Source organism: Diaphorina citri, unplaced genomic scaffold (assembly GCF_000475195.1).
Source record: "Diaphorina citri unplaced genomic scaffold, Diaci psyllid genome assembly version 1.1 scaffold77, whole genome shotgun sequence".
Taxonomy (NCBI): Eukaryota; Metazoa; Arthropoda; class Insecta; order Hemiptera; family Psyllidae; genus Diaphorina; species Diaphorina citri.
Genome location: NW_007377514.1, coordinates 49784 through 121872, shown reverse-complemented (window position 1 = coordinate 121872; position 72089 = coordinate 49784). Strand labels below are relative to the sequence as shown.

The following is a 72089-nucleotide window of genomic DNA, read 5'->3' as shown; positions in this document are numbered from 1 at the left end:
ACCAATTCCTTTTCTTCTTCTTCTTCTTCTTCTTCTTCTTCTTCTTCTTCTTCTTCTTCTTCTTCCTCTTCTTCTACATACACAATATTATTTTGATATCACTCTTCAATTCGCCACTTCTCCATTTCGTCCAGGTCGAGGGTTCGAATCCCTTCTAGGAGCCGTATTTTATATTTATAGAAACGTATCCGTAGAAAGGTTTCAACTGGCCTTCGATTTGGAAGTATCATTCCCCGGACTCGGGCTGCCGGAATGGTTATAGTTCCCTCTGTCAAACCTCTTTCGAAAAAAAGACTGTACTGTGACCTGCTCTTTTGAGGAGATCGGGCTTTAGAATAGGTACATCAAAGAATTAGGACGATATCGGCGAAATCAAATCAATCTCCAGTAATCCAATTCCCGAGATAGTCAGATCTGGGTCAACTCCACAACACACGTAACTCCCTGGATATTCAAATTCCAGGCCAATTCTGAATCGACAAACAAATCATCAATCAATAACGATAATCATACTCCATTCAAATCAACAAATCAATTCAATTCTTACGACCTTGGATTATCAACCCCCGACCCCTTCCGTCTCTCTCACTCCCTCTCGCTCGCTCACTCACTCACTCACTCTCTCTCTCTCTTCTTTCTTCTCTCTCTCTCTTAAAGTTTATTCGCTTTTTTGCAAGACAACAAAAACAGAGCTTTTTCACAAAGGTCAGATCCATTAGTATCGTTAGAATTGAGATATTGGAACTGGATTGTTATGTTTGTAACATGGAAATATGTAACAGTTACAAACATGTGCTTGGGTACTAACTTATTAATATATGCAAGATGTAAGTCCTACTACGCACATAATATGTGTGCTAGCTGCTAGTAAATGGGTAAGTATCCTAGTACGTGGTTTGTTCCCCCTTGCCTCACTTATAAAGTTATGATGATTCTTGAGAAAAATCGTTGTCTTTCCTATAAGTACAATACAAATTTACAAGAGCAGAAGAATATCATACTCGTATGTAAAGCAACAAGCAACCATTATTTGATTGAATATAGGAAAAGTAAGAGAGCATATTGTTACCAAGAACCAAATAACACATTGACTACTTAGAGATAAATAAATTAAATAACAGATTCACGTACCTACTATCAAGTGTTGTTTTTTCATGAAAATCGTTTCGTATATGTTACTTCCTCGTTAACCCTTTCAGTTCGATAAGCGATATGTAGACTTGTAGAGCTGTAAGAGGAGCTAGTTTGCGGGGCGGCATCGGCATTTTGGCCTTAACCTAAACCGCTATTAGCCTTGGTGCATAATGTACATACCTCCTAAAATGTTCCTAATTTTCAACATCACTATTTAATTTGGGGGTTTGATCTTTGATCTGTCCTTTTACTGCGAAAGCAATAAGCAATCCGTGTTCGATTTCCAACAACAGTCGTCGAAAAATATTTTTCTTCTTTTCACAATGATGGCAGAAGCATTGACTCGAATTCCCATTGGAAAGTAAAGTCAGTTTTGTTGTTTTTAACTGAAGGCCCATTGACTAGCACAATAGTTCCAGTCCAATTCAATAATACCTCACTGATTGTAGTCCCCCTCATTGTAATGCCAGCAAAAAACCACTTAGAACTGTTCATATAAAAGTCATTTTGTGTTCATTGTTATGATTAGAAATAATAAAATCAATACGACACACGAGTTTTATCAAATAATATTTCATTTCATCCATTCAAAAAGTATCATTGTCTACATTCATAACGTTAAAGGGGTTTTGAAAATATGCACCCAAAAAACTAAGTAGGTAATATGTAAAGAAAACAGTCAGTCCCTTTGAAGCACAATTAAAACCAACGGCGTTTTCTAAATAACTATACTCCTGGACAAAATTAGCGCACACCTTGAAAATTTCCAAATATTTTGTTGTTGCCTGCATTTGAAACACTAAACACTAAAGCCTTCTCCACACGCGCTCACGTCCATCCGGAGACTGCAAGTAATGTACATTATTCATAAAACTTGTAAACATACCAATATTAACCCTCGGTCACCAGGGGTCAAGTAAACCTGAAAAGATTAAGGTGTGCGCTAATTTTGTCCAGGAGCATATATAAGTACAGGAGCAAACTTGCAAGGACATACACATACATAAGTATGCTTAACAGCCAAGTAACGAATTCTTCTGCAAGATTACCGCAACCATGGGATTATCCCATATTGGACATCTTCAACAAAAACTTGAATTTCGGTCCTATAAAAAACAACTTCCAAAGAAACTGACTAAAAATTATGGTATCAATTTTATTATAATAAAAGCATAAAAAATTCAAAACACCAAACACCTGCAAGTGTTGCGTGTTGGTAATGTTAGGACTTATCCTTGTAAAATCATTAATCTAGCTTAAATGAAGCTGTTCCACCTATTTTTTGATCTTTTATTAGAGGATACAGAATGACTATTAGTCAGCTATTAAACGTACAACTTCTGAATAAAAACGTTTTATTATAAAGGGTATACCGAAAATATTCCTACGTATGTTTTTTCTCCTTATTTATTTTTTGCTCATGCCAAATTAAAAGATTAATTGGAAGGAATCCCGAAAGAGAAGTGTTCTATCTAAATCTAAACAAACATTCTTCTTCTCCCAATGAATTAAAGACTGCTAAGAATTAATCGAGACATGTAATATCAAAAGCCAATAGTTAACGGTAAGATTTTTTTTGTAAGATTGACTGTAAAATTTCGGCATTTGTTTCCCTATCCTAATATTCAAGTCGATCAGTAGATTCCTATCATAGCTGTGAATGGAAGCTAGAGATTATTTGGTTTGAGAAAAGCTAAAGAATTAACATGAAAGCTATCAAATTAATGAATTTGCAAGGTTTACAAACACTATCAGAACTCGTAAAATACCACCTGAGCGATCGGGTACAATAAATTTATCGTGATGTCTTTGAGATAGTACTGGGTTCAATCCCCGCCAGCTACTCCAAAGTACATATTTTCCGAACTCCACCTATATGAAATAATGAAAATCAAACTTTCTGGACTTGGCGGGGCGGAGCGCTATAGTTAACTATGCCTCTTGTTTTTACCCCAACGGTGACGGAAGTAGGTATACATTTTTATTTCAACTAGGTCCGTATAGTAATGTTCCAGTAAAACCATGGTCCGTGTGTACGTAGCAAAGCTTTCGTAAAATAAAAGAGGGCTATAATAGTGAACATGAACGTACTACTATGTACCTACCTACATCAATAACACTGGTCCGCTGATGTCATAATAAATAAATAAAAAAAGAGTAAAAATATGGAAAAAAACACACATGATTTTTTCATTCTTTTTTTCCCTGTCAAATGTAATGGAAACTATTTGTTAACCCGGAAAAATCAAAATGAAAACCCTAAATTGATACCTAATAACAATTTAACCCTTTCCTTTATGTTCCGCGTTGTCACCCTATTCTTTATTTTGTTCCTGTGATGTGACACTTTTAATGTGTCACACATTTTAGTGACTGTTCACTGATTCTAAACAAAACCACTTATTTTTAAACAATTAATTTTTATTAATAAAACCATTGTGAAATCGTAATGGTATAAAACTTTGAAAAATATGTTTTTGTTTTCATATTCCAACATGGTTCAGCGCATTGCTCAAAAAATAATAGCGAAAACTTACATACATAATAAGTTTAAAATCATAATCATTTTTCAGAAACGCGTTGATCCAGGAACAAAATTTAAACAATTAATTTTTATTAATAAAACCATTGTGAAATCGTAATGGTATAAAACTTTGAAAAATATGTTTTTGTTTTCATATTCCACCATGGTTCAGCGCATTGCTCTCTTTATCTTTAGACATGAACAAAATAAAATAATAGCGAAAACTTACATACATAATAAGTTTAAAATCATAATCATTTTTCTGAAACGCGTTGATCCAGGAACAAATTTTTTCCTTCAAAAGTAAAGTTTTTCACAATCTAGGTAAGTACTCTTTTAATTAAAAACTGATTAACTTTTAATTAAAAACTGATTAACTGACTGACTCGTTGCTTCAAAACCTATTTTATCTTTCTGTGCTTATTTAATCCCTCTTTGGTATTTTTTTGTTTCTGCTATTAGATCAGGAAATAGCTAGCAGAATGGAAGTGCCCAGTAGGCAGTAGGTCACCAATCATGATCAAAAAAGCTTGGAGCATCGCCACGTCGTACCTCAAAGGCTGTTGATGGAAGTTTGCTTCACTCTTCAACGGTAATTTGAGTGAGCACTCTGAGGACATGTAACTTGCATTAGGGTTAACTTGCACTTAAATCCTTTGACACAGACTTGGTCTCATTCTTTACAATAAGTCACTTGGTTGTGATTTTTTTAGAGCATTTTTTTACCATCTGCAAAAATTTCAGTTTTTTCTCTCATCTCAATGAAAAGAAAAATAGAGGGTCATCGCGTAAAGGGGTGTTCCTCGAGTATTTGTATGCTGTATAGCTATGTGAATTTTCGCAACCCTAATTTTATTTGGGATAATTTTTAATTGTCACATAATGCATTTTTTATGTCCTCAAAAAATTGAGCTGAAATCTAAAAGGGATATACACGTAGAAGCTTGTAAAAAATCAAATTTATTCGATAGGGACAAGGGACTTGATATAATATAACAAATAATATTTGTAGAGAAAAGATGACGAAAATATGAAGAGAAAACTAACAAAAAAGAAATAGGTGGATTTTTTCCCTCTGAACAATAAAAAGTATTGTGAAACTCAACTGGTGCTATCCCTGGCAGCTTAGAGCGGGTACAGATCAGTAATCTAATAAGCACAACAGTATACAAATTATCATGTAAGTAGGAAATAAAAATAAAACAAATTCTAAAATAAAGATCCTCTTCTTGATGGTTCCAAAACAATGCGGCAATATTATGTTTAGTTTTAGTACAGTGCTTTATTTAGACTGTCGGGGTAATGTGAAATTGACGGCGCCTTAAATACTCTGTTATGTTTCTGTTCAATCGATCTACCTCTGCTAGAGATTTGGCACAGAAGCGGTGTAATTAAGCTGTACTTTGTACCTAAGCATAAAGTACACATACTGCGTTGAAAAATCGCGTCTTGTACCCCATCCAAAATCATATAAAGCTCTTTTAAATGAGGTATTTGTGGAAATTCTTGTGAAAATAGCATAATATGGTATACATAAGGAATTTTCAATGGTAAATTTTCCTAATTTCATTCAAGTATAGCACTTGTACAAGTGAGCTTTTTATCAAGTACACAAAGCATTGTAAACGCACGGGAGAAAAAATATGTAAAGGGTTGGAAAATATTTTTAAAGGATTACCAATTAATTTTTCTTCTTTTTCCTATAAAAAAAGTAGAAAGAAATTCCAGCGCGACATTTTTCCAGTTGTTAAGTAATTATTTTTGTTTCCTTAAGTCGAAATCATAGGGAGGTTGGTTGACGTAAAAGTTCAATTCGAGGTTTAGGAACAGTAGGGTTTGTCAAGATAACTTACATTGTTGTTCCAATTTAAAGGTGGTTTGTCATTTCAAAACAAAATGGTACTAACTACTCCGGGCTTTAATTTTTCTTCTTTTTCCTATAAAAAAAGTAGAAAGAAATTCCAGCGCGACATTTTTCCAGTTGTTAAGTAATTATTTTTGTTTCCTCAAGTCGAAATCATAGGGAGGTTGGTTGACCTAAAAGTTCAATTCGAGGTTTAAGAACAGTAGGGTTTGTCAAGATAACTTACATTGTTGTTCCAATTTAAAGATGGTCTGTCATTTCAAAACAAAATGGTACTAACTACCTACTCCGGGCTACTAAATAACTAGAAGAAAATAATGGTTAGACAGGGTACATCCAAACTGGGATATTGTTTACAGTGTGGTTGGTTATTGTAGATATCTTTCTAATTGGATTATTTACAACACAATATGGCTTTTATCTTTCCATATAACTATTCAAGATAAATACAACAAATCAAATCTGATAAAGGGAGGAAGAGCATTTGAAGTTTCAATTTAGCTTATAAACACCACTTTTGCAACTAATCCAGTGTGTACAACAAGATAAAACTAGACAATAGATTGAACAATAAATCCAAAAATATAGAATAATGGGAGAGATTGTTGGTGAGTTATATCATTATCATAGGTAGGTACATAGTTGGTTTCTAATTCCCTTTGTTCAAAACCCTATTTTTCTCATTGAGGTATCCGCAGACTCGCCTCACTAGAAAAGTAGGTACTTCGTAGGTATAGGTACTCAAAAACCGGATGTTATGTCTTAACCAATTCATTTTCAATTCTATGAATTATTTCATTTCTCGATAACCATCACTCAGGTACTGAAATGAATGAATGAATCTCTCTCTCTTAAAGTTTATTCGCTTTTTTGCAAGACAACAAAAACAGAGCTTTTTCACAAAGGTCAGATCCATTAGTATCGTTAGAATTGAGATATTGGAACTGGATTGTTATGTTTGTAACATGGAAATATGTAACAGTTACAAACATGTGCTTGGGTACTAACTTATTAATATATGCAAGATGTAAGTCCTACTACGCACATAATATGTGTGCTAGCTGCTAGTAAATGGGTAAGTATCCTAGTACGTGGTTTGTTCCCCCTTGCCTCACTTATAAAGTTATGATGATTCTTGAGAAAAATCGTTGTCTTTCCTATAAGTACAATACAAATTTACAAGAGCAGAAGAATATCATACTCGTATGTAAAGCAACAAGCAACCATTATTTGATTGAATATAGGAAAAGTAAGAGAGCATATTGTTACCAAGAACCAAATAACACATTGACTACTTCCAGATAAATAAATTAAATAACAGATTCATGTAGTACTTACTATCAAGTGTTGTTTTTCATGAAAATCGTTTCGTATATGTTACTTCCTCGTTAACCCTTTCAGTTCAATAAGCGATGTACTGAAATGAATGAATGAATGAATGGGAGGAAAGTACTTATTGAGTTACGTATATCATGCCAAACAATAGAACCATAAAAAGTACACAATGTAATATTTTTGGTACAAAATAGGTACCTAGATAATAATTCAACCTCGATAGATTTAATATTTCACCCATAGTAATTAATAGGGGGCGGATTTAGCATGTTTGCATATGCAAAAGCATATTTCGAGGGTTTTTCTTAAAATGCATACTTTTGCATATAATGCATATTTTTAGCATATTTCGAGCATTTTTCTGTCAAAATATAGTAAAAACACAATGAAAATTCTGTGGGACCCTCCGTGACACATATAGATGAGGACCTAGATGAGTGCATGTTTTTGCATATTTTGGCAGTCTTCTAGCATATTCTTGCATATATTGGCCATTTTTTGGTGCATATTGCATACATATTTGGGCCATTTTTTCGTACATATATAATCCACCCCCTAGTAATACAATAACTTGAGACAGTTCATTTTATTGTCTTCAGGTATCCTTCCTGAAAATAGGCAGTGACTCAAAAACGGAAAAGGGTCAAATCACAGGGGCAGCAGGGACGATGAATTCGATGAAAAATTTTGGGCTGAAGCAGCGGATGACGTTCCGAATCAGAAGAGAGCTCCTGGAAATGGGTTGGCGATAAAAAGGAAATAATGGATAATATTGCAGATGTGTAAGTACTTACTAAGTATACGTTAACGGTAAAATTTTTTTCGAATGGAGAATTAGATTTAAACGCAGAAAGGGATTTCTAGATAGCTACATACACGAATTACACCATGAAAATGGAAAAATTACATAGAAATTCGAACAGAGCCCCTTTGGTTGCATTGACTGAGGTCGGCCCCTGACCCATTGCCCTGGATTCAATCTCTGATCAATCTCATTGTTTCCAGGTATCTATGTCACTTCCAACCAATAACAAATATCTTTTTTTTTTCTCAGAACAATACCATGGAAAAAATACTTTTGTTTTCAAAAATGACACTAAAATGCAAACAACATATCTATCCCAATGGTCCTTGGAGTTTGGAACAAATAATGACGATGATTGAGGATGAGAATTCGTAGAATTGTGTACGATTTTCGTGAGACTCGAAAACACCAAGGGTCAAGTCTACCTTACCTGTTCTCAAAAGTCAAAAGAATGCCAGAAGGATTGAGGTGAGTTTTTCTCATTATTGAACTAGGTACTTACGTAAGTGGCGCGGCGTCAGTGTATGCATGTGGTTGAACACGTAAGATAGTAATCCTTTTCTTCTTTTCTCTTTGGATTCATTCTGGTTCATTAATTTATGTGAAGGCACAGGTCCTTTTTTTTCACCTCTCCTCTTTTGTCCTCTTGTAAGAAAAGACCTTTTTTTTCTCTTTTCTTTTTTTATGGGTACTTGTTTAACGCCACCGTAGGTACATAACAAATTAACAACAGTTCCCATGGCAGAGTCAGCTCCCGTAGTAGTCACTGCGCTCGCCTTGCACGCGGGAGGCCCGGGTTCCAATATGACCTACCTACACAGATCATACTTTTTTGATTCATGTCTAATCTCTCCAAGATTAAAATAAAAAGGTGGAACAACATTATTTATTAAACCATAGGTTGTTAAAAGCTCACTGTTCCTTGTTACTTTGAACCAGGCCAGAAATATTGGAAACTTTTGAACTCCCAGTTTCTCCCTGATTCCTGATCCATGGTACTTCTCTTGATCCTGGCTAACATGGTACTTCTAACCAAGCAGATCTAAACCGCGTGAAAGTTAACAAAAAACCCAGCAAGGAACCACGTGTGTTGAGAACAAATGTGTGAGATGCCCCGCTGGCTTCTTTTAATGGTTGCAAATTAACCTTTATGAAGCGCTTTGGGCCCCCCGGGGGGACCCGTTTATATTGTTTTATTTGAAGCCCTCCTGCAGGTGATATCAGTTTGATACGGTGTGTGTATAGTTGGAACACAATACACTTCTAATTATAATAAATAACATTGCTACCGATCTCTCGTATTCACGTAGCCAGATTTTTACGACACCGTTTGACCTTGTCAAGTTCAGAACTTTTATATCCTCACTTTTCTTTATTACTTCCTGAAATACATACAAGGTATAAGTGCTTTTAAGATCATTCCTGCAGGCAATTTTCCCTCACCTTCTCCTAGAAGACGCTTGAAAATGGCAAATTCCAAATGCCTCGTTAATCTCATCAACTCATTATAAAATCATCTTTAGGACTCCTTGAGGTCATAAATCCTAGGTCTTCTGCATCGAAAGGCAGCGATTTCAAAGTTCTACTCGTCCTGGGAAAGAAAGTCTTTGTTAAATCGTAAATCGGCATGACAATAACAACAGGAATAGAACGGATAAAACTGATTTCAAGGGATTTAGATCAGAGATCAGATCGCGACTATAAATTTTCAGCTCATGGCTTAAATTCATCTGTGACATTCGTAACATTAATTCGCACAATGGACATAATGTAGTAATGTTCTTTATAAAAATGTTCTTCATATTGCATTGTTATGAAACGTACAGGTACAGGTACTCATATGATGAGATCATGTGAAACGATTAGGTCGAAGTTCTTGTCCTGGCTCTTGGTTTGGTTGAAGAAAACACTGGAGTTCTTTTTTTCCAATTCTTAGAACATACCAAAGGTGGGGAAAAGAATATGTTACCAACTCTTCACAATCACTATTATTTTGTCAAGCCCGAGTAAATGAGTTATGTCTTTTCAGCGAAATTCCGCTAAAGGAAAGAGAACAAACTTTTCTAGTTAGTAGGTTTGATGCCGTACCTATAATAATTTGATTTTAGTTAGCCCTTTTGAAAACTGATTATATCCTCAGCATCACAAAGTGCTCATACACAATCTGTACATACTATGCAGGTACCTACAATCTGGTAGACTGGTGGTACAGGTACAGGTACTCATATGATGAGATCATGTGAAACGATTAGGTCGAAGTTCTTGTCCTGGCTCTTGGTTTGGTTGAAGAAAACGCTGGAGTTCTTTTCTTCCAATTCTTAGAACATACCAAAGGTGGGGAAAAGAATATGTTACCAACTCTTCACTATCACTATTATTTTGTCAAGCCCGAGTAAATGAGTTATGTCTTTTCAGCGAAATTCCGCAAAAGGAAAGAGAACAAACTTTTCTAGTTAGTAGTTTTGATGCCGTACCTATAATAATTTGATTTTAGTTAGCCCTTTTGAAAACTGGATTTTTTACCACCTAACTAAATCAAACCAAATGATCTTACCTGGCTGCCAATGTAAATAAACAACTCTCTCTCGTCGAGATAACAAAAACTTCAAAGTCTAAACCCATTGAAGAAAGCCTTATTCAAAGTTGAATTCATCCCATTCATCCACTATTCTTTACCACCTAACTAAATCAAACCAAATGATCTTACCTGGCTGCCAATGTAAATAAACAACTCTCTCTCGTCGAGATAACAAAAACTCCAAAGTCTAAACCCATTGAAGAAAGCCTTATTCAAAGTTGAATTCATCCCATTCATCCACTGTTAGAATCATTCATCCATTATAATTCATTCATTCCATGATCAATCATTTTGGATTTGAGGTTGTTTTCAAAATATTTTGCCTCTTCTTTGATATCCTGTTTATTATATTGAGAATTAAGAGGAATCGTTAGATCGTTCATAATACTTATTTGGTACATTATTGTCCCTTTAGTATTGAATATTATTGACGAGCCCCATGGATTCGACGTTTCGGGAAAATAGTTACAACCCAATGGCAGACAGCACTTGAGAATTTAGTTTTCCTTTCCAGGTAGAGGTAATGGAACAATGAAGATCGTTCATAATACTTATTTGGTACATTATTGTCCCTTTAGTATTGAATATTATTGACGAGCCCCATGGATTCGACGTTTCGGGAAAACAGTTACAACCCAATGGCAGACAGCACTTGAGAATTTAGTTTTCCTTTCCAGGTAGAGGTAATGGAACAATGAAAAAATACAAGAAGAATACACCTACCATTAACAACAACGTATCAAGACTTGACGAATTCATTATCTATCTCAAAACAGAAAGCAAAAATATATGACGGGATATGAAATGAATGAAGAATGAATCATCACGAACAATCAGAATAAAAACAGAAACAACAGAGCTCGAGAACAAAAAAGAAATAAGCATGGAGATAGGAGAAGTATCTCGAGGAGATTAAAACAAAAACACACCGGATAGAACAGTTAGGAGGAAGAAAAATGATGATGAAAATGGAAATAATGCAAAAAGCACACAGAAATGTAATGGAAAAGGGAAGAACAAAACGGAATCAACAACACACCTATTCAAAATAATAAATAGTATGGAAGAACAATCAAGCTGGCTCCTCGCTCCTCTAATGGGTATAAAAAACTTTGCTATTGCTTTTTTCTCAGGAGCTATATTTTTCGGTTAGTTCCTCTTCCAAGGAATAGCTCGAAGGTAAAGGTTTAGATTTGGACAACAGTAACACTAGTAAGTACCCATAACTCCATTGGCGAGGAAGTACATCCAGTTTACTGTGTTGTCATTTCAACAAGTTCAGATATAAATCGATTCGGCTTGAATCGCGGTCTGCAAGTTAGGAATCCCTGGTTTTTAAGTGACATAACCGTGCACAATACAGAAATGTTGATGCAGGAAAAACAATAAAAATTCATAATCCTTGCGTTTTCCATTCCATTATTTCTGGAAACATTTCGTTTTTCACACAAAAATCACAACTCGGTTCTTTGGTCTGCAAGTTAGGAATCCCTGGTTTTTAAGTGACATAACCGTGCACAATACAGAAATGTTGATGCAGGAAAAACAATAAAAATTCACAATCCTTGCGTTTTCCATTCCATTATTTCTGGAAACATTTCGTTTTTCACACAAAAATCACAACTCTGTTCTTTTTTCTCTTTATTCTTCAGGTTTATTCCTTCCCTATTCTAACATTTATCATTATTATTTATGACGACAAATTTTTGTACCATTTTGTAATTTGTATTATAAAGAAAAATCTTTTTCTATTCCATTGTCCTTGCAGAAAAATCCTCATTTAAATGCCATCAGCCAGCCCCATTAAAAGAAACTATTCGGATATTAAACGAAGAATAATAGCAGAAAAATCCTCATTTAAATGCCATCAGCCAGCCCCATTAAAAGAAACTATTCGGATATTAAACGAAGAATAATGAATTTGCATTTGCCCAAAGGATTTACAGGATTAAAATCAGCAAAATTACTGATCATCAATTCAGCAGAAAAATCCTCATTTAAATGCCATCAGCCAGCCCCATTAAAAGAAACTATTCGGATATTAAACGAAGAATAATGAATTTGCATTTTCCCAAAGGATTTACAGGATTAAAATCAGCAAAATTACTGATCATCAATTCGCCAGGCGAGCGTCTTGACCACTGAGTACAGCAGTCTTTCATCTCATTATTTCCTGAATCGTAAAATTCGTACACACCTTTCTTCGTTTACTGGATCTTCTCCGCATGTTTTCTTGCTCGTTATATTTGTTACATATTCCCTCCAGTTTCTCATCTGGTATATCTTGTAGAAATCAATTTTAACAACGAATCATTTGAGAGTCAAAGGTTTTGTGTACGTATGTACCTATGCATTTGATATCTTGTAGAAATCAATTTTAACAACGAATCATTTGAGAGTCAAAGGTTTTGTGTACGTATGTACCTATGCATTTGATTTTTTTTTTTCTGCAAACACAAGTCACACATAATGCACAATACAAGAAATTCAATATGCAAAATTCTATGAAGAATAATATGATTGTTATGTAGATACAAAGTAGAAAAAAATTCTCTCCCTCTACTCATTTCTCAGGAGACTCAAATCATACAGAAACATTATTTGTGTGTGAGTATTTGTACTTTACTCGAGTATTGTAACAAAGTAGAAAAAAATTCTCTCCCTCTACTCATTTCTCAGGAGACTCAAATCATATAGAAACATTATTTGTGTGTGAGTATTTGTACTTTACTCGAGTATTGTGTTCATTTTTACCATCAATGTACAAATAAATATGTGCATAAATCATGGTGAATACTGAACGCCTGTATGGGACACGTATAACATACCTACAATAACAATTTATTAGACATTATGTTACATAATGGACCCGTACATCATGCACCACTTACCACTTGTATTCATCTATCCATCGTGGTGATTATTTTGAAAAGGTATCGAGAAACACTTTTACATGTCATATTGCCAAAAATATCTCTCATAATTCGGTTATCACTTATTTGTGCTAGGTATGTAGGTAATAAATACAGACCGATGGCATTTGCCTAAATGATTCTTTGCTGAAAGTGTCCGACGCGAGGGGGGCTGTTCAAACTTTTTTGTTACTCACCCCAGAGGATTTCTCGGGACAGCGGGACCAGAGGCTCCAAAGCGGGACTGTCCCGCCGAAAGCGGGACGTATGGTCAGCCTAATCATGCACCACTTGTATTCATCTATCCATCGTGGTGATTATTTTGAAAAGGTATCGAGAACACTTTTACATGTCATATTGCCAAAAATATCTCTCATAATTCGGCTATCACTTATTTGTGCTAGGTATGTAGGTAATAAATACAGACCGATGGCATTTGCCTAAATGATTCTTTGCTGAAAGTGTCCGACACGAGGGGGGCTGTTCAAACTTTTTTGTTACTCAAGCGGTAAGTTGGCCTTTATACCGGGTGAAGCACAAAAGGACGCGAGCATACGTAACAAAATAATGGAAACAGGTACTAAGTGCAACAATAACACACAAAGTACAAATGAAATTATTTGAAACAAAAGGAACCAAGAAAAGAAATTTTATATTACAAAAAAGAAGAGAGAAAACAATTAAAAATATAAACGAAAAAGTGAAAAACAAAAACATAAAGAGAAACAAAGTAAAATGAAATTAGAAACGAAATAAAAGGAACCCATATAACTATTTGGAGACAAAGCTTCGGTTAAACATTAAACAAATTCTTTGTTTAAGTCTGGGTTGTATGATTGTAATGAAAACCAACAAAACGCATTTTCTTTAATTTTTATTGGAACATCTACATTCTACCTATGTATTTGAAAAGAAAAATTTGGTCCGAATATTGGTGTTCACTCAAAAATTTTATTGATGATAAAAGGGAAACAATAGATTCAATCTTCATAGCGAACTTTTCACCATAGGTAGGTAGGGGTATTACCTACTCATAATAAAAACTCTAATATTCATGTAATCTTCTAACTGTTATGTAGGTAACTTTTAATGCTATTGAAATATATAGTAAGTAGGTAAAAAAAAAAACTTGTGATGTTTCCAAAGTATTAAATGCGGTTTATTTGTGAACTGCCTGATCTTTATGGCTTTTGAAAAGAGAAATTTTATTCATTAGTCTTGTTGTCACAATATTATGTTTATTGGTCTGAGGCCCAAAGGGGCCCTTGTTTTACCATTTCTTTCAATTTGCACCATGTCTAATTAACAAATGAAGTTTATTTAAGTCAGGGTTGTCCAACCCGCGGCCCGCGAGTTCATTTCTGCGGCCCGCGAAAGCCCGCGAAGGCCCCACCTGTGAGTTGAATTTTTAACTTTGCGGCCCGCCAACTCTCTACCTTGGTCTCTTGTGGCCCTCGGGTGCGCAAAGGTTGGACAACCCTGATTTAAGTAATATTCTTTCTCACATCTTTGTTTTCAATTTTTAAACAGACTGAAGGATAGGGACCGCTTTCTTTTTGAAAGTAGAAACAGACATAATAAAAGACGCTCCTATTTGATTTCATTGTGTTCTTTTATAACCTAGGTATTGATGTTTTGTTTTATAGGAGTTTTCCGGATAGTTATAATCTTGACTTTCTTTCAAAAGTGCCGCCAAAGTTTATTACTTTTGAACCGATTTGGTCTTTTACACAGCTCTTTCTTTTTCTTTGTTTTCTGTAAACGAGGAAATGATTTCTCTTTGTAGGTTTCAGTTTACCAGTATTCTTCCAGCTCATCCTTAGACGATAAAATGACAATATTCATCACAGGCATTAGTTCTTATCAACACACATTTATTTTGTGCCTGTTATAATTAGGTATGCTTGGACTGTCAGACATAAAGGCTACCATGTTACACTCCTACTGAAACATATAAAATATTTCAGACACGTTCAACGAAAAAACAAGAGGGAGACTTTGCCGAAACTGTCTTTGAAAAGAATTTATCCTCATAGGAAGAGATATTATAAATTTAAGAAAGAAAAAAAAAAAATAATATACAAAAGATCTTTTCATTCTTTTATGCCTTTGTCAGCATCTCTCAGTATCCACCTTCTTCCTTCTTGGCTTTTGTCTCCTTTCCATTTCTCGTTCTCCATACAAAGGAGAAGAATACGGTAAAGGTGTTTATATAAAATTTTAATAATAATATTCCCAACACCCTCTACTTCTAAATAGACATTGTCATTTTCATAATCATATATGAAATCCTCTTCAATGTGCGTGTCAAATCCCAGGGGGTTGAAATGGAACAAAGGCACACATTATAATACTCGCTGAGCTGGTTTAGCACTTTAGTCCACGTAGATCCGTTTTAAATAGCCATTAGTGATATCTTCAACTTAGGAAAGGGATATGGACGGTTTCTGGGTAGGTACTTTTCTTTATTACTTCCTGAAATACATACAAGGTATAAGTGCTTTTAAGATCATTCCTGCAGGCAATTTTCCCTCACCTTCTCCTAAAAGACGCTTGAAAATGGCAAATTCCAAATGCCTCGTTAATCTCATCAACTCATTATAAAATCATCTTTAGAACTCCTTGAGGTCAAAAATCCTAGGTCTTCTGCATCGAAAGGCAGCGATTTCAAAGTTCTACTCGTCCTGGGAAAGAAAGTCTTTGTTAAATCGTAAATCGGCATGACAATAACAACAGGAATAGAACGGATAAAACTGATTTCAAGGGATTTAGATCAGAGATCAGATCGCGACTATAAATTTTCAGCTCATGGCTTAAATTCATCTGTGACATTCGTAACATTAATTCGCACAATGGACATAATGTAGTAATGTTCTTTATAAAAATGTTCTTCATATTGCATTGTTATGAAACTTAAAAAAAGTCCACAAAGGATGTAAAATTTAAAACTATTAATTTTACATAACATTATACATTCTTAGGGGAAAAAAAATCTGAGAGAGAGTTATGAAACTTAAAAAAAGTCCACAAAGGATGTAAAATTTAAAACTATTAATTTTACATAACATTATACATTCTTAGGGAAAAAAAATCTGAGAGAGAGAAAGAAGACAACAATGAAAAGATGGGGAAAATTAAAGAGGATGTTTACAAGATTGCATTTTTGTTAGAAAATCTGAAAAAATTAAAATGAATGAACAGGATCAGAGGGTTAAATCGAGTGGAAGGCATTAGCAGGGATATTGCATGTCAGAGAGGGTGCCATGATGCCATCAGGGTCCAGAGAGAATTATCCTATTCTTTATTAATTTTGGCTCCTCTTGGTCTATCTCTATCGGAACATATTATATTATTATTACAAAACACAATAATTCAAATCCTAGATATTTCAAATAGGTATATTTAGGGGACAATCGAATATATGGCGCGGTATCAAATTTGATAGGTTATCCTATTCTTTATTAATTTTGGCTCCTCTTGGTCTATCTCTATCGGAACATATTATATTATTATTACAAAACACAATAATTCAAATTCTAGATATTCCAAATAGGTATATTTAGGGGACAATCGAATATATGGCGCGGTATCAAATTTGATAGGAAGGCATTGCCTTTTTTTAATGCAGATTTATATCTAGGTTCCTACTTAGGTACCCATGTTATTATGAGTGTCAGGAATTTAAATGTTTTTTTTTTATTATTAATCCTAGATATTTCAAATAGGTATATTTAGGGGACAATCGAATATATGGCGCGGTATCAAATTTGATAGGTAGGCATTGCCTTTTTTTTAATGCAGATTTATATCTAGGTTCCTACTTAGGTACCCATGTTATTATGAGTGTCAGGAATTTAAATGTTTTTTATTTTTTTATTCTTCAGTTGAAGATGACCAGGAAAGCTCCAAGCTATACAAGAACTTTTATTTGTATCGATCACTAGACTTCCCGAAGCATACCCGAATATAAAGTTATAAATATTGTCAGAAGCTCACCGAAATGAACTTTCGCCTGTTTGTTAATCACTTGATGAGGGTCCCATCATAAATTTCAAGGTGTATCTCGAGGACCTTACACTTAATCCTTTATAACTTTATACTATCAAGGATAGCGCGAGATTCGGCAGGATTTATCCTCTTAATCCGACGGCTCATGGCTTTGAAAAAATTATAAAAATTAAGACAAATTAACGCTTATATTCCTTTGAATTTTCGGAATCTTGTGGCATAAATCTATTCTGGTGCCTGTAAATATTTGATGTAGGTAAGTATCAAAAAGATATTATCGCTTAATTAGGTACACTACTCGTATTACATTCACCTTTTACAAAATTTATAGCCTGTTATTTGAATTGCCTACAAAGGTAAATTATATTATCGTAAACGTTCTCCTACTAGGTGGTAGATACCTCTTGAACCTCCTACATCCCACACTGCCGAGAATTGCCTACAAAGGTAAATTATATTATTGTAAACGTTCTCCTACTAGGTGGTAGATACCTCTTGAACCTCCTACATCCCACACTGCCGTAATTAGGTACACTACTCGTATTACATTCACCTTTTACAAAATTTATAGCCTGTTATTTGAATTGCCTACAAAGGTAAATTATATTATTGTAAACGTTCTCCTACTAGGTGGTAGATACCTCTTGAACCTCCTACATCCCACACTGCTGAAAAAAACTTAGGATATAAAAGTATGCAAATTTAAATTTTTCCAGCGGGAACAAGAACCAGTCTCTACATAAATCTTAACAGGCAATGCCAATAAAACTAAAGAAAGAAGATGAATTGCGTCATTTTCTTATTATTTCATTCAAATTCAAAGCTGGCACAATGGGCATTAAGTTAAAAATGGTGAGTAATTTCCTACACAAATACAATAGATAACAACGAGAATGAATTATTCGGAAGAAAATATACAAATAATAACAGACGTGGGAGACAAAAACCTCTCCGTAATGATGAGGAATATCTCCGATATATGGGTGATGTAGTGGGAATTAAAACAAAATAACAAAAGATAACTGGTATAGGAACGCAGAGGGCGTTTGAATAAAAACCCGTTATGAAATAAATTACATACACTTCAATGTGTGTTTCTTCAGGTTACAAAAATATGAAGACCAGTTTCTTGAGAAAATAATCGCTATAAACTTTATCAATAATAATAAAAAATACATAGCAACTTGAATTTTATAACGCTGAATGTGTATTGCAAAGTATCTGCCTATAAATTAATACCTAGAGCACAACACCGTAATAAAACTTCTTGAGAAAATAATCGCTATAAACTTTATCAATAATAATAAAAAATACATAGCAACTTGAATTTTATAACGCTGAATGTGTATTGCCAAGTATCTGCCTATAAATTAATACCTAGAGCACAACACCGTAATAAAACTAATAAACAATCTGGGGTAAAAATTTGCTAAATCGAACTTTAGGAAGTAAGGAGATATTGCAACGAGCCCAAAACATCTTAAACATTGCCTCAAGAGTCTGAATTAAGAACAGCTCAAGACAAAAGAAGAAAAATTTCAGCTCCAACTTATTAGTTCTTAAGCCTGTAATTGTTAAGCCTACTTAAATATATGTACATTCGCGACATTATTGTTTTATCGAACTTTAGGAAGTAAGGAGATATTGCAACGAGCCCAAAACATCTTAAACATTGCCTCAAGAGTCTGAATTAAGAACAGCTCAAGAAAAAAGAAGAAAAATTTCAGCTCCAACTTATTAGTTCTTAAGCCTGTAATGTTAAGCCTACTTAAATATATGTACATTCGCGACATTATTGTTTTGCACACTGTTTTTCTTCTTCCTTCACAACATCTTTAGCACCTTGGTTAATCATTCCTTTACGGGGAATGAACAAACTACTCATTTCGTTCAACAATAACAATTATTATAATACGTAACACCTCCTCCTTCACTCATTACTTCATTGTGTGTACCTTTTTTACTATTATTAACACTGTATGAAAAATTCCAAGCATATAATCTTACTGTCAGCCAGGAAGTTCAGTGAAGACGTTGACAAGTTGTTTAAGAATATGCTCGGAGGCGGCTGAGTCCGGAATAGATCTACATCACGAGGAAACAAGGTATAGGTGTGTAACTAGTCCATGTTGGCACACTAATTCTTGCACTTCGATCATAGTTTGTACCATTGACCATTACCCCACAGGTATGTACAGTTGACGTTGACAAGTTGTTTAAGAATATGCTCGGAGGCGGCTGAGTCCGGAATAGATCTACATCACGAGGAAACAAGGTATAGGTGTGTACGAGTAACTAGTCCATGTTGGCACACTAATTCTTGCACTTCGATCATAGTTTGTACCACTGACCATTACCCCACAGGTCTGGTATGTACAGTGGTCAGTGAGATTTATTCTCAAGCGAACTTTTTTCTACTCCTCCATTCCCAGCTCGAGCCACCTACACAAGATCTACATCACGAGGAAACAAGGTATAGGTGTGTAACTAGTCCATGTTGGCACACTAATTCTTGCACTTCGATCATAGTTTGTACCACTGACCATTACCCCATAGGTGTGTACAGTTTGTACAGTATGTCACAGAAGTCCTTCCCGAACCCTTGAACCTTTGGCCAATCTTTTGATGGTGTTCAAGTGCAGGTTCGACTCCTGGAATTGGCATTTATGTACAATCAGTGAGATTTATTCTCAAGCGAACTTTTTTCTACTCCTCCATGAGAATTCAACACATCGAGTAACTATGACATTTGTAACGCGGACATTCCCAGCTCGAGCCACCTACACATTATTTGGAAAGTGCTTTCAAACCCCAACACAGAGAGCTTTGTATAGGCACTAGGCATCAGCCACTGTGTATTGAGCGAAGAATGGCATTGAGCTACAATAGCGTTTTGTTGTTATTGTAGAGTTATTGAATTGTATTCGGGTGTATTGTCGAGTGTTGCTTACTCGAAACATGTGAGAACACTGACAGAAAATTCTTTCGTGACAAAAAATTCAGCAAAGTGGGTAAATAACACACCAATGGGATTCTTTTATTGAGGGCAAGGCAAAGTTATAGCCTTGAGTCAAGGTTGAGCCTACGCTGATTAGGTCACTCGGAAGCTACTTGCAATGAACCGTTAGGTGAATTCGAATTCCGGCTGTGGCGCAAACTTTGTGATTAAAGTTTTCAATTCTCGTATAGACATAAAAGAGTGTGCCTTAGAACAGAATGCAATTCTAATAATAGGGAACAAATATTTAAAACTCTTGCGGAAGCAATGTTCAATGAACAGTTCCTATCCGAAGTACAAATAATTTTGTTTTTCCTTTAATATCGAATTTATCAATTCTGCTATTATCATTTCTTTTTTCAAAATAATAACAAAAGCACTCGCTTTATGTTATTAATCTATTTTTCTTCGTCTACTTTTCATTGATTTTCATTCAAGTTTCGGGTTTTGGTTTTTCATTTGACAAAAAAAAAGGAAGAATGAATTGGGATACAACAACGAAGAAATCTAAAGTGCTCATTATTATTTTTGACAGATTTAGGTGTGAAAACGGTTACCCATTGTCACATGATTTCATTTAAATTTAGAATAGTAACCCAGCATAAATGTACATATATTATGTTGAATAAGAGGCACTGTGAGTAGTTTCACCCCCAACTTCTTGAAGAAATAAATTTAATACCCAACAGGTACAGGTAGGAATACACGATACACGTGCTTATCACATCAATGATTCTACAAATCTACATGAATGTGTTCTGGAAAGTATTATAAAACTTTTGAACTTTTACGTACGGAAAAAATATTTCTGATAGTTTCAACCTCCTTGGAGATTATCCCTCATCATGATGAATCTAGTGGTTCCTATTGATTCTCCATTCATTGGAGAGTAGAAGAGCAGTAGTACAGGTAAACATGATAAATATGATCACAATGATAACGACAACAGTCATGGCAATGACACTGCCATTAACAGAATTGTTAGGGGGAGGAGGCGGAGAAGTACAATATAGAAAGAAATGATACAGAGAACAAAAGCTAAAGACAGAACGGAACAATAGTAAAACAGGGAATGACTATGATAAAAATACACAACCGGCCAGAAGAACGCAACTCCTGTGAACTCAGCAATCGTTGAAAAAACGAGCAGGGGGAAATGCTATTCACACCTGAAAACCCGTGTTGTGATGATTATTTAAAATTATAAAATGATATCAAGAAATTATGCCTGGTAATATGTGTAAGGAGAACCCGGGATAAGTGACACATGGAACTTTTTGAACGCACACCGGCACACATAAGATATAATTCAACCATCAAACATCTAAAGGTGTGTCCATGTCCACCCATAGTCGACCGGTCATCGATTGACAGTCGGTCGACTATGTGTGGACACACCTTAAGGGTGCACCTCCAGAGACGTCTCGAAAGTAAAATTCGAGGTGTGGGAGGGTAGAATAGAATCTGATATCTGGCTTTACCACCTATTAGAAGAAAAAGGTTTCGTAAATTATCAATTGAAAAGAAAAAGAAAAAAAAAACCTTCTGTTGTCCAAACTAATTTGCCTGCTGCCAAATTTAACATGGCTCCTTATTAACGTGGCTAATTCACTTGGCCTTGCGCGGTGCAACACCGACTGAAAGCGACGAAGAATAAAAGTGCCTTCCTATTTGAGAAGCACCAAACACCTACTTACCCCCATCTCCATTTTGCCCCTACATGATTTATGACCCGAGAAATGTAAATATGCAACCTCATTCACTTGTCGGAACTTTGGAACTTCAACCTGATGGTCAAAACAGAAACTCGGGCCTTCTTCATGGATGAGAATCTCTTTACGTCACAAGTTTAGAGTGGTTCACTTGACTGTCATTCAGATGGGAGAGGAGCTGGAATACAAAGCAGAAGATAACATGATGAATGTAACACGTTTTGAATTTTGAAGTGTATCACACCAGACGTTGAGGCAACCAGAGAATAAGATTTGATTCAAAATTGAAAGTGGACAGATCACAATCTAACAAACAAAACCATTCATTTATTTCAATAGATTACTGTTGATGTCGAAATGAGCTTCTTCAGTTAAGTACCACCCTACTACCTAATGACATGGATCCAGGTACATCCGAGTGTAAAACAACAGGCCGATATTGCCATGACAGCCTGCTGTGGTCAACCATATCACCAGTCATACAATATTTGGATTGGACATGTCAACATCATGAAGTGTCAACTTCCACACCAACATAATTGTCATCTACTCAGACTACTGATGAGGATAGCTAGGGAACAATGAAACTATACCAACACCATTAAAAAAAAAAAAAAAAAAAAAAAAAAAAAAAAAAAAAAAAAAAAATGAAAATAAAATAGTTGAATGTCATTTACAGATTTTCCTAAGCTCTTGTTTACATATCAGTTTATGTGCCTGTCGATCGAAACATATTGTGTTGGAAATTTTTTCAAGAGAGCTATACTTAAGTAGATATCTAATTGGAGGGATGTTTGTGTTAGGGGAGAAACAGGAGGTATAATAATCCTGTTGTGGTCGGAGGGAGTATTGTGAAAGCCTTCTCCCTCCCACCCTCTCTCTTCCTTGTTTACTAAATCCTTATTTTGTTTTATGCGATTTTTTTTCGAAATCATATTTCGACTTTTCCAAAATCGAAAGAATCTAGGAGATACATAATATCTTGTTTACTAAATCCTTATTTTGTTTTATGCGATTTTTTTTCGAAATATTTCGACTTTTCCAAAATCAAAAGAATCTAGGAGATACATAATATGTACTATCAAGGTACTTATATCATCCCTATATCGTTCCATTCCGACTTATCTTTAACTGGAGCATTTCGTTGGTTAAAGGCCTTCTTTTCACTCGCGTTCTTGTTTACTAAATCCTTATTTTGTTTTATGCGATTTTTTTTCGAAATATTTCGACTTTTCCAAAATCAAAAGAATCTAGGAGATACAAAATATGTACTATCAAGGTACTTATATCATCCCTATATCGTTCCATTCCGACTTATCTTTAACTGCAGCATTTCGTTGGTTAAAGGCCTTCTTTTCACTCGCGTCGCATATTTAGCTGTTTATATTCTCCATGGTGACATTGAGTGTGCCACGACTATCACGTACGAGTATTATAATTGCCTAACGTGAGCATGAACATTATAATATGCACACTAAACACTTGCATAAAGAGATGAGATATAATAGGAGCACGGGATGGGGGGAGACGGAAAAGGTAGGGAAGGAGTGAAAGGAAGGTGGAAGAAAGCTTTCTTCATAATAATATCTAATGATAACAAGTGAGCTTTTTATATTGATAAAAAGAGCGCTACACAAAAGCTGTTTTGAACTTTTCTCTCAAACAGGACAAACGAGATGCTGGGAGCGCACTCAGTCGTGTGTTGTAGAGGAGTTTATATAAAGAGGTTTAACTCTTCTCAAACAGGACAAACGAGATGCTGGGAGCGCACTCAGTCGTGTGTTGTAGAGGAGTTTATATAAAGAGGTTTAACTCTCTACCTACCTACTTAGCGAATTTCCATCACTTTCTTCTCTTTTCGCTCGTTTTCATTTAGATCCTTTGAGTCCCGACCTTCTATATCACCTGTTTCCCCTTTTTCGTGTACAATTTGGCTTTGAACTCCTTTTTGTTCATCTTCAGAATTCACAATTCCTTTGCAGCACTTTGGCGGTTTCAGTGTTCAGAGACATGATCATTCTGAACTTCCATTAAGTACGCTTACTTGAACGAAAATGAGGAAAAATAGTCACTGCCGATTCTAAACATTTCTGATCAATTTCAAAAGATTTTGTTGTTTGAGTTGCGAGTTAACTTAGTTACAGGATCTAAGAGAAAACTATCGGTACTACCCTGCATTGTAAAAAGATTAAAAATGTAAAATACAATCTAGGCTCCAAGTATGTAAGTATGCTGCAGAGAATAGTACGAATGGAGGTATTTAATCTGAAATTAAAATACTTAGTCTAAGATTCAAATAGATCAGCTGTCCTTGTTCAAATAGAATCTTACGACTAGGAAGAACACAATTCCACCAACATACAAATTATGTTCAATTTCCATTATCTGTTTAAACCATATCGGCAGCAGATCTAAGGATTTCTTATTTATTTTCCTCAATGTTTCTTCTAAATCAAACAACAAATAGGATTTTCTTATTTGTTGAGAAAAATATGTCATCTTTGGTCATCAATCTTAGCAAATATTGAATTAAGACCAAAACCATCTGCAGAAATAGCACACGTTTCAAACCGAAACCTACCACTATAAGTAAAAACCAAGTGGATATGTTAAAAAATAAATAAATTTGGTAGTCGAGTCGGCAAAGTTCCTTTTTCTAAAAAGTAAATTAGCAAATACAAAAATATAAACGTTTTGAATGCTTAACAAAATTAGTAAAATAAAGTTAGTATAGGTATATTAAATTAAAAAAAAAAAAACTGCGATAGCAAAATTTGTAGCCACCAAGTTGGATACGAGCCAATTTTTTTACCACTGAAGATGCGAAACAACTATTATTTGCATAAAATTGTGCCCAAATGTGACAAGTTGTCTGAGTGCAGGACCGAGGAATTAACTAGACAGGATATTATTAGGATAGCGAGATATTCATGGCGAGTATTGCCTAAATTATGCAAAGCACTGCACAATTAGGGTCCAGTTTTTAATTGGAATAGCTCTCTTGATTACCGATTTCGGACGGTAAAATGATTTTCTTACAGGATTTCATCTTTTGACATTATTTTCTTACAGGTTATTGAACACTTAGAAATTATTTTTTTGCGTCAAGTAGTTTTTCGAATATACGTAGGTATTGATTTCCTAAAGCATCTTTTGGAAAACTGGAAAACACCCCCGTCAAACAGTAAGGATAAGGAAGCTTCAGGTTAAAGAAGGCGCGAATGCAAATTAACGTTTATGGTCGCCCTTAGCAACAATCACACTAGCATAGTGTTCGGGATAATCCATAGTAACAATAGGATACGCACTAGGAGGTCTCAACACAATCAATGCAAATTGTTTGAAACTCACACAACAATCCAAACATATCCATCACTGTAGAAACTCTCCTGCTTTACCTTGTACGGGCATATGACCGCCCAGATCATTACACTGTGAGTGTGAGAGCCCATAATAATCTGAGAATGGATAGAAAGCTAGGACCTCTCCATCAACATGTGACTAAATACATACATTACTTTATGTTATTAATCTATTTTTCTTCGTCTACTTTTCATTGATTTTCATTCAAGTTTCGGGTTTTGGTTTTTCATTTGACAAAAAAAGGAAGAATGAATTGGGATACAACGACGAAGAAATCTAAAGTGCTCATTATTATTTTTGACAGATTTAGGTGTGAAAACGGTTACCCATTGTCACATGATTTTAAATGATTTTCTTACAGGATTTCATCTTTTGACATTATTTTCTTACAGGTTATTGAACACTTAGAAATTATTTTTTTGCAAAAAAAAAACAATGTTGAAAACTTACAGGTTTTCAAATCTTTTGAAATTATTTTCTTACAGGTTATTGAACACTCTGACGTTATTTGCAAACACAATGTAAAAACTTTGGCATTTGATAAGCATTTCAACCCCGCGGACCTTTGTTGGTTTTTTATGCGAAACACAAGCATGAATGACTGAATATAGCTTTCTGACTTCAGTATGGAAACCAACAGAAAACACATAACCGGCACATGGTATACGCTATTCGCTCAACCCAAGCATATGAAACTTTCCTACTGCGGAGCCCCACTAATACCACCAGCCAACCGTGCATATTTTCTTGTTCTATTCCCATTTCTTCCTAGATCCACACTGGGAATTATTATTTCTGTTTTACGATTCAAAGTTCCAAGTTAATTCACCATACGAGCTCAAGCTTTTCCACTCCACCTATTGGGCCAAACCTGCTCATGAGAATACATTCAAGTCGTATGTGACAATATCAGAGGCAAGTTCTGGGTTCTGGTGCTTCGTTGGTTAGGTACCTATAAAATATAATTAACCATCATCGTCGTAACGTGTAATCAAATTATGTTCATAACCTCTTGGTACTTACTTTACGATTATAAGATCCTTGTTCGGTATCAGAAATAGCTCATTGTGATAAACGTACTGCGTACCTACTTAGTTTTCAGAAACGAGGAAAGCTCCCTATTCAAGCAATAGTACCCCAAAGTCACCAGCTTCCACATACGTACGTAGCATTATACATTTTCTGCTCTATGGACTGAGCCATGTATGCTTTGAATAACAATGGTGCTTTCTGCTTTCTTACATTTTTTTCCTCTTTTGTGTACTTTTTTTTATTTTCTACATATTTTTGTGTATTTGTCGTTGTGCTCAGCATTTTCTTTTCCATTGCTCTATGGACTGAGCCATGTATGCTTTGAATAACAATGGTGCTTTCTGCTTTCTTACATTTTTTTCCTCTTTTGTGTACTTTTTTTATTTTCTACATATTTTTGTGTATTTGTCGTTGTGCTCAGCATTTTCTTTTCCATAAAAAAAAGCACTCTGTTGTGTGCGCTGCTTCGCATATAATAATTGTATTTATTCATGTGTAATGCTACAATATTAGTAAATAATATGGCTCTGTTTGTAGAAAATATATTGTTGAGTCTCGTATGTTGCTGATTTTTATCGCATTCCGCTTTTTTGGGACAAGGGTAGTTTTCTTTTGGGTGATGTATAAACGTAGAGTACGTAGGTACATAGGAATAAGTGGATTTCGCTGTATGTTTTTCTCCTGAAAATTTTGAAGTCATCTCAAAACAGTGAGGAAAACCAAGCATATATTTGTCAAATCCAATTACCGAACCTATAACGTGTGTGGCACCATATGAAGTGATAAATGAATCATTACCATTTTGTTCCAAGATAAAATGAGAATTCTCAGCCCCTTCTCTCGTGACTTCTATTAGTTAACCTCAAGTGTATACAGAACTTTTTATTTTACACTTAACTCCTTGTACTTCAGTTGGGAAGTACCTAACAATCTTCACATTGCTACAACTGCCATCTAATAGTAGTAGGTATGTAGATGAAAAGCTCTCATTTCCCCTGAAGAAATAGGAGATCGGGATATAATTCGTCCAATTCACAACAAAGCAACCTTTGTCACCCCTATGTATTGTCCAATACAACATTAACAATTGTTTACGAAGTGTGTGTTATTGGAGAACAGGTCTTTGGTCCATTGAAGATGAAAAGTACAGTGTATTATCTGTTTTCAAATCTCATGAGGGATCCCCTATATTCTACCTACTGTGGCTTGAGGAATGTCAGAGACACACATCACCTGACACCCCTGTGAATGAACCCAAGGTCCGATAGCCTCTCCAGACTGCATGGTTCCAAGAATAAAATAGAAAGACCTCATGCGGCTTCCTCACCATTCCATCACAATCATTTCTGATGGGTTCTTTCTTTCTTTTTCAGAGAAGAAAAGATATTTTATTATTTTTTTCGGAAACATCTTTTTGAATCACATTCATACCTCCTCTTAACCTACCTGATTTTACGGCGGTTTTGCTTAAAAAACAAAAATTCCATTCATTTTTATTCAAATCTCCAAAACAGAAAGGGAATACTACGCTCACAGGACAAAGGTAACAAAATAACAAATCTATCCTGAGTAAACAACCTGCACAAGACTCCCTCACTTACTTGAACTTTCTTTCATAAAAAAAAAAGGTTCTGTACAGTGTGTAGATTCGGTGTTAACAAAGTGTGTGTTTTGATACATTTAAATTTAAGAAGCCTCTCAAACACCTCTGATTTTCCGAAAAGTCAAGGAACTTACCACTGTCAGTAGAGGTGTCTCACAGAGCTTCCCCATCGCTTGAGAGGAAGCACAAGTGGTGGATCGTTAGCTATTATAATCATCATCAACCAGATTCTTCTTAGAAGCTGAATGACTACTGAAGCTTCCTTACTGTTTGACGGGGGTGTTTTCCAGTTTTCCAAAAGATGCTTTAGGAAATCAATACCTACGTATATTCGAAAAACTACTTGACAGTGACCGAAAATGTAACTGGGAAAGTCGAAAGATTATGTTCGAAAGGGTTGCCAATGTTGCTATGTAAGAGCTTTCTTAGAGATCCTTTTATGGATTTTCCTAGGTACCCACCATAATAGCCAAAGTCCGTTTAGCTATAGGACATGGTCATGGTCAATATGGTCATACTGCAAAGGTAACACATTTCAACAATCTTGTTTCCAAAATTTAAATTTCTTTTCCATACAACTGGTGCATTTGGTCTGTCAGTGTAAGGTCAGCTTGAATATCCATGTAGCGAGTTCTGTATTGGGCGTTCTCAATTTAGGTACGTATGTATTTCTTTTTATTAGGTGCATTGTACAAACTTAACAGTACAAAGAACATCAATATGGGTAAGTAAATAATGAAATCTAATGAGAAGATTCATCAGGATTGTAGGTATTACAACTAGTTATTTTAGAGAGAAAAATGGAGGAATATCGCTGTACCTGTGGAGTGAATAATGGCTAGAGTTATTTACAAGGAAATGTACTATTACAAGAGTTGATACCAACAGGTACGTGTTTTGCTGATTATTGTGTGACCAACATAGCGGATTGGCTAGCAATAATCAGAGAATTATTATTATTAGACTAATTGGACAAATAATTTGTGAATACAGATGTACCAAAAGAAGATGGTTTAGCAATTCCAAGATCAATAGTAGAGGAGGAGTATCTTTGAAACAAAACCAAAAGAAGATGGTTTAGCAATTCCAAGATCAATAGTAGAGGAGGAGTATCTTTGAAACAAATGATAACTTGTACCTTTGTACCTACCTCTACAATGTAGATGTAGATCCTTTCACAAAAAGCTAACAAAATTGGTCAATAAATTTCAAAATCGAATGCTATAAAAAGGTATTTCTCTCATCTTTTCAGGATCAATTTTTCATGAATTACTTCACAGAAGAGAGAATAGTCATTCAGCTTCTAAGAAGAAACTGGTTGATGATGATTATAATAGCTAACGATCCACCACTTGTGCTTCCTCTCAAGCGATGGGGAAGCTCTGTGAGACACCTTGTAATAGTACATTTCCTTGTAAATAACTCTAGCCATTATTCACTCCACAGGTACAGCGATATTCCTCCATTTTTCTCTCTAAAATAATTAGTTGTAATACCTACAATCCTGATGAATCTTCTCATTAGATTTCATTCTTTACTTACCCATATTGATGTTCTTTGTACTGTTAAGTTTGTACAATGCACCTAATAAAAAGAAATACATATGTACGTACCTAAATTGAGAACGCCCAATACAGAACTCGCTACATGGATATTCAAGCTGACCTTACACTGACAGACCAAATGCACCAGTTGTATGGAAAAGAAATTTAAATTTTGGAAACAAGATTGTTGAAATGTGTTACCTTTGCAGTATGACCATATTGACCATGACCATGTCCTATAGCTAAACGGACTTTGGCTATTATGGTGGGTACCTAGGAAAATCCATAAAAGGATCTCTAAGAAAGCTCTTACATAGCAACATTGGCAACCCTTTCGAACATAATCTTTCGACTTTCCCAGTTACATTTTCGGTCACTGTCAAGTAGTTTTTCGAATATACGTAGGTATTGATTTCCCAAAGCATCTTTTGGAAAACTGGAAAACACCCCCGTCAAACAGTAAGGAAGCTTCAGGTTAAAGATGGCGCGAACGCAAATTAACGTTTATGGTCGCCCTTAGCAACAATCACACTGTCAAGTAGTTTTTCGAATATACGTAGGTATTGATTTCCTAAAGCATCTTTTGGAAAACTGGAAAACACCCCCGTCAAACAGTAAGGAAGCTTCAGATTAAAGAAGGCGCGAACGCAAATTAACGTTTATGGTCGCCCTTAGCAACATGAGACACCTCTACTGACAGTGGTAAGTTCCTTGACTTTTCGGAAAATCAGAGGTGTTTGAGAGGCTTCTTAAATTTAAATGTATCAAAACACACACTTTGTTAACACCGAATCTACACACTGTACAGAACCTTTCGGAAGCTACTTGCAATGAACCGTTAGGTGAATTCGAATTCCGGCTGTGGCGCAAACTTTGTGATTAAAGTTTTCAATTCTCGTATATACATAAAAGAGTGTGCCTTAGAACAGAATGCAATTCTAATAATAGGGAACAAATATTTCAAACTCTTGCGGAAGCAATGTTCAATGAATAGTTCCTATCCGAAGTACAAATAATTTTGTTTTTCCTTTAATATCGAATTTATCAATTCTGCTATTATCATTTCTTTTTTCAAAATAATAACAAAAGCACTCGCTTTATGTTATTAATCTATTTTTCTTCGTCTACTTTTCATTGATTTTCATTCAAGTTTCGGGTTTTGGTTTTTCATTTGACAAAAAAAAAGGAAGAATGAATTGGGATACAACAACGAAGAAATCTAAAGTGCTCATTATTATTTTTGACAGATTTAGGTGTGAAAACGGTTACCCATTGTCACATGATTTCATTTAAATTTAGAATAGTAACCCAGCATAAATGTACATATATTATGTTGAATAAGAGGCACTGTGAGTAGTTTCACCCCCAACTTCTTGAAGAAATAAATTTAATACCCAACAGGTACAGGTAGGAATACACGATACACGTGCTTATCACATCAATGATTCTACAAATCTACATGAATGTGTTCTGGAAAGTATTATAAAACTTTTGAACTTTTACGTACGGAAAAAATATTTCTGATAATTTCAACCTCCTTGGAGACTATCCCTCATCATGATGAATCTAGTGATTCCTATTGATTCTCCATTCATTGGAGAGTAGAAGAGCAGTAGTACAGGTAAACATGATATCAATGATTCTACAAATCTACATGAATGTGTTCTGGAAAGTATTATAAAACTTTTGAACTTTTACGTACGGAAAAAATATTTCTGATAGTTTCAACCTCCTTGGAGATTATCCCTCATCATGATGAATCTAGTGGTTCCTATTGATTCTCCATTCATTGGAGAGTAGAAGAGCAGGAGCACAGGTAAACATGATCACATGAATGTGTTCTGGAAAGTATTATAAAACTTTTGAACTTTTACGTACGGAAAAAATATTTCTGATAATTTCAACCTCCTTGGAGATTATCCCTCATCATGATGAATCTAGTGATTCCTATTGATTCTCCATTCATTGGAGAGTAGAAGAGCAGGAGCACAGGTAAACATGATAAATATGATCACAATGATAACGACAACAGTCATGGCAATGACACTGTCATTAACAGAATTGTTAGGGGGAGGAGGCGGAGAAGTACAATATAGAAAGAAATGATACAGAGAACAAAAGCTAAAGACAGAACGGAACAATAGTAAAACAGGGAATGACTATGATAAAAATACACAACCGGCCAGAAGAACGCAACTCCTGTGAACTCAGCAATCGTTGAAAAAACGAGCAGGGGGAAATGCTATTCACACCTGAAAACCCGTGTTGTGATGATTATTTAAAATTATAAAATGATATCAAGAAATTATGCCTGGTAATATGTGTAAGGAGAACCCGGGATAAGTGACACATGGAACTTTTTGAACGCACACATAAGATATAATTCAAACATCTAAAGGTGTGTCCATGTCCACCCATAGTCGACCGGTCATCGATTGACAGTCGGTCGACTATGTGTGGACTGTGGACACACCTTAAGGGTGCACCTCCAGAGACGTCTCGAAAGTAAAATTCGAGGTGTGGGAGGGTAGAATAGAATCTGATATCTGGCTTTACTTTTCTTTATTACTTCCTGAAATACATACAAGGTATAAGTGCTTTTAAGATCATTCCTGCAGGCAATTTTCCCTCACCTTCTCCTAAAAGACGCTTGAAAATGGCAAATTCCAAATGCCTCGTTAATCTCATCAACTCATTATAAAATCATCTTTAGAACTCCTTGAGGTCAACCTCAAAACGTGTTTTGGCACTAAAAACTGACCATCGAAATTTTGACCCGATTACATTACTTTCCTTCCTATAGGATAAGGAAAGTAGCCTCTTCTCTCGTGACTTCTATTAGTTAACCTCAAGTGTATACAGAACTTTTTATTTTACACTTAACTCCTTGTACCTACTTCAGTTGGGAAGTACCCAACAATCTTCACATTGCTACAACTGCCATCTAATAGTAGTAGGTATGTAGATGAAAAGTTCTCATTTCCCCTGAAGAAATAGGAGATCGGGATATAATTCGTCCAATTCACAACAAAGCAACCTTTGTCACCCCATATATTTGTCAAATCCAATTACCGAACCTATAACGTGTGTGGCACCATATGAAGTGATAAATGAATCATTACCATTTTGTTCCAAGATAAAATGAGAATTCTCAGCCCCTTCTCTCGTGACTTCTATTAGTTAACCTCAAGTGTATACAGAACTTTTTATTTTACACTTAACTCCTTGTACTTCAGTTGGGAAGTACCTAACAATCTTCACATTGCTACAACTGCCATCTAATAGTAGTAGGTATGTAGATGAAAAGCTCTCATTTCCCCTGAAGAAATAGGAGATCGGGATATAATTCGTCCAATTCACAACAAAGCAACCTTTGTCACCCCTATAATCAGAGGTGTTTGAGAGGCTTCTTAAATTTAAATGTATCAAAACACACACTTTGTTAACACCGAATCTACACACTGTACAGAACCTTTTTTTTTTATGAAAGAAAGTTCAAGTAAGTGAGGGAGTCTTGTGCAGGTTGTTTACTCAGGATAGATTTGTTATTTTGTTACCTTTGTCCTGTGAGCGTAGTATTCCCTTTCTGTTTTGGAGATTTGAATAAAAATGAATGGAATTTTTGTTTTTTAAGCAAAACCGCCGTAAAATCAGGTAGGTTAAGAGGAGGTATGAATGTGATTCAAAAAGATGTTTCCGAAAAAAATAATAAAATATCTTTTCTTCTCTGAAAAAGAAAGAAAGAACCCATCAGAAATGATTGTGATGGAATGGTGAGGAAGCCGCATGAGGTCTTTCTATTTTATTCTTGGAACCATGCAGTCTGGAGAGGCTATCGGACCTTGGGTTCATTCACAGGGGTGTCAGGTGATGTGTGTCTCTGACATTCCTCAAGCCACAGTAGGTAGAATATAGGGGATCACGGTGTTTGAGAGGCTTCTTAAATTTAAATGTATCAAAACACACACTTTGTTAACACCGAATCTACACACTGTACAGAACCTTTTTTTTATGAAAGAAAGTTCAAGTAAGTGAGGGAGTCTTGTGCAGGTTGTTTACTCAGGATAGATTTGTTATTTTGTTACCTTTGTCCTGTGAGCGTAGTATTCCCTTTCTGTTTTGGAGATTTGAATAAAAATGAATGGAATTTTTGTTTTTTAAGCAAAACCGCCGTAAAATCAGGTAGGTTAAGAGGAGGTATGAATGTGATTCAAAAAGATGTTTCCGAAAAAAATAATAAAATATCTTTTCTTCTCTGAAAAAGAAAGAAAGAACCCATCAGAAATGATTGTGATGGAATGGTGAGGAAGCCGCATGAGGTCTTTCTATTTTATTCTTGGAACCATGCAGTCTGGAGAGGCTATCGGACCTTTTGACCATCAGGTTGAAGTTCCAAAGTTCCGACAAGTGAATGAGGTTGCATATTTACATTTCTCGGGTCATAAATCATGTAGGGGCAGAATGGAGATGGGGGTAAGTAGGTGTTTGGTGCTTCTCAAATAGGTTATCGGACCTTGGGTTCATTCACAGGGGTGTCAGGTGATGTGTGTCTCTGACATTCCTCAAGCCACAGTAGGTAGAATATAGGGGATCCCTCATCAAATAGGAAGGCACTTTTATTCTTCGTCGCTTTCAGTCGGTGTTGCACCGCGCAAGGCCAAGTGAATTAGCCACGTTAATAAGGAGCCATGTTAAATTTGGCAGCAGGCAAATTAGTTTGGACAACAGAAGGTTTTTTTTTTCTTTTTCTTTTCAATTGATAATTTACGAAACCTTTTTCTTCTAATAGGTAAGCGTCTTTTAGGAGAAGGTGAGGGAAAATTGCCTGCAGGAATGATCTTAAAAGCACTTATACCTTGTATGTATTTCAGGAAGTAATAAAGAAAAGTACCTACCCAGAAACCGTCCATATCCCTTTCCTAAGTTGAAGATATCACTAATGGCTATTTAAAACGGATCTACGTGGACTAAAGTGCTAAACCAGCTCAGCGAGTATTATAATGTGTGCCTTTGTTCCATTTCAACCCCCTGGGATTTGACACGCACATTGAAGAGGATTTCATATATGATTATGAAAATGACAATGTCTATTTAGAAGTAGAGGGTGTTGGGAATATTATTATTAAAATTTTATATAAACACCTTTACCGTATTCTTCTCCTTTGTATGGAGAACGAGAAATGGAAAGGCCAGATATCAGATTCTATTCTACCCTCCCACACCTCGAATTTTACTTTCGAGACGTCTCTGGAGGTGCACCCTTAAGGTGTGTCCACACATAGTCGACCGACTGTCAATCGATGACCGGTCGACTATGGGTGGACATGGACACACCTTTAGATGTTTGATGGTTGAATTATATCTTATGTGTGCCGTCCTGCTTTACCTTGTACGGGCATATGACCGCCCAGATCATTACACTGTGAGTGTGAGAGCCCATGATAATCTGAGAATGGATGGAATCCTAGGACCTCTCCATCAACATGTAGCTAAATACATAGGTCCTGCTTTACCTTGTACGGGCATATGACCGCCCAGATCATTACACTGTGAGTGTGAGAGCCCATGATAATCTGAGAATGGATGGAATGCTAGGACCTCTCCATCAACATGTAGCTAAATACATACATTGTAATCTTGTAACGGTCGTTACTGAAACAAACATGTGTTCTCGTGTTCATCAGGTCGTATTTCTGAAATAAGCTCGAGCTCCTAAAGTTTCCAGTTGTGATAATGCTACACGCTACACCTTGAACACACCTGCAGAGAGATGTACGTATTTCTGAAATAAGCTCGAGCTCCTAAAGTTTCCAGTTGTGATAATGCTACACGCTACACCTTAAACACACCTGCAGAGAGACGTACCAAAATTTTACAACAAAACAAGAAACTTATCAAAAGCTATTAAATTATAGTCCAGCTACACAAAGCTAAACATTGATTTTAGAATGACACGGACACCTCTGTATTTCTGAAATAAGCTCGAGCTCCTAAAGTTTCCAGTTGTGATAATGCTACACGCTACACCTTAAACACACCTGCAGAGAGACGTAGCAAAATTTTACAACAAAACAAGAAACTTATCAAAAGCTATTAAATTATAGTCCAGCTACACAAAGCTAGACATTGATTTTAGAATGACGCTCACACCTCTTTTAATCAATCCTGTAAGGAGTCCGAATACAATGGAAAAGCAACAAAAGCAGAAACAATTCTAATACTTTTTTCAGAAGAAAATGAAACAGCAAAAGGAAACAGAAGAGGCGTGTCTTCTGACACAAGACGGAAGTTGAGAGAGAATTTCGCACACAAAAGGCAATTTTTGTCACAAAGAAAAGCTACTGTGGTTTTTCAAAGACGGCTTTTATCCTGTGGAAATTCTGACGAGTAAATATTATGTTCAAGTTGATAATAATAATTATGGACTGTGTGAAAGAAAATGAATATGAAAAGATAATTTATTTAGTGACTTGGAAAAAATCTTCCTTCTCTATTATAATGAAAGGCGTGTCTTCTGACACAAGACGGAAGTTGAGAGAGAATTTCGCACACAAAAGGCAATTTTTGTCACAAAGAAAAGCTACTGTGGTTTTTATAGAAGGATTTTCAAAGACGGCTTTTATCCTGTGGAAATTCTGACGAGTAAATATTATGTTCAAGTTGATAATAATAATTATAATGAAAGAAAAAACTTTTGCGGTCTTGATTAAAATATCAGCGGGAGATTCGAACCGGGGAGAACTTCCCAACCCCTTCCTTAAATCACGAACAAGTTCAGTCCTCCTCAGTCAAGTCCTAATATTCCCAGTTGGGCATCCGTAGGGAATTAGTTGAGTATTGTTCTTAAGATACGAGTATACTAACATTGCTATTTGGAAATTCAAAAGAATTTCGTCATTCCGATGTAAATAGCATAATATTATTTCATTGTACGATTAGAGACATTAATGAAGCAAAAGAAAGGAATGTCGGAAATGTAGGTCCGAAGAGGTTTGATCATTTTAAGGAGGTGGTATTGTATTCAAATAATGACATTACATACCTAGCATGAGGTGAGAAAAGTGCATTTCTGGTGAACACAAGTTTGATAACTCTTGATATCCAATTTTTTATGTCACTCTTTAGAACCTAGCATGAGGTGAGAGAAGTGCATTTCTGGTGAACACAAGTTTGATAACTCTTGATATCCAATTTTTTATGTCACTCTTTAGATTACCATGAGTAAATTCTATAACTTTATGTTCTAAATTGGACAACTTTGATAAAGTCAAAGTTAAGAGCTAACGAAATATCCTGAAATCAATAAATCCTCCCACACGTTCAAGGTGTGTAAGTTAAAAATGAAAGAATTAAGCGAACGACATGGAAACAACAAAAAGTAGAAAGAGGGAGGTTACAGCTTATGGAGAAAGAGTGAACAGAAAGGAAGGAAAGAGACAAGAATGAATGAGAAAAAGTCTTCTTGATCAACAGACTTTTGCATGTTTTCCCCAATTAACTGATGTGATTTTACAATCTAATAAGTTTTAATCTCGTCATAATGCCGTTCATGTTTAAATAATAAGTCACGAGATTTTTCAATTAAAATTCCGCATCAATAAATAAAAAGAACCTTATAGTTTTAATCTCGTCATAATGCCGTTCATGTTTAAATAATAAGTCACGAGATTTTTCAATTAAAATTCCGCATCAATAAATAAAAAGACCTTTCGCAAACCATTTTCACCCCAAATTTTACGAATATAATAATTTTAATAAAGTGACAAGAACTCTACCTCTTTTTGCCTTTCCCTCTTTATTCATTGCGAGTCACAAAATTCATGCATTTAATTTACAATTACCATTAATGTAGTTTTGCAAATATTTTTTTCACAACCCTTCAATTAAGGTGATCTCTATCTTTTTGAATTATCTTCGGAAAATGAAACGACATTTATGTGTAAGAGTTCTGCAGATCAGCATTTTCTACCCTTTCAATTCCAACCTTTTTAGATAATACTTCAGTCTTGAACGGTGTCTAATAAGACTGAAGTATGTATCTAGTTAACAGTGAGGTATTCCACGAACAACTTTCGACACTGTGCACAGAAAAAACGTCAGTTGTTCTTAGATAATACTTCAGTCTTGAACGGTGTCTAATAAGACTGAAGTATGTATCTAGTTAACAGTGAGGTATTCCACGAACAACTTTCGACGCTGTGCACAGAAAAAACGTCAGTTGTTCTGCGCGAGAAGTGCGGAGCGCAAGCCGCCCGAGTGCGAAATTCAAAGTCGTTCCGCGCTCGTAAAATGGCCTTCATGTTATATAGACTTTGGACATTTAAATTATGGTCCATGAAGAGGAGAACAAATGGAGACGGGCGTAGACCTTCCTTAGGCGTAGGCCTAGAATCCAAGTTCTCGTGATTCAGATATTAAAAGGGATAGTATTGAATATCCTAATTCTGTCAGAGACATAAAAAAGGGACATGAGAAAGAACCTTTTTAGATAATACTTCAGTCTTGAACGGTGTCTAATAAGACTGAAGTATGTATCTAGTTAACAGTGAGGTATTCCACGAACAATTTTCGACACTGTGCGCAGAAAAAACGTCAGTTGTTCTGCGCGAGAAGTGCGGAGCGCACTCCGCACTCCGCCCGAGTGCGAAATTCAAAGTCGTTCCGCGTTCGTAAAATGACCTTCATGTTATAAAGACTTTGGACATTTAAATTATGGTCCATGAAGGGGAGAACAAATGGAGACGGGCGTAGACCTCCCTTAGGCGTAGGCCTAGAATCCAAGTTCTCGTGATTCTCAGTTGTTCAGCGCGAGAAGTGCGGAGCGCAAGCCGCCCGAGTGCGAAATTCAAAGTCGTTCCGCGCTCGTAAAATGGCCTTCATGTTATATAGACTTTGGACATTTAAATTATGGTCCATGAAGAGGAGAACAAATGGAGACGGGCGTAGACCTCCCTTAGGCGTAGGCCTAGAATCCAAGTTCTCGTGATTCAGATATTAAAAGGGATAGTATTGAATACCCTAATTCTGTCAGAGACATAAAAAAGGGACATAAGAAAAAAACGGAAGAACACAAATTGGAAAATTAATAAATTTAAAAATGATGTTCTGATAATAATGTGCGAATTGCAATTTAAATATTATTCGATATACTTTTCGTGAAATTTATTTTAGAACTGTAAAATTTCATTATTTATAGCTTAGACAGGTTTATACACCTTTTATTTCAATCTAAATTAAGACATTACTCTGAGCTATCAATTTTCTCTAGGTTGAAAAGGAAAATCGTTATACTTTTCGTGAAATTTATTTTACAACTGTAAAATTTCATTATTTATAGCTTAGACAGGTTTATACACCTTTTATTTCAATCTAAACTAAGACATTACTCTGAGCTATCAATTTTCTCTAGGTTGAAAAGGAAAATCGTGACATAGGAGGATTGAAGTTAAATTCGGAAATCCCATGTAGCATGAACAACCACGCAATATGTTGCCGTAAATGTTGTCCAATAATAGCAGTTCCTTGACCTATTCCCCTGTTTTCTCAGTGACATTAACTTTTTGCCTGTAAAATCCGCTTATTCAACCACAGATATCAGACTATCTGAGCGCACAGCAGAGCAACCAGGGCTAATCCTACTGGCAGCATACTACTGTCAGAAGATGCAAATGATCAGTCTAGTCCAGGGGTTTCCAACTTCCATGTGCATACGGGTCACATGCTACAGTGGGAGGTACTTCGCGGGCCACATATGTACATAGGGGAGCACTCAGTGACATTAACTTTTTGCCTGTAAAATCCGCTTATTCAACCACAGATATCAGACTATCTGAGCGCACAGCAGAGCAACCAGGGCCAATCCTACTGGCAGCATACTACTGTCGGAAGATGCAAATGATCAGTCTAGTCCAGGGGTTTCCAACTTCCATGTGCATGCGGGTCACACGGTCACATGCTACATTGGGAGGTACTTCGCGGGCCACATATGTACATAGGGGAGCACCCCTCCCCCCATAACTTTTCAGAAATTTCAGTCCGATCGAATTTTGAGCGCCGCAGGCGAAATTTTTGAAAGATATTCTCCTAATTATAGCTAAAACACTTATTTTTTTTTACATTTAAGTAAGTTTGTACAGATCCCAAAAAGCTTCGCGGGTCACAAAAATGGTCTGGCGGGCCACATGCATGTGGCCCGCCGGGCTGCTACTTGGAAATCCCTGGTCTAGTCAGTCGAAATTTCTCTCTCAAGTCACTGCCATTTTTTATGTTCAATCCAGTAAGTTCCTCCAGTTTTTCTACCATCTGATAACTATAAGTTTGTACAGATCTCAAAAAGCTTCGCGGGCCACAAAAATGGTCTGGCGGGCCACATTGTGGCCCGCGGGCCGCTAGTTGGAAACCCCTTGTCTAGTCAGTCGAAATTTCTCTCTCAAGTCACTGCCATATTTAATGTTCAATCCAGTAAGTTCCTCCAGTTTTTCTACCATCTAATAACTGCTACTATTTGTACAATGTAGCATTGCAGAGTAAAATTTTCACTTTTGTTACCCTGTGTTGTCAAGGAAAACGTCTCCGCGACAGATCGTTGCAAAAAAGCACAAACCCCATCCCAAGAAAATATTATAAACGTCATCATTGATTTAAAAGATACCTATTATTATCGCAACCATGGGACACGATCTAAAGTAAAGCGGAACCAGTGATTTTTTGAGATCTTCACAACTGATTGTCTTGATTTTGATTTTTGAACACAATAAAATTCAACGTGTTCAGACTGTTCAGGTACGGTTAGCAAATCTCCACGAAGTTTCAAAGTTAATGCAAAAAAGGGTTGCAATCAAATCTAATTTAAAGGTGAATTAAATTCAGTTGAATTTAAAATAATAAAAATAAAATTATTGTTCCTTATCTCTACGTATATGCAAATTATAATTTATTGCAATATGCAACGCCAAGTTTAAATTTTATCTGGAATTAGATTTTCCATTTGATTTTGTAATTAGGTATCTTTATAAAATTAAACATAGTTTTATCAACCGTGAGAAAGAGCTTCAGGAGTTTGGATCGTCTTTGCTAAACATTAAGGCAGGACAGTTAAGCGAACACCGAATGACCATCGAAAACGGAGACTTCGCGAATCATCAGAGTAACAACTAAAGGAGTGAGTCGTTTAAGACTGGTCCTGATCTCCTGAGTTTATCCTGGGAAAGGGAAACATTTGTTGGAGAAGGAATCATTACTTGGACCTCTGCGTCGGGGAACTTCACCCAAAACTGAATATTCATTTTTGCGACCTACGGGCATTCCTATGCGAAACAACCGCATGTTATCAAACAATATATGGCTACGGTATGCCTGCCTACTCATTCTAATCGCTTTGAAGTCATCAAAGAAGAACACAATAGCCAGATAATTAGATGCAAATTTCAATCAAAGAATCAAAAAATACAAAATTACTCCGGTGTTCCCACATCGCCATTTCAAAGTTGAGCGCTTGTCTTGTAAATTTTAGATCGGGTTTGGCAATAATTGCGCTTATTGTGTTTGCTAAAGGTACGTCTGAACAATTTACATTTATTTTAGCATATTTGTAATTTAATGATTTTAATAAAGAAATAAAACGTCCACATTTCCCTACGTTCAATATACAATCATGTTTTGCATCTTTTCTTTTTTCGTATTTATAATTTCGTATTTATGTGGGTAACATTGGATAGGAACAAATTCATGTGACATGGAGTTTTACAGGTGACACTGACACACCCATCAAACATAAGAAATTGCAGAAAAATACAAAAGGCAGGAGGGCAGGTTGATGGGTAGAGGGTACAAATAATATACATGTTTTATAGGAATATTCAGTTTTGGGTGAAGTTCCCCGACGCAGAGGTCCAAGTAATGATTCCTTCTCCAACAAATGTTTCCCTTTCCCAGGATAAATTCAGGAGATCAGGACCAGTCTTAAACGACTCACTCCTTTAGTTGTTACTCTGATGATTCGCGAAGTCTCCGTTTTCGATGGTCATTCGGTGTTCGTTTAACTGTCCTGCCTTAATGTTTAGCAAATTGATGATTCGCGAAGTCTCCGTTTTCGATGGTCATTCGGTGTTCGCTTAACTGTCCTGCCTTAATGTTTAGCAAAGACGATCCAAACTCGTGAAGCTCTTTCTCACGGTTGATAAAACTATGTATAATTTTATAAAGATATCTAATTACAAAATCAAATGGAAAATCAATTCCAGATAAAATTGGCTTTGCATATTGCAATGAATTGTAATTTGCATATACCTACGTAGAGATAAGGAACAATAATTTTATTTTTATTATTTTAAATTCAACTGAATTTAATTCACCTTTAAATTGGATTTGATTGCAACCCTTTTTTTGCATTAACTTTGAAACTTCGTGGAGATTTGCTAACCGTACCTGAACAGTCTGAACACGTTGAATTTTATTAGTTTTATAGACATGCAAATTTCGACTTGGAAAACTCTGTCAAGTGACTACACGAGATGTATTGTATAGTTACAATTACACGTACAAACGTACATATCTAATTCATTATAATGCTAATACTGTCAGGAATTCAAGCCTTTCATCCATTTCCATGTGGGATAAAGTGTTTCCTGTCCTATGGGATCACGTAGGTTCAGCCAAACAATCAAAGACTTTTTAAAAACCAATGACACTATTATACGTAAAATAAACATGATAATAAACATAGAGTTTTATAGACATGCAAATTTCGACTTGGAAAACTCTGTCAAGTGACTACACGAGATGTATTGTATAGTTACAATTACACGTACAAACTTACATATCTAATTCATTATAATGCTAATACTGTCAGGAATTCAAGCCTTTCATCCATTTCCATGTGGGATAAAGGGTTTCCTGTCCTATGGGATCACGTAGGTTCAACCAAACAATCAAAGACTTTTTAAAAACCAATGACACTATTATACGTAAAATAAACATGATAATAAACATAGAATATCAAAGAACATTGATGGAAAAACGGCACAAATAAAGTGATTGAACGAACTTTAAAAACCTTTGATAACATTGGTCGATTGGTCCATTTGGCTATTCATTAGAATTTTTGAAATTATCGTGGTATTCTGGAACTAGCATTATAATGATTCAAATATGCACTGTAAAATGTTGATTGGCGGTACTCTCAGGTGTTTTAAGTACCTATGGATGTATGTACATTATTTCCAGGTTCCAGGCCTAAACACGATAAGAGCCTCCGAACTGATAAAGAATCACCAAGGATGGCGTAGAGTGCTAATAGTCTCTACGCGGTAGACAAGCAAATTAAACACAAACACGTGCTGCTAAACACATTCACATCACAGTCCACACACCGGTTGAGAGTTGTTGTTCATAAAGTTCGTTGTTTTGAATACTGATATCAGCTGATATTATTTCCCCAGTACGAACTCTGGCGAAGGGAGGAGTAACTTCAAGGAAAATCAATGAAATGGGGTGGGAGCACGTCATCCTCGTCATGCACGAGAGGTCTTTAAATATTGATGCTAGAGCTTCCTTTCATACAGCGACCGTGTGGCCTAATGGATAAGGCGTCGGACTTCGGATCCGAAGATTGCAGGTTCGAGTCCTGTCACGGTCGAAAATTTTTGGCCAATTTTTTTTTTTAAACTTTTTTTGCCAAGACTCAAAATTATTTTTAGTTAGGTACGTTATTTATTTTTTATTTGGTGAACTAACATTCATTATATTGAATGCTGGATGTGCCCTACTTGTAGATTTTTTTTGAACCTCATTACAGTCATTAGCTATTAATTTTTTAGGTTGTACTGGGAGAAAGGAACTATGCGAGTGTTGTCTACAATCTACATATTATGTAGGTACATATTCATATCAATAACATTGTTCAGTTCAGATTGGCCTCCAGAGTCTAGATGTCTACATATGAAGTGGGTAAGTATGTTCGTGGGGTAGTGGAGTAGTAGGTATCTCTTCCAGGCAGACGCTGCAACTGGCCATATCGGAGTTTTGCTGGCTGAAATATGAAAACAATGGGAAAAAGTGGTATAAGTAAATATTCTTCAAAAGGTTGTCCGACCATCTTAGTGTTAAGGTTAACAGGCCATGGGCTCATATCAGGGTTCAATTCACGACAAAGTCGATGTTTCCTTCGGCTCTTGGATTTTAGGGTATAAGCCGGCCTTGTGAGGACAACTGAGTAATTACTATGGTACCCCTAACAGTTACGGTTTACTTTTTTGGCAGATAATACCTACTTTGAGTTTGAGTACACCTAGTGATAATCTTACCTAGGAGCAGGGATAATCCGTCGACACACTATCATTAGAGTGCTAAACATATTTCACACATCCTCTCAACCCCTCCTCTTCATCTCACATTTTGTTCTCTTTCTTTCGCTCTATTAATTTTCTTTTGTCTAGTCTTTTGTTCTAAGAAAAATATCCCGGAGGACAAAGGTCACAAAGATGAGCTAGACACAATGGAGGAGAAACACACAAAAGGAACTTACTATACAGGGTGAGACCTAATCATCATCCAATGGTCCAGTTGTTCTCACGATGATCCAGCAATTGTGTTCGAGAAAACAGTTGATCCCCTTTGCAACGACCGCTCCAGAAGGTGACTTAATGTGGGATTGTGGAAGGTGGGAATGCGGAATACAGCAACCCGTGTTGAGACCGCATCGTCACGCGGCCAACAATGCCAACATGTTGCAACAATCGGACATGATTTGCTGGGATTTAGTTAGGTACGTTATTTATTTTTTATTTGGTGAACTAACATTCATTATATTGAATGCTGGATGTGCCCTACTTGTAGATTTTTTTTGAACCTCATTACAGTCATTAGCTATTAATTTTTTAGGTTGTACTGGGAGAAAGGAACTATGCGAGTGTTGTCTACAATCTACATATTATGTAGGTACATATTCATATCAATAACATTGTTCAGTTCAGATTGGCCTCCAGAGTCTAGATGTCTACATATGAAGTGGGTAAGTATGTTCGTGGGGTAGTGGAGTAGTAGGTATCTCTTCCAGGCAGACGCTGCAACTGGCCATATCGGAGTTTTGCTGGCTGAAATATGAAAACAATGGGAAAAAGTGGTATAAGTAAATATTCTTCAAAAGGTTGTCCGACCATCTTAGTGTTAAGGTTAACAGGCCATGGGCTCATATCAGGGTTCAATTCACGACAAAGTCGATGTTTCCTTCGGCTCTTGGATTTTAGGGTATAAGCCGGCCTTGTGAGGACAACTGAGTAATTACTATGGTACCCCTAACAGTTACGGTTTACTTTTTTGGCAGATAATACCTACTTTGAGTTTGAGTACACCTAGTGATAATCTTACCTAGGAGCAGGGATAATCCGTCGACACACTATCATTAGAGTGCTAAACATATTTCACACATCCTCTCAACCCCTCCTCTTCATCTCACATTTTGTTCTCTTTCTTTCGCTCTATTAATTTTCTTTTGTCTAGTCTTTTGTTCTAAGAAAAATATCCCGGAGGACAAAGGTCACAAAGATGAGCTAGACACAATGGAGGAGAAACACACAAAAGGAACTTACTATACAGGGTGAGACCTAATCATCATCCGATGGTCCAGTTGTTCTCACGATGATCCAGCAATTGTGTTCGAGAAAACAGTTGATCCCCTTTGCAACGACCGCTCCAGAAGGTGACTTAATGTGGGATTGTGGAAGGTGAGAATGCGGGATACAGCAATCCGTGTTGAGACCGCATCGTCACGCGGCCAACAATGCCAACATGTTGCAACAATCGGACATGATTTGCAGGGGAAATGAACATGTTGGTTGTTGGTCCAAATGTGTTTGAAGACTTTGAAGTTTGAATACTTCAATTTTTGCGTCATCGATGTACCTAAAAAAGAAGGAAAACGAAAGTCAGTATTATATGACTGAGGAGAGGAAAGATCCCTCCGAACTACTCCGAAGTTTCACAGAGGAATCTCAAATAACCAATGATCCAGGAGCCTCTTCCTAAATAGTACTCTGCAACTCTTCACTTTGCATTTTTCAGAGTAAATCCTAGGCCTTGTTCCTTCATTCTAGTCTGTAAGACTGTAAGAAAATTTACTCTACAAAGGCATATTAAAATTTCACATACATGTGTGTATTTAGGCGTTTGTAGTTCCGGCATTGCCTCCTCTCTCCCATGATTGTCCTCGGCATGATTTCCCTCGTGAAGTCACCCCCGGAGGCTGCAGGAAGCCGAACATAGGTACATACGGTAGTTAGGTACAACTTATTACTCTTCGAGAGATTGAAGGAAGACCTTGGTCAGATGAATCCACTGGTTCGGGCAGTGACCGCACAAATCACATCTTTCACCCTGTAAGATGAAGGATGCAGGAGTAAAATGCAACACTGCAGTTATGCGTTGTATAATGGCCGCAACAATGGGATTCATTAATAAGGAAATTTTGAACAGGTGAGATACAGGGAAGGCAAAGGAGCACTAGAGCGACCAGGGGTGAGATCTCGAAGTCCCCTTGGATCACTTCCTAAGAGACAAAGTGGGTAGTTGAGTGCGTTTATCATTTTAGGGAAAACTTTAGGACATACTGCGTGTAAAGGTCTTGTGGTGCACAAGGTAGAGAATCAAAGAAATTTTGAGACAAAAGTGGAGGTGCGAATGGGTGCTGATAATGGGATACCGACTGAAAAATGACTCAACGTTTAGAAAAAATGGGGGGGGTAACCAAGCAAGGAAAAAAATGAGGTACATACCTTAATGAAAGCTCTAATCTCATGAATTCTCCTTTACAGTTACACCTTGCAGGCCTTGCTCTGGATAAAGCTTTAGGATATTCTGTGGGACGTAGATACTCTCAACAGTTTTGTGACACTTGAAATCATCCCTGGCTCTCCAAACACACAAATAGATATTATAGGAAAAAAATGAGGTACATACCTTAATGAAAGCTCTAATCTCATGAATTCTCCTTTACAGTTACACCTTGCAGGCCTTGCTCTGGATGAAGCTATGGATATTCTGTGGCAGTAGACGTAGATACTCTCAACAGTTTTGTGACACTTGAAATCATCCCTGGCTCTCCAAACACACAAATAGATATTACGATAGTTTTAAAAATAAAAGAAAGGAATTTTCGAATTTGAAAAACGCTTGCCATTGTGCTCAACAATAGAGGACAATCATAGTTCACAGGACTACCTATTATTTCCCTATTGTAATTCGACTCAGGATTGACACTTCTTTTTTGTCGAAAAGAGACACCTGGGAGATTTTATTCCAAGGATATGCGTAAAACTGAAGCACAAAAGACACCTTTACATTCTGTACGGAGGAGCTGTTGTCTGTTTCAAATGAAGGAGATCCTTTCAATTTGGCTCCTCTATCTTCTTGATCTTCTTTGAGAAGTGTCAGCGAACGCTGCATCAAACTATCGAGTGTTATGATATAGGACTAATTCTCCATGAATAGGATTTATCTTTTTTTCACACTTTTGTAGTTTTGCCCTTTTCATTTTCGTGTTTTATTGTTCTTCTTCCTCCTTTTGTCACACTTCAAAATGTTGGGTCGTTCTGTTATCAATTTGGAACAACTTGAAATACCAGCCGATTCCAGATTTTGAAATTAAGTTGAAGTTTAAGAACCTACTTACTTATTTTCAAAATGTTGGGTCGTTCTGTTATCAATTTGGAACAACTTGAAATACCAGCCGATTCCAGATTTTGAAATTAAGTTGAAGTTTAAGTACCTACTTACTTATTAACACAGAACAACGTATGAGGACAATAAGTTCATTACAAGGTAACTTAGAAGTATACATATAGGTACCTACCTACTTACTTTTCTTCCAACTGAAAGAAGAACCGTTTAGATTTAAACATTACCTAAATACCTACAATGTATCTGGGTGATTCTACAAATTAGTGGCTAATCCATGTCCCGTAAAGTTTCCCAGATAATGGTTCAAATTTATTACTTGGTGGTGTATGTACATTGTACAATACTAAAATCGTCAGTAGAAGAAAATCAACCATCTTAAATGTCCAAGAGACCCCACATACAAATGGCATTTCTGCATTACTGTCAAAAAATTTCAAATGAAATTGCAGAAGAGATTAATTCGCCATATGATTGGAAGGAGAAAAGGAATTAATTTGAGAAATAAAATAATAATTTTCTCAATGGAAAAGAAATAATGAAATTCGTTCAGAGGATAATAGGATTAAAATCAACAAGTTTCATAAAGACAGAAAAAAAGAAGAAAAACAAAATGTATCTACCTACTTCCCTGAGATTTGTAAAACAACCCCGGAACAAATTTATTTCCGACACTAAAACCCAATAACTAAGAGACGGATAAAAAATGTAGGATTACAAAAAAATAATAATAATAAATAAAAAAAATATATAAGTAGGTAGTTATGTGTTGAACAATTCGACATGTTTGCCAAATTTCTTCTGACGATTCCGAGCGACCGATGCGACGATAGTTATAGTGAAACAAATAACCAGAATCGCAGAAATTTCACTGCCCTGCAGTGATGATTGGTGAGTTGCCTATAATTATCTACATGATAATTTTAAAATGGGTCTCACTATCTTCAGAATTCAGAATACTATCCTTCCATGCTAACGTACATACCAGCATTCATTTAGGATTAAAACTACTTCGATTCTTATCTTCATAGAAGATTGCCATTCTACCAATATAGTAAAAGGGTTTGCTCAAGATCAAAATGCAGAAAGTATCAAATCACCAGATCTTACCGATAAAAACATTACTTCAGGTATTTACTTCGAGGAGTTGTGCATGTATTATGAAACTTGAAAACCAGGGATACAAAAGGTGACAAAGAGTTGTGAAACCCCGAGAGATGATGTCCATCTGATAAGAGATAAGTATACTCGTATACACCGTTCATCCATCCTGTACGTCGTTTAATCAAGGCTCAGTTTCCCTTTTGCATTTTATGAATTCTTGACCCATCTATGAACAATCACAGTTTCATTCCATCTTTACCAATATTCATTCTAGGCTATACCAATATTCATCTATTCCCAGACACTGGGGTCTTCTTTGTAATTATCTTGTAATGCATAGAATATTACCTAGATATTAAAAGAATAGTTTTTCTCCCGCTGCTAACTGATTACCTACATTATGTACCTTTATATCCAAGTCTTTGTTTCAGACCGGCGAACTCTTTGTGTTTCAAAATGATGAATTATGATAATTTAAAACAATAACACAACAACTTATTACGATTTAAAATTCCATTATCCATCACTTCTTGTGTATCCTTTCTTACACCATATGTATTTTTATTCATTCTAGGCTATTTCTAGGCTATACCAATTTTCATCTATTCCCAGACACTGGGGTCTTCTTTGTAATTATCTTGTAATGCATAGAATATAGAATATTACCTAGATATTAAAAGAATAGTTTTTCTCCCGCTGCTAACTGATTACCTACATTATGTACCTTTATATTCCAGTCTTTGTTTCAGACCGGCGAGCTCTTTGTGTTTCAAAATGATGAATTATGATAATTTGAAACAATAACACAACAATTTATTACGATTTAAAATTACATTATCCATCACTTCTTGTGTATCCTTTCTTACACCATTATGTATTTTTTCTTCTTTTTTCCAGGTATGTTAAAAATAATGTTTACCTCGAGACAAGGATGTACTCAGTAGCTGGCTAAGCTGACACCAAAACAATGTATCAGTCAGTAAATGGTCAATGGCCATCAGTCATCGTTTAGTAGTCATGGTAAGCAAGGTCTGGCAATTAAGGAAAATAGTGAATGAAAGTCGTCTGTAAGTATCTACTACTCCTACGTCGTACATACCTTCTACTACGGAGTAAAATTGAGTCAGAAGTAGGGTACCTCCGCTCCTATCTACTCAGCTTGCCGTCTTTTTTTTTAGACATTTTTTTAAGCAAGTACCCTTACTTACCTAATATGCAATAATATTTTGCAAATAATCTTCTTGGTTCATGAGCATGAGTCACTTTCAAAGGAATAAGTGCACTTTTTTCATGCTTAAATTGCTTAACATTTTGAGCTCTCGTAAAACCTCAAAGTATTTTTTAATAAATTGATTTATAAAGAGGTTTTCCTCTTTAAAAAATATCCTTTACTTTCTTTGAAGTTTTTTTTCCAAAGGACGAAAATAAAGACCTGATAAAGATCTCGGTTACAAAGGAAGAGAAAAGCCGGAGATACTTGAAGTCTTGAAGAGCTCTGTGATAATGGTGTAATCGCAACATGGCAATTATTCAACGGTTTCTTTTTTTTCTTCTTTTTTATCACTATTTGCTAATTCCTATTTATTCTGAATATAGCATTGTTTACACAAGACACTATGATCAGTTTGATGGAGATGTGCAAAGCTAGGGCCGGTCCTTGTGGTTTCTTTGTGGACCTCACTGTTAGCAAGGGAATTAATGTTCTATGCCAAGTGTAGGTAACCAAGATCCTTCCTATTACCCAATAATTTTCCAAAGCATTATAATGCTATCCTGATAAAGATCTCGGTTACAAAGGAAGAGAAAAGCCGGAGATACTTGTAGAGCTCTTTGATCATGGTGTAATCGCAACATGGCAATTATTCAACGGTTTCTTTTTTTCTTCTTTTTAATTTATCACTATTTGCTAATTCCTATTTAATCTGAATATAGCATTGTTTACACAAGACACTATGATCAGTTTGATGGAGATTTGCAAAGCTAGGGCCGGTCCTTGGGGTTTCTTTGTGGACCTCACTGTTAGCAAGGGAATGTTCTTTGCCAAGTGTAACCAAGATCCTTCCTATTACCCTGTAACCGACTCATATACGTAGATGAAAAATGTTTACCTTCTGAGGCAGGTATAGGTTTTCCTATAAGTAGACTTTCAACAGTTTAATATTCTCAACTATGTACAATGTACATATACTTATCTCTTATCAGATGGACATCATCTCTCGGGGTTTTTTTAATCAAGGCTCAGTTTCCCTTTTGCATTTTATGAATTCTTGACCCATCTATGAACAATCATAGTTTCATTCCATCTTTACCAATTATTTCTCTATTGTTATTCGACTCAGGATTGACACTTCTTTTTTGTCGAAAAGAGACACCTGGGAGATTTTATTCCAAGGATATGCTCGATGTTTCCTTCGGCTCTTGGATTTTAGGGTATAAGCCGGCCTTGTGAGGACAACTGAGTAATTACTATGGTACCCCTAACAGTTACGGTTTACTTTTTTGGCAGATAATACCTACTTTGAGTTTGAGTACACCTAGTGATAATCTTACCTAGGAGCAGGGATAATCCGTCGACACACTATCATTAGAGTGCTAAACATATTTCACACATCCTCTCAACCCCTCCTCTTCATCTCACATTTTGTTCTCTTTCTTTCGCTCTATTAATTTTCTTTTGTCTAGTCTTTTGTTCTAGGAAAAATATCCCGGAGGACAAAGGTCACAAAGATGAGCTAGACACAATGGAGGAGAAACACACAAAGGAACTTACTATACAGGGTGAGACCTAATCATCATCCGATGGTCCAGTTGTTCTCACGATGATCCAGCAATTGTGTTCGAGAAAACAGTTGATCCCCTTTGCAACGACCGCTCCAGAAGGTGACAATGTGGGATTGTGGAAGGTGGGAATGCGGGATACAGCAATCCGTGTTGAGACCGCATCGTCACGCGGCCAACAATGCCAACATGTTGCAACAATCGGACATGATTTGCAGGGGTGATCCAGCAATTGTGTTCGAGAAAACAGTTGATCCCCTTTGCAACGACCGCTCCAGAAGGTGACTTAATGTGGGATTGTGGAAGGTGAGAATGCGGGATACAGCAATCCGTGTTGAGACCGCATCGTCACGCGGCCAACAATGCCAACATGTTGCAACAATCGGACATGATTTGCAGGGGAAATGAACATGTTGGTTGTTGGTCCAAATGTGTTTGAAGACTTTGAAGTTTGAATACTTCAATTTTTGCGTCATCGATGTACCTAAAAAAGAAGGAAAACGAAAGTCAGTATTATAATGACTGAGGAGAGGAAAGATCCCTCCGAACTACTCCGAAGTTTCACAGAGGAAAATGAAACTATGATTGTTCATAGATGGGTCAAGAATTCATAAAATGCAAAAGGGAAACTGAGCCTTGATTAAACGACGTACAGGATGGATGAACGGTGAGGTAAGTTGTTAGTTATCCTAAATGAAAAGTACTTACTTATGACTAGAAAATAGTAGTAATAAAGAGTGGGACATTGGAGATTCAGAATTGGTAGATACGAGTAGGTCTTGGATTTTGAAAATTAAAATTATGTACCTGTAATCCGGTAATATCTCCAGGACTTTCCTGTTTATAATTCAAGATGTCAATATGTAATACCTATGTAATTGTGCATACTCTCTCTGTGCACTTTCCTATTCACATTGATCGTGTTTGAAGACTTTGAAGTTTGAATACTTCAATTTTTGCGTCATCGATGTACCTAAAAAAGAAGGAAAACCAAAGTCAGTATTATAATGACTGAGGAGAGGAAAGATCCCTCCGAACTACTCCGAAGTTTCACAGAGGATTCTCAAATAACCAATGATCCAGGAGCCTCTTCCTAAATAGTACTCTGTAACTCTTCACTTTGCATTTTTCAGAGTAAATCCTAGGCCTTGTTCCTTCATTCTAGTCTGTAAGACTGTAAGAAAATTTACTCTACAAAGGCATATTAAAATTTCACATACATGTGTGTATTTAGGTGTTTGTAGTTCCGGCATTGCCTCCTCTCTCCCATGATTGTCCTCGGCATGATTTCCCCCGTGAGGTCACCCCCGGAGGCTGCAGGAAGCCGAACATAGGTACATACGGTAGTTAGACTACTTGTTTAAATAAATTAATCATGATATTTTAATTATTCTTATAGACTGGGCTTTTGCTACTATCTGCGTGAGAGGATTTCTCAGTAACAGTAACTAATTCATGAGATGGTTTGTTTGTGAAATTATACACACAAACTACAAAACTAAGTCATTCAAATAAAGTAAATTGGATTAAAACCAAGTGAAATCATATGAATTAAACATGAAATATCATTGACAGAAACCTGTTGAAATTGATACTTTGAAAACATGCTGACCAAATTAACATGACTATGATTCACTTATCCTCACTTTCAATCTAAACAGTTAATTAACATTTGACTTTTGAAACGTCCAAATGTCGAGAAGAAAAGGGTCAAGTAGGGAAGTACAAAGGAAAAGGTCTTGCCCGGGTCTTGTTAGGTTCACTTGAAAGGTCCAGTTTAAAGGGCAGTTATTCTTTTGATTTCTAGTTCAAAAGTTTCAAGGAAAAGGTTAATTTTAATTTCTTTTTTACTTACAAATAATCAAATAAATGACTCCGTTACAATAAAATATTTATTCATAATAATCCTCCCTACTTAAAAAGCAATTGTTATCATTTGATATTTATTCAAAAGGTCGAAGTCACATGTCTTGAGCAATAACTGTCATGGAATACTTGAAGAAATGTAAATAAATGACAAAATAAGCAACTGCGCCGATTTTCTCGACAGGGAAAAAACTGGACTTGAGAAACACGTTTGTGTAACAAATCCCTTATTAGACATTTTCATTATTGTTCTTTTAGAATGAGAAAAATAAATGTGTATCATTTGATTGTGAAATACGAACATAGGGATTGGACTGACAAAGATTTCTCATTGCTCCCACGGGCACAAATTACCAACTGAAATGAGTAGGCATTAGGTTTTCTACAGATATCTTGGAAAAGGAAAGAAAATTGATCAAATCGGAGGTAATACGACCAAAAGTCCAAGTCCAACACTTTTCTTACTACAATGTCTTCTTCACCTTAGCCTTTCAAGTCGAATTTCAACAGAGATCAAAATGAGCCGACATGACAATGTTGTCCTAGAGGACTAGATCTGTGATATGACCATAAGCTTTCTTAACCACAAATTTGGGGGTTACAAGCTACTCCGGATCTGTAATAACCTCTTAGTCTTTAGCCTGAGAAGATATTTTTGAGTAGGCACTCGATTAGGGAAAACAACAAAACAGCCCAATGTAGATCAGTTTTTTCTTTGACAAAAATACCTTTGACCCTCCCTTACAACTTTAGCGATCTCCCCATCATTGTTCAAAAATCCATTGTCATTTCTCTTCGGAAAATGGAAAGAAGAAAATTAAAAATAAATAAAATATAGGTAGAGCAAGAAAAAAAAATCAAAATCTATGTGCTCTGCTCTCCGGTCTGTTTGTCATCTTATTGTTTGAAATCATCCCTTTCTTTGCTATCATTGTGAACCATTTTCAAAATACCTAATCTGACTGAACTGTACTGGGTGACGTAAAATAAGTCTCATATTGCCTCATGGAGGTTTTAAGTTGCAACCTAGCATACAGGCTGGTATCAACTTCAAATATTTCGTCACGGCTCAAAGTCGCGAAGTTAGCACGCAGGGGTTTAACTTTTGCTGATTCCTTAAGCTGTGTCCACATTATATTCGACGGTCATCGATCGACGAGGTGAACCTACGTTGACAAGGTAGCGTGGACGGTTTCAGTCATCGATCGACGGCTGTCGACTATGTGTGGACAGTGGACACAGCTTTAAGTTTGAACTTCTCACTGTGCCACATTATATTCGACGGTCATCGATCGACGAGGTGAACCTACGTTGACAAGGTAGCGTGGACGGTTTCAGTCATCGATCGACGGCTGACGACTATGTGTGGACAGTGGACACAGCTTTAAGTTTGAACTTCTCACTGTTCAAGTCCAACACTTTTCTTACTACATCAATGTCTTCTTCACCTTAGCCTTTCAAGTCGAATTTCAACAGAGATCAAAATGAGCCGACATGAATTGGTAGATACGAGTAGGTCTTGGATTTTGAAAATTAAAATTATGTACCTGTAATCCGGTAATATCTCCAGGACTTTCCTGTTTACAATTCAAGATGTCAATATGTAATACCTATGCAATTGTGCATACTCTCTCTGTGCACTTTCCTATTCACATTGATCATTGCCATTCAATTAAAGGAATTCTAATTGTGTTAAGCATATTTAAATGCTTGTCACAAACATCGTTCCCTGATTATTTCACCTAGATAAATTTCATGACATGACTTGGACTTGAACCACCAACCTCCAGATCCAAAGTCCAACGCGTTAACAACTGCACCACTGAGGTTGGTTAGTATATGTACTGCTTCGGCAGTACATATACTAAAAAATTGCCATTCAATAATTGAATACCAATGATTCAATGCCAACGACCAAAAACTTACCACTCGTTAACATGGTAAGTTCTCAAGTTTCTCATTAATTAGCTCCGACCTGAATCACCCGGTACACATCTCAACATCTCCTACTGTACAGATAGCTGCCTTATAAAAACACATAAATCACAATTACCAAACACGAAATAAATAATAAGAAAACCAATTTTTTAACGTTCTGTCCGTGGACAAAGAGCAGTACAATATAGCATTATAATCAACTGCATACACTGGGATTCTGGCCATTGGAATGAGTTATTGTGTGAATCTAGCACCGCCAAGAACTCCTGCCTAATACTACTTGGGATAAATTAAAACACACATTGCCATTGGAATGAGTTATTGTGTGAATCTGGCACCGCCAAGAACTCCTGCCTAATACTACTTGGGATAAATTAAAACACACATTAGTTAGTTATATTGGAAACCGTGATGTGATTTAAACGCTTAGTAGGATGGAAAGACTAATCGCCAGATCCGGGAGCAAACCAACACTGGAGATCATTGGTGGACCTTCCTTAGAGGTGCCAAGTTTGGAACATTGGCCGGTCTCAGGGTTTCTCATATTCAAAACCACAGTCTGATATGTGTTTTCTGTTGCCACCAACCTAGTTATTAAACTAATTCCCATAAGCATACACAAAAAGCCCACTCAGAGGCTTAGGTGTAGGGGCAAACAGCCCTAAAGGTTCAACTTCTATGAATATGTTAAAAATCTAAAATTTTATGGAGAAGCTCTAGATAGAAATCGGACATTTGATTTAATGTTTCCTTTTAAGTTCTGAAGTGCAAGTATGTCCAGTGCCTCAAATGTAGGACATACGAACGAAAAACAGGACATTTAACTTTGGGACCATTATGGCCAATGTCCATTATATGAATCTACAATAATTTCCCTGCAAAATCAAATGCATTGACAAAATTAAAAAGGTGTAGGTACGGAATCTATAAGTACATATGTATCATAAATATAAGTACATATGTATCATGAAATAAAGGGAATTATTTCAAAATTATACTAAGGAGTGTAGGCATTGCTTGTAACTCTGGCAACAGGAATCCCATGCCATTTCGGCCATGACACCAGAAACCATACTTAAACTAATTCCCATAAGCATACACAAAAAGCCCACTCAGAGGCTTAGGTGTAGGGGCAAACAGCCCTAAAGGTTCAACTTCTATGAAATATGTTAAAAATCTAAAATTTTATGGAGAAGCTAGATGTGAGTACATATTTTGATCAATGGATGGATATGTACCATATATCTTCAAAGTTATTGAGTGATTCAAATGACAAATTGGAAGAACGGTTGAAGGTTTTCTCATACAAAACAAAGCTCAGTCCAGTAAAGTATGAAAGTGCTGGGAAAATACACCTTGCATAATTAGCTATGTCAGAATCAAGAAGCAAGTAGGTAATACAACTTGTGATGGTTAAAATGCTAATATATTATGCGAGAAACAAACAGATCTACTTGTTTAAATAAATTAATCATGATATTTTAATTATTCTTATAGACTGGGCTTTTCGTTTTCTCATACAAAACAAAGCTCAGTCCAGTAAAGTATGAAAGTGCTGGGAAAATACACCTTGCATAATTAGCTATGTCAGAATCAAAAAGCAAGTAGGTAATACAACTTGTGATGGTTAAAATGCTAATATATTATGCGAGAAATAAACAGATCTACTTGTTTAAATAAATTAATCATGATATTTTAATTATTCTTATAGACTGGGCTTTTGCTACTATCTGCGTGAGAGGATTTCTCAGTAACAGTAACTAATTCATGAGATGGTTTGTTTGTGAAATTATACACACAAACTACAAAACTAAGTCATTCAAATAAAGTAAATTGGATTAAAACCAAGTGAAATCATATGAATTAAACATGAAATATCATTGACAGAAACCTGTTGAAATTGATACTTTGAAAACATGCTGACCAAATTAACATGACTATGATTCACTTATCCTCACTTTCAATCTAAACAGTTAATTAACATTTGACTTTTGAAACGTCCAAATGTCGAGAAGAAAAGGGTCAAGTAGGGAAGTACAAAGGAAAAGGTCTTGCCCGGGTCTTGTTAGGTTCACTTGAAAGGTCCAGTTTAAAGGGCAGTTATTCTTTTGATGTCTAGTTCAAAAGTTTCAAGGAAAAGGTTAATTTTAATTTCTTTTTTACTTACAAATAATCAAATAAATGACTCGGTTACAATAAAATATTTATTCATAATAATCCTCCCTACTTAAAAAGCAATTGTTATCATTTGATATTTATTCAAAAGGTCGAAGTCACATGTCTTGAGCAATAACTGTCATGGAATACTTGAAGAAATGTAAATAAATGACAAAATAAGCAACTGCGCCGATTTTCTCGACAGGGAAAAAACTGGACTTGAGAAACACGTTTGTGTAACAAATCCCTTATTAGACATTTTCATTATTGTTCTTTTAGAATGAGAAAAATAAATGTGTATCATTTGATTGTGAAATACGAACATAGGGATTGGACTGACAAAGATTTCTCATTGCTCCCACGGGCACAAATTACCAACTGAAATGAGTAGGCATTAGGTTTTCTAGTTTCTACAGATATCTTGGAAAAGGAAAGAAAATTGATCAAATCGGAGGTAATACGACCAAAAGTCCAAGTCCAACACTTTTCTTACTACATCAATGTCTTCTTCACCTTAGCCTTTCAAGTCGAATTTCAACAGAGATCAAAATGAGCCGACAATGTTGTCCTAGAGGACTAGATCTGTGATATGACCATAAGCTTTCTTAACCACAAATTTGGGGGTTACAAGCTACTCCGGATCTGTAATAACCTCTTAGTCTTTAGCCTGAGAAGATATTTTTGAGTAGGCACTCGATTAGGGAAAACAACAAAACAGCCCAATGTAGATCAGTTTTTTCTTTGACAAAAATACCTTTGACCCTCCCTTACAACTTTAGCGATCTCCCCATCATTGTTCAAAAATCCATTGTCATTTCTCTTCGGAAAATGGAAAGAAGAAAATTAAAAATAAATAAAATATAGGTAGAGCAAGAGGAAAAGGTTAATTTTAATTTCTTTTTTACTTACAAATAATCAAATAAATGACTCCGTTACAATAAAATATTTATTCATAATAATCCTAGGAAAAGGTTAATTTTAATTTCTTTTTTACTTACAAATAATCAAATAAATGACTCCGTTACAATAAAATATTTATTCATAATAATCCCCCCTACTTAAAAAGCAATTGTTACCATTTGATATTTATTCAAAAGGTCGAAGTCACATGTCTTGAGCAATAACTGTCATGGAATACTTGAAGAAATGTAAATAAATGACAAAATAAGCAACTGCGCCGATTTTCTCGACAGGGAAAAAACTGGACTTGAGAAACACGTTTGTGTAACAAATCCCTTATTAGACATTTTCATTATTGTTCTTTTAGAATGAGAAAAATAAATGTGTATCATTTGATTGTGAAATACGAACATAGGAGATGAACATTCAGTTATGAGAGCGTTATGTTTACGGCTTTCTGTCGAACATGATTTTTTAACACTTGAGAAGAAAGGAAAGAAGATTATTATTTAACATTATTTATGTAAAAATTTGAGTTTTTTTCTTCTTCTTCTTCTTCTTCTTCTTCTTCTTCTTCTTCTTCTTTAAGTAAAATCCAAGTAATCCTATTTTCTCTTTTATTAATCTCACTGTGCACAAAATCTTCGACAATTCACGTCCACCCTGTAAATCCATTTCTTGATTTTAATCTGGATCGACAGCAATTGTATTGCAAAATTATTCAATTAAAATACAGTAACATATTAGAGATGAACATTCAGTTATGAGAGCGTTATGTTTACGGCTTTCTGTCGAACATGATTTTTTAACACTTGAGAAGAAAGGAAAGAAGATTCTTATTTAACATTATTTATGTAAAAATTTGAGTTTTTTTTTTCTACTTCTTTTTTAAGTAAAATCCAAGTAATCCTATTTTCTCTTTTATAATTATAAAAAAAAGGTTCAAAACTTTCCTAGGTATTTAAAGAGCTACGTACATAGGTACCTAAACCCGCGGTATTTTAATTGATGAAATACATTTCATGAGAGGGTGCATTACAAACCTACCAACATACATATTCAGACCAATTAGCCAGTCGATAATAAATTATGTTTGGGTAGGTAGGTACCTACCTATCATTCTTTTTATCATCAACATAAGTTGGTATGTACAAACATGGTGTAAGGCTGTGAGGTGTAATAAGTTATAATCACCAATAGTCTAAATCTAAATCTAAAACATGCCTAGATCACATTGTAATACCTCTAAGTGATATCCACGGTTCCACGGCTATTGAAACACGCATGGAGAATAGGTATAAGAAAACATTGACTTATCGAATTCTTTCATTGTTGATATTGTGTTTGGAATTGTTGTCGAATCATATTCCAGGCGCTTTGATGATGATAAATATGAATACAAAGGCATGTTCATTAGAACGCGTATTGTTAGCCTAGGCTCCAGCTTTAATATTTTTTTTTTTTTAAAAAAAAATAAAAATAAAAAAAAATTTTTGAGAAAAAAAAAAAAAAAAAAAAAAAAAAAAAAAAATAATAATAACAATTTTATACGTACAAACCTCCTAATCCTAAAGCACTTCTATTTCATCATGAATAACCTCTGCCTGTCAAAATTTGGCAAATTCTGCAGCATTCTCACCATTGGGCCCACTATCAGAACCACCAACAAAGAATAAACTTACTTACTAAATCACAAAATCGCCCAGTAAAAATATAAAGGTAGGTACCCTCCTGTAATTTTTGGGAAACACTGGCATAGCACACATTCCTTTTATGTATTGTAATGAACTAATATTTTCAGAGCTTTTAAGTATTAAGTACCTACGGATAAGGAAAGTAAAACATTCGTAAATTCTAGGTACACTCCATGTAAAACAATTATACAGAAACATAATTTTCAATACCATTCAACCCATTCTTAAAGGGAAAGTTAAGGAGAGTAGGGGGAGAGGTAGAAAAAGGAAATCATGGATGCAAAATCGTAGAGAATGGTTCCAGGAATCTCATTCAACGCTGTTTGCTAAAGTAATGGATAATAATGATTTAGCCAATTTGATCGCCAACGTCCAGTAATGGACATGGCACACAAAGAAGAAGAAGTAACCCATACAGACTTGATCCAATCTGGCATAGCACACATTCCTTTTATGTATTGTAATGAACTAATATTTTCAGAGCTTTTATTAAGTACCTACGGATAAGGAAAGTAAAATATTCGTAAATTCTAGGTACACTCCATCTAAAACAATTATACAGAAACATAATTTTCAATACCATTCAACCCATTCTTAAAGGGAAAGGTATCCAAACGTTTTAGAAGAATTCTAGGTCCAGCAGCTAGCTATAGATCTACTAATCCATACTTGAGATCGGCGTCGCTTCGTCTCCACACAACAATATCGAAGCTCCTTATTTATTTTGTTGTTATTAATTACCCACCAAATAGTTTACTACACCTTCTAGATCCTCTGAAAAGGATAATACTGAAGGAATAAACTGTTCAAGTGACAGTATAGGCGCGCAGCAGGGGTGCCAACTGGTTGCTAGCTCGGGCTGCTGCTGTAGCCCCCCCCTGTAGTGCACCTCGCACCCTCAGACAAAGGGACGCCGGAGGACCCAGTTCATACCACTGATTACCTTACGTGATGCTTATTATACGAAACCGAGCAGAAGAAGAAGGTGATGCTGCCCCTTGAATGAAAAACAGGCCCGAGAAACGATGTCCGTTTAGTACTCCGAAGAGAAGAAATAAGACAAGTTAGTAATTCATTTCTCTTGAAGGCTAAAAGAAGTAAAAATGGAATTCTCTCAAAGCACGGACTCATAACGCCAGCCACTCACTATAACGTATTAGGTAGATCTTACAGGCGGACCTTTTCAGCCGTACCTGTCAGGTCTACCTGATAGTGAGTGGCTGGCTTAACGAGCCGTAGCTGTAAGGTAGGCGACAAGCGTCAGTGAGTATATATGTTACGGTAAATGTAGAAAATCTGGTCATTGTGAAAAATTACCGGTTATTTTTCACAATTACCACTGTCATTGGTAAATGTAAGAAATAATTCTATAAAACTCATTATTTCTCACATTTACCGGTTATTTTTCACAATTACCAGAGGGCCTTGGTAAATGTAGGAAATCCAATCAGGAACGACTGAGTGCAAATAGCCCCATTTGGGCTGCAAACATCCCATTGTATCTTATGTGTTTCATCTCGTGGTAACTAGTTTCAACAATCATCAGGTGTTTTGAATCTTCAGGTTTAATGAAAGTGTGTTTTTTTTTTACTTACTGGAGTGAATAAATTTTATTCTCTTGATTTTTTTCGTTGATTTCGAATAGTAGAACTCTTCAGTGGGCCATCGCAATGGAGGAGCGTTTTAATTCAAAAGTGCTTGAAGTGATGGCCAAGAAAAAACAAAACGCAGTTTTTCTTACTAAAGATAAGTACCAAAGTTTGATACAGAAAGTGAATGAAAGCAAGTCTAAAATAGTTGGTAAAACACCTCTAGAACACAATCTATTGAAAAAGTTTGATGTCATGAAAGTTGAAATTAGTAATTAGACAAGAGCGGCATTTATAAGGTACATTGCCATAGTAATTATTTTGCAATTTTAAAGAGGGGTTTGGCTATGGTAATATTAACTTCAAAAGAGAATTAGAAATCTTTATTTTCTACATTTACCACTGAGCATTGGTGATTTTAAAGAATAACCGGTAAAAGTAAGAAATTTAGAAAAATTTCTTACTTTTACCAGCAAGTTTGGTGATTGTGAAGAATCACCGGTAATTTTTCAAAATTACCAATTTTCTACATTTACCGTAACATATACATACTTTGTATTACAATTTTGTTTTCGATATCTCTCCAAACCCACTATGATGCTATGATCGATGTTTGCCGCGCTCTTTACGGCCTTTACCCGCTGAGGCCACAGAAGTACCTAACTTTTTTTGTCACCAGCCCTGACCATCTCATGAGAACCTCGAGTACCAACCTCTCAAAACCTCCTTGTCATATTTCTTGTATTTCTTTCTCTCCTCTGAATTCTTTCTCTTCTCTTTGATTAATCCTATTGTTCGGGCACAAAGTAGAATTGGAGAATCATTTTAATATAAGAAAAGAATAAAAGCAAGAAGAATAAGAAGGACACACAGGAAATCGGACATTTGATTTAATGTTTCCTTTTAAGTTCTGAAGTGCAAGTATGTCCAGTGCCTCAAATGTAGGACATACGAACGAAAATCAGGACATTTAACTTTGGGACCATTATGTCCAATGTCCATTATATGAATCTACAATAATTACCCTGCAAAATCAAATGCATTGACAAAATTAAAAAGGTGTAGGTACGGAATCTATAAGTACATATGTATCATGAAATAAAGGGAATTATTTCAAAATTATATTAAGGAGTGTAGGCATTGCTTGTAACTCTGGCAACAGGAACCCCATGCCATTTCGGCCATGACACCAGAAATGTCCATATCGTGTCCTTTCTTTGATACATTTGCCATAAACATGTTATATTCATAATTTTATTAATAATTCCAATAAAAATTCTTTGAGAATATAATTTATACCTATTGATATTTATTTAAAAATAATATATGATGTTGTTTTTTCTACTTCTTACATTTTTTCCATCTTTAAAAGACTGAAAACACCGACTGTTTCGGGTTTTTTGTTTGTTGTTTCTTCGGCCTTAATTTATAGGACAGTGCGGAGGACCCATCTCTACCTATTTAATATGGCACTTTTATCAATGGAGTCTCCATTTATTAGCTACACTCGCTTTGTAGTATTTTTTCCCTTTAGCCATTCAGAAATTTATTTGGTCTCTTGCGTCAGATAGAAACGTTCAGAAGTTTAATAGGTAAACAGGTGCCTTAGAATCCTTAGATAGATACCATTAACTACCCAATCTATTGGAACTGGAAACGCCGGCTGCTAATATCAGTGTCAGTACGTAACGTAAAAACCAAAGTATTAGTCACGTTTTCATGTCAAAAGAAACCAAGAAAATCACTTTTCTAATGGGTAAAACTCTCCCGTAAATAGGGGTGAGTATGCAATATTGAACACATAATTGTAGTGTCGTGCAAAACCGGTTGCGTCTTAAGAAAGAGGGGGGATTTCCTACATGCTATTACTTTTGCGGGAAAACTACCCCATTTAAGGTACCCCAACTACGTTCAGACCCTTCAGTATGAAAGTGCAGGCTGAAAAATAGGAGACCAGCGTGTAGCTACTATAGCTGTACCATGTTGAATATTTCAATTTCACAGACAGAAAACGATTAAATTGGATTTGGAGAAGACAGAAAAGCGCTTAATCTCAAAAGAGCACTTGAAAATGTCAAATTTATGAAAAAAAAAAAAAAAAAAAAAAAAAACATATTCCCCAAAAGAAAAAAAAAAAATGCCTAAACCCCCTGATTTTTTTTTTTTTTTTTACTGTATTGTGAAATTCAATCATAAACAGTGTGGGGTGTTATCAATAGAGAAAAGTGAGGGGGGTATGGGGAGGCCCATTGTAAGAAGCTCCCACACCCTCGTCCACACAAAAATCTTGTTATAGCGGTTCCTGTTGTCGAAAAAAATTTAATTAAAATAACAATGTTCTAAATTTAATTGATTTTTATTTATGTTTATATTTATTTTAAACTGCGGCGCGTGTATTGACAAAAAGTGATTTGCTCTGAGAAATATATCTCATATTATTTACCTACTTACCTACTCTCATCTAATATTATGTAGGTACTTACTACATACCGACTTATATTTATAGGGACTCATGCAACCTAATATCCTGCCATAGAAAACAAAAAAGATTCCCCAAAATACTTCTGACGCAGTGTTGTACTGACGATTTTCATAACATCTTTGACCAGTGCTCCATTCGCAGCGAACCACGAGCCGTCCTTCGGACAAGTGATCATTGATCAAATACACACTTTGCCGTATTCACGCCATTGACAAAGGAAGAAAGAAAGAGAACGAAGAATAAATAGAATCATTACAAAGTTATACCTAGTGTAAAACAAATAACAAAACGCCTACTCTATTTACTATTCAAATAGGGGAGAGAAAAAAGTACACAGTTTCTCTGATAAATTGAGTCGAACGGGAGGTAATATCGGTGTTTGTTTTAGGAAAATTGATCGAATGGTTGGTGAGCATCGGCGGACGCCAAGTCACTTCAATAAAATTATTTGCTGATGTGTTTATTGGGAGACAGGGAGAACTAACTCGAACCCAAGGGAGTCAGTATCGACATGTTCAGTGATGGGATAGACACACGAATAGAGCTAGAAAAGGAAAAGGAGGACGAAGTGAAGGAGATGGAGGTGACAGAGAAGTAGAAGGAGGAGAAAAACGTAGAAGGAGAAGAAAGAAGAGAGGTAATATCGGTGTTTGTTTTAGGAAAATTGATCGAATGGTTGGTGAGCATCGGCGGACGCCAAGTCACTTCAATAAAATTATTTGATGTGTTTATTGGGAGACAGGGAGAACTAACTCGAACCCAAGGGAGTCAGTATCGACATGTTCAGTGATGGGATAGACACACGAATAGAGCTAGAAAAGGAAAAGGAGGACGAAGTGAAGGAGATGGAGGTGACAGAGAAGTAGAAGGAGGAGAAAAACGTAGAAGGAGAAGAAAGAAGAAGCAGCAGCAGAAGGAAAACTTTTCACAGGATTGTTAAAATTTTATTATGTTAAACTTTTCGAGAGAATGATAATAATTATGAGAAGTAGCTCCTCCGTCTCTCTCTCTCTCTCTCTCTCTCTCTCTCTCCCATTTCTCACTACCTACCTACCTCACACCAATTCTAACTTTCAAAGTTTCGAACTCTCTTCCTCCTTTTTCCTCACACTCTTTTTTTTTCTCTCTCTCTCTCTCTCTCTCTCTCTCACTCCTTCTGAGTGTACTGATGCTGTTAAGTCTTTATTCACTCCTTTTTTATTCGAACTGATTTTTTATTTCCACATGTCCTCTCTCTCTCTCTCTCTCTCCCCCTTCTCTTTCTCCCCTTCTCCCTCCTCCCCCTCTCCCTCCCTCTCACTTTCACTTATAATCTTTTTCCTTATTATTATTGACGTTCATTTTTCCCTCCTTGCATGAGTTGACATTTTCGACATGCTTGGCTAAATATTCTAATAAGGTATTAACCTGATAGAGTAATCCAGGGTAAGGAACACGCTCTCACTCTCTCTCTCTCTCTCGCGTAGTTTTCCACCATATTGGAATGAAAAGAAAAAAAAAAAACTTCGATATAAGGTAACACCTAAATTACCTGCAGTTGTGAAAAAATGCAGTCATGGTCTTCATGTCTAGATGAATACCCATTATTCGCCCTATAGTTAAAACTTAAAACCAATCTTTGATAACAAGATTAATTAGACACTTTTAAATGAAAACCAAATCTGATGTCCCCATCCCTCTAGAAAACACAGACCAAACCAAACATAACCTGATGTTGAGGCCTAAGGATTTACTATTTATTCACCAGGGTATGCGAGATTCTTAGATATAAGTACGATCCATCTTCGGAAGCCATAACTCTGGGAAAAAAGTAAATAAAAAATAAATAGGAAGATAGATAATATGATCTTGGCTGGGTAGGTATGGGCGATAAAAATCCAAGTAAAACATCTAGGCATAAGCATAAACCAAGTAGTAATCTTATATTATAAGAACAAGATAGTAGAATATTTGCATCTGCCATAACCAATAACTTAGACACAAAAAAGAGATTATGTACTACGTCGAATTGTAGAAGAAAAAAAACTCTATAAACATAAAAAAATACAACAAACATAAGATCAAGATACCAAATGGTTCAGATTAATAAAAAATAGAAATAAGAAAGAATACATAAACAAATACCTTAGAAATAAAAACAAAACAACAAAAAAGTTCTATTGTCGTGCAAAACCGGTTGCGTCTTAAGAAAGAGGGGGGATTTCCTACATGCTATTACTTTTGCGGGAAAACTACCCCATTTAAGGTACCCCAACTACGTTCAGACCCTTCAGTATGAAAGTGCAGGCTGAAAAATAGGAGACCAGCGTGTAGCTACTATAGCTGTACCATGTTGAATATTTCAATTTCACAGACAGAAAACGATTAAATTGGATTTGGAGAAGACAGAAAAGCGCTTAATCTCAAAAGAGCACTTGAAAATGTCAAATTTATGAAAAAAAAAAAAAAAAAAAAAAAACATATTTCCCAAAAGTAAATAACAATATGCCTAAACACCCTGATTTTTTTTTTTTTTTTTACTGTATTGTGAAATTCAATCATAAACAGTGTGGGGTGTTATCAATAGAGAAAAGTGAGGGGGGTATGGGGAGGCCCATTGTAAGAAGCTCCCACACCCTCGTCCACACAAAAATCTTGTTATAGCGGTTCCTGTTGTCGAAAAAAATTTAATTAAAATAACAATGTTCTAAATTTAATTGATTTTTATTTATGTTTATATTTATTTTAAACTGCGGCGCGTGTATTGACAAAAAGTGATTTGCTCTGAGAAATATATCTCATATTATTTACCTACTTACCTACTCTCATCTAATATTATGTAGGTACTTACTACATACCGACTTATATTTATAGGGACTCATGCAACCTAATATCCTGCCATAGAAAACAAAAAAGATTCCCCAAAATACTTCTGACGCAGTGTTGTACTGACGATTTTCATAACATCTTTGACCAGTGCTCCATTCGCAGCGAACCACGAGCCGTCCTTCGGACAAGTGATCATTGATCAAATACACACTTTGCCGTATTCACGCCATTGACAAAGGAAGAAAGAAAGAGAACGAAGAATAAATAGAATCATTACAAAGTTATACCTAGTGTAAAACAAATAACAAAACGCCTACTCTATTTACTATTCAAATAGGGGAGAGAAAAAAGTACACAGTTTCTCTGATAAATTGAGTCGAACGGGAGGTAATATAACTTTTCAACATTGGCATACCGCCATTTGTCAACAGAAGCCAATAATTTTCCTTCTTGCAAGAAGTTTTAATATTCAAGGCTCTTAAGTATGTACTTTGCATTACCTCGTTTAATTTAGTAATTTACTTTTAAATTGGATTTCAGAACCCATTTTCTAATCAATGATTTTAGTTAAATCAAGTAGGTAGTTTAATATCGTTTTTTTTTTTCGACCTTGATCAAAGAAATTCCTGGACATTACAGCATGGTTTTAATTAAAATAGAAGTGATAAGAGAGGACAGGGCCGGAAAGGTACTTTTTCATATACATAGATCTTACATGATTCCTTCAAAATTAATAAAAAAATACAACAAACATAAGATCAAGATACCAAATGGTTCAGATTAATAAAAAATAGAAATAAGAAAGAATACATAAACAAATACTTTAGAAATAAAAACAAAACAACAAAAAAGTTCTACATAACAAAACACTCCGAGGTATTATTTTATTTCTGGGTTTTCTCTGGGAGTTGGAGTTTAGTGAACAAGCCAATAAGAACAACAATACAATAGATCCCGCCTCTGCCCGTCTCAGTAGTGTGGGGGAGAACCCCAGGAATATTCTCAAGAGAGACGCGGAGAAGTGGGTGAAACTCTCTGCTTCTACTTCTACAACTTCTCTGTGATAATATGACCCGAAACCCGAGTTCACTTTATTACCCCCAACAAGTTTATTAGATTTTGTTCCAAAAAACAGCATATTTTTCCGTGTATTTTTCTTTTTCGGAGGTTTTAGACTGTGGTTTTTGAACGATTTATTAGTTTTGTATTCTGTGCTAATATAATAAATATTTATAAGTGAATATTTTGGAGAAAAAAAAATTCTTCCTAAAGAGTAATCATATCTACCTATAAGTAGATGTAAAGTAATCATTTGCTCAACAAGCTGACAGTGAAAAACAGGTTAAGTAAATTAATTAAGAAATAAATAGGCACTTTATTACAAGGTCCATTTAAAAATTTTAAAGTCATTCTCTTTTTTGAGTGTTTCAAAGTTCAGAAGTGAACTACGTTCAATTAATACTCAATTATTATTACTTCAATTTCCGTATTAATTTTTCGATTTACCTTTTGACGAACCTAAATTCATCGTGGCAGGAAATTATCAACATTATCCTTCAGCAGCTGATTACTTCAGGTAAGTGCTTTTTTGATTTTAACTTACTTTCACTTACAACAATAGGAGGGACTGTGAATCGAATTTTAGCATACCTACCAATTAATTGCATAAAATTGAGTTCAAACAAATCAATATTAATTTACTTTCTACGTAGAATAAAGGTAATTTGTAAGCAAAGGTGTTAATTACAAACGTTGTGAAGCTAAAGTTGCTTTATCAATTTGGACTAGATGCATTTTCTAGCCAATCAGCTACCAAGAGATTTGGTTCTCTAGGCACATCCACTAAATAACATTAGATAACTAACATCAGATAATATACTTACTTAATTTCCATTCCATAGAAAATTTGGGCACCTTTGCCAGAGGCACTAAATAATATAGACAACACATTAAATTACCTTCCTCTCCGTGTCCATAAGTAATTTTGACACACCCACAATAAATGTTATAATAGTTACTATCCCCCCAGTAACTAACTCTTAAGGTACGCAGTTGGACAAGATGTCTCGATTCGGAATAGATCAACCCCACTCGATTGGTCAGACAGCCAAAGGGTATTTCTTGAGTTTGTTTTTTGATCTGACAGTATCAACCTATTTGTTTCAGACTGGCCACAATGTGTGAGAACTCCGGAGGGACCTACCCCAACACCCTCCTCTCTCCAGAGAAGAAGATAGACGACCACATCAAGAGACCCATGAACGCTTTTATGGTTTGGTCACGACTGCAACGGAGGAAAATCGCCCAGGACAACCCCAAAATGCACAACTCGGAAATATCCAAACGATTAGGTAAGTTCTAGTTTTGTTTGTTCCTGGATTCTTTTCCTCTAGTAAACTTTGTCTAGCAATCTCATCAATGGTACCTTTAAGTAGTAGGTAAATATTTATGAAATTGGGCACCACTTCACACGTTCAGTGACATCTCACATTAGTTTTGAACATAGTTGGAAAAAAATCTTAAAAAGGATAATCATCTGATGGGAAGATATTAAACAGGTCACCTCTCCCTCCCCCGTCCCCCGCATAACTACGCTAAATACCGGCTGGCTACTAGGTACATGAACTATTTTCACCTGCACGTTTGATATCCCAAACTTCCACAAAAGACCAAAGCCAAAAGCTGTACGATTTTCACCGAATATTGGAGCTTCTGAAGTATTCCGAACAATAATCCTTTATGAATGAGATCAAGCAAGGAATATCGCCGACATATGCAAGGAGATGGATCTAAAATAATTAAGAAGGGTGAGAGTTAAAAAAAAAAAGAGAAGAGAGGTGGAAACAAAACGTATTGTGCTGAAAACTATAGGTAGCAAAACACAGTGAAGAATAGCGCGCTCTAAATTAAGATAATACAAAATGAAAGCAATGATAATGATGATAATGCTGCTGATAGCGACTATGCCCATAATAGTGTTAATGACAATGATAATGGGACGCTGAAAACAATGCACATCAACAGCTTGAAAGAAAATAATAATGTGATAAACAAAAGCATCAGAAATGAAGTAGCATCCGTTGGAAAACAAAGGGCTTTCGGTGCTTCAACAGTGTTGGAAAGCTTGGGTGTGTGATTGAAAAGTTTTGCCTTTTGTTTCATATAATTATTATAATAGAGGAAAAAGATAGGACGAGATGAAGAATGGTGGGATTTCAGGGGAAAGAGTTTTTTTATTCCACACAAGATTTGTTTTGGTGGCAGCTTTACGTGATACATTTACCTAATGGTTCGGTGTCGAACGACCGATGATGGTTGCCAAACTTGACAATGCACTGACAAAAATAAATGAACAACGTAATTACCTTAGAAGTAATTATTTGAAGGAAAACACCAATCATCCAATCAACATTTGACGAGAAAAACAAAAGGACATGCAACTACCTTCTTAGTTGTGACCGACACTCCGACACAGGCAGCAACTTTTCAACATTGGCATACCGCCATTTGTCAACAGAAGCCAATAATTTTCCTTCTTGCAAGAAGTTTTAATATTCAAGGCTCTTAAATATGTACTTTGCATTACCTCGTTTAATTTAGTAATTTACTTTTAAATTAGATTTCAGAACCCATTTTCTAATCAATGATTTTAATTAAATCAAGTAGGTAGTTTAATATCGTTTTTTTCGACCTTGATCAAAGAAATTCCTGGACATTACAGCATGGTTTTCATTAAAAAAGAAGTGATAAGAGAGGACAGGGCCGGAAAGGTAATTTTTCATATACATAGATTTTAGATGATTCCTTCAAAATTATAGGAGTGTGGACATATAGGACAGCTTTTTACATGGTTTTACTTAACTCTGTTGTTGGTGGACTGGTGGTGTTGTTTTTACCATGAATGAAGGTAATAAGTACACTACCTACGTAGACCCTAGTTTCTCAACATTTGTATTATAAAATTAAACAGATTAATACATGAACAGATCTAGACTGAACAGATTAATACTTATATTAATTTTAACTCTGTTGTTGGTGGACTGGTGGTGTTGTTTTTACCATGAATGAAGGTAATAAGTACACTACCTACGTAGACCCTAGTTTCTCATCATTTGTATTATAAAATTAAACAGATTAATACATGAACAGATCTAGACTGAACAGATTATAATACTTATATTAATATTTGGAAGGTTCGCGTGATTTGCATTTTCCCTCAGAATAACTTTCGAGTATGAGAATGAAAATAGAGCGAGGGGCAAAAATCTAGTTGGGGGAAAACAGATTTCCAGATTTTCTTCTCTTCCTGCTCCCGAAGTGTAACTCAATTGTCAAGGGATTTCCGTTCGTACGTTACTTTTGGGGATTAGGTTTTATTTTCCATTGAAACGAGAGAAAGACTGATGGGGGAACAACATTGACGAAGAATTTGAAAACGACATATCGTGGGGGGGAAAGAAAAGTGTATTGTGATATGATAACAATATGATGATTGCTTATGTGAAAACAAATCAGTGGGCAGGGAGGAGAATGAAATCCTTTCAAATTGAGGGAGTAAAGCAGAATATGTAGGACGATATGTGGATATTCTTTTAATCTGTGTATATGTATGTACATACTTTTTTTTAGCGAGATCTCATTAAGAAACTAACCAAAAAGTTCCTGAGTGAAAAATGGAACGTTTCTTTGCATTTTTCAATTAAAATTTTCCCTCAAAATAGATGTCAAGGGAAGTTCTCTAGAACAATATCTACTAAATCATCATACTTAAACTTCCATAAATAATAAACAAACTACTCTTTTTCCAGGAGCTGAATGGAAACTCCTAACCGAGAATGAAAAGCGTCCCTACATCGATGAAGCCAAGAGATTGAGAGCTATGCACATGAAGGACCATCCGGACTACAAGTACCGTCCCCGAAGAAAACCAAAGACCTTGAGGAAAGATGGGTACACTTACCCTGCCGTGTCTGTCCCCTATCAATCAGTCCCTGTAGATGCCTTGCGAGCAGGTAAAGAAATTGTCTCTGCTTTTTGCCTGATAAGTGACGGTGATTTTCTTTGATTAACATCCTGTTGTAAACTTGTCAAGGTTATGCCTAGAACTAGAAATACATAATATGTCAGGTATTATGCATAGAAATACAATGACCAATGGTTATCCTGTTAAATCTCTGATGGACTGCTGATGATGCCTAGTTAGGTAGTTGCTTGCAATGTTCCACAAAATTTGTTTCATCATACAGAATAAACACAGGGAAAGTTCTCTTTTATCAAAATCACCTGTTTTACCAGACTTTGGTACAAAAAAACTTTCAAGTGCGAAAAATGTACATATTTGAGCTGGGCTTTCTTTTCATATCTAAGGAAATGACTGATGTGCTACAAAAAGAGAACTTACGAGACCTTGTTTAGACTGCTGGGGTAAAGGGACTTTCCAGTCCTATTCGGGCAGGATAAACAAGGTATATTCTATTCTATTCTAAGATAATCAATTGATCACTGTAGAGGTGGAAAAAATCTAGCAATATGAAAGTTTGCTACGCAGTACCTACCTCTTGTGGTCTAGCTCTAGATTAAGTCATATTTTAGACACACAAAACATGTGGAATTTCGGAATCCTCAATATTAGATTACATTTACACAGTTCTTGAAGTGTTTAATGATTGAAGTTCAATCGCTCTCTTTTCA

The 72089-nt window shown here is 35.8% G+C and overlaps 1 protein-coding gene, 2 long non-coding RNA genes and 1 other non-coding gene across 5 annotated transcripts in view; 3 read left to right on the top strand and 1 right to left on the bottom strand.

The window, feature by feature from the left end:
• The window catches only part of LOC113472626, a 25095-nt gene extending 16974 nt beyond the window's left edge, over positions 1-8121 (top strand). The window contains exons 1-3 of one of the 2 annotated variants that reach the window (XR_003394854.1): positions 3908-3982; positions 7457-7639; positions 7912-8121. This is a non-coding gene — a long non-coding RNA (uncharacterized LOC113472626). Of the gene's footprint in view, positions 1-3907; positions 3983-7456; positions 7640-7911 lie in introns of those variants that run through there. The other variant, XR_003394855.1, reaches the window with a different exon arrangement.
• A 34854-nt stretch (positions 8122-42975) lies between these two features.
• On the top strand, positions 42976-43048 carry Trnar-ucg. The gene has a single exon. It is a non-coding gene; the product is annotated as a tRNA-Arg (tRNA).
• A 1370-nt stretch (positions 43049-44418) lies between these two features.
• Positions 44419-45767, bottom strand: LOC113472623. The gene is made up of 3 exons (XR_003394853.1): positions 45559-45767; positions 45000-45312; positions 44419-44504 (listed from the first exon to the last, which is right to left on the bottom strand). It is a non-coding gene; the product is annotated as an uncharacterized LOC113472623 (long non-coding RNA).
• A 21468-nt stretch (positions 45768-67235) lies between these two features.
• The window catches only part of LOC103521874 (transcription factor Sox-17-alpha), an 11924-nt gene continuing 7070 nt past the window's right edge, over positions 67236-72089 (top strand). The window contains exons 1-4 of the mRNA XM_008486981.2: positions 67236-67274; positions 67805-67974; positions 68565-68749; positions 71207-71410. Coding sequence (XP_008485203.1) covers positions 68575-68749; positions 71207-71410 — 379 coding nt within the window. The 5' untranslated portion in view covers positions 67236-67274; positions 67805-67974; positions 68565-68574. The remainder of the gene's footprint in view (positions 67275-67804; positions 67975-68564; positions 68750-71206; positions 71411-72089) is intronic.